The 54,466-nt window shown below is 44.5% G+C and overlaps 3 protein-coding genes across 4 annotated transcripts in view; 1 reads left to right on the top strand and 2 right to left on the bottom strand.

Annotated features, from left to right (window-relative positions):
* Positions 1-1,534: 1,534 nt before the first annotated feature.
* msh2 (mutS homolog 2 (E. coli)) lies at positions 1,535-19,765 on the top strand. The gene is made up of 16 exons (XM_023993157.2): positions 1,535-1,783; positions 2,857-3,002; positions 3,090-3,368; positions 9,251-9,397; positions 9,605-9,754; positions 10,717-10,850; positions 14,350-14,549; positions 14,631-14,740; positions 14,809-14,932; positions 15,047-15,197; positions 15,269-15,366; positions 15,501-15,746; positions 17,552-17,756; positions 18,337-18,584; positions 18,664-18,827; positions 19,455-19,765. The coding sequence occupies exons 1-16, from the start codon at positions 1,576-1,578 to the stop codon at positions 19,629-19,631; spliced, it is 2,787 nt and encodes a 928-aa protein (XP_023848925.1). The 5' UTR covers positions 1,535-1,575; the 3' UTR covers positions 19,632-19,765.
* An 8,344-nt stretch (positions 19,766-28,109) lies between these two features.
* On the bottom strand, positions 28,110-43,329 carry LOC111967792 (F-box only protein 11). 2 transcript variants are annotated; one of them, XM_023993156.3, is made up of 20 exons: positions 43,026-43,329; positions 41,523-41,677; positions 41,211-41,292; positions 40,962-41,106; positions 40,626-40,755; positions 40,468-40,551; positions 40,244-40,376; positions 40,032-40,138; positions 39,802-39,913; positions 36,085-36,191; positions 35,827-35,964; positions 35,063-35,280; positions 32,315-32,495; positions 32,110-32,232; positions 31,880-31,965; positions 31,445-31,776; positions 31,224-31,331; positions 28,590-28,698; positions 28,401-28,499; positions 28,110-28,242 (listed from the first exon to the last, which is right to left on the bottom strand). In XM_023993156.3, the coding sequence occupies exons 1-20, from the start codon at positions 43,111-43,113 to the stop codon at positions 28,113-28,115; spliced, it is 2,667 nt and encodes an 888-aa protein (XP_023848924.1). In that variant the 5' UTR covers positions 43,114-43,329; the 3' UTR covers positions 28,110-28,112. The 2 variants fall into 2 exon arrangements, with proteins under 2 accessions (XP_023848924.1, XP_023848923.1); XM_023993155.3 differs by having other exon boundaries at positions 41,523-41,680; positions 43,026-43,204.
* A 7,583-nt stretch (positions 43,330-50,912) lies between these two features.
* Positions 50,913-54,466, bottom strand: part of fshr (follicle stimulating hormone receptor) — a 7,972-nt gene continuing 4,418 nt past the window's right edge. Inside the window, exons 6-13 of the mRNA XM_023993153.2 lie at positions 54,371-54,440; positions 53,827-53,895; positions 53,654-53,728; positions 53,371-53,556; positions 53,041-53,264; positions 52,627-52,808; positions 52,300-52,491; positions 50,913-52,135 (exon numbers count right to left, since the gene is read on the bottom strand). Coding sequence (XP_023848921.1) covers positions 51,635-52,135; positions 52,300-52,491; positions 52,627-52,808; positions 53,041-53,264; positions 53,371-53,556; positions 53,654-53,728; positions 53,827-53,895; positions 54,371-54,440 — 1,499 coding nt within the window. The 3' untranslated portion in view covers positions 50,913-51,634. The remainder of the gene's footprint in view (positions 52,136-52,299; positions 52,492-52,626; positions 52,809-53,040; positions 53,265-53,370; positions 53,557-53,653; positions 53,729-53,826; positions 53,896-54,370; positions 54,441-54,466) is intronic.

Here is a 54,466-nt window from a genome sequence, read left to right as displayed (position 1 = left end):
GGATATATTGGTTCCCATTCCTACCTGCAAAAGGACCAACCACACAGAAAACTGGTAAAGTAAGTTAAAATATGATTTTATTCAACATTCTGGCTTGTGGAGGTGGTGAGAGGAACCTTTCCTGATCCAAACGCTCAGTTGTGCCTGTCATCGTAGAATTCAATCAAATTTAACTTCAGGTTTCCAGGCTAACTCCAACCATAATCCAGGCGTGGGACCCTTTCTTTTATAACCAACAACACTTTTAGAATAGCTTATGATTTGTAACTACTGTAGCTATAAAAACACATGTAATCCTTTTTTGTATTTCACCCCTTTTTCTCCCCAATTTTGATCTTGTCTCATCGCTGCAACTCTCCAACAGGCTAGGGAGGCGAAGGTCGAGTCCCCCGAAATATGATCCGCCAAACCCCGCTTTTTAACACCCGCCGGCCAGCCGCACCAGTGTGTTGGAGGAAACACTGTTCAACTGACTACCTCGGTCAACCTTGGTCACCACAAGGAGTCGCTAGAGCGCGATGAGCCAAGTAAAGCCCCATGGCCAAACCCTCCCCAAACCCGGACGACGCTGGGCCAATTGTGCGCTGCCCTATGGGAATCGGCCGTGATCGAACCCGAGTCTGTAGTGCCTTAGACCGCGATGCAGTGCCTTAGACCGCGATGCAGTGCCTTAGACCGCGATGCAGTGCCTTAGACCGCGATGCAGTGCCTTAGACCGCGATGCAGTGCCTTAGACCACGATGCAGTGCCTTAGACCACGATGCAGTGCCTTAGACCACGATGCAGTGCCTTAGACCACGATGCAGTGCCTTAGACCGCTGCGCCACTCGGGAGGCCCACATTTAATCTTTTTACGACACTCTGGCACTAAAGTTGCCAACTCGGAGGCCATCGAAAATGGCGGGAGCCGATGTTTTGTTTGAATCAGATGGCGTGTCGAGTGGAGATGAGAGTGAGAAGAATTGTATTACAGTGGCGAATGCAAAAGGAAATAAGAGAAGTAAAAGGCTAGTGGAAACTAGTCGTTTTTGGTTGGAATAAGGGTTTTGAATCGATGATGATACCTGGGAGATCCGTTTGAAGTCTATATTAAAATTGTGGATGAGGTGGCGTCGATGAGAGTAAAGAGAAGTGGGTTTATTTTGTTTCAAGAAGTTGTGGGATTGGAATTTGTTGTGTGTGGATCTTCGAAGCAGCTATCAAGGGTGTTATCTCTGGTTAGATTCCAGGCTGTATCACAACCGGCCGTGATTGGGAGTCCCATAGAGCGGTGCACAATTGGCCCAGCGTCGTCCGGGTTAGGGTCATTGTAAATAAGAATTTGTTATTAACTGACTAGCCTAGTTACAGGTTAAATCATTTAAAAAAATAAAATTAACAGAATGTCGGCCAAAATATATTTTGTTCCATCTTTTCACACTGCCTGTGCTTCCTCTCACTACCATATTTGGTACTGAGTTGAAACGCCAACCGGATGCTTCACATTTATTCATCCGGTGAAATATCTGTCTCATAGTTCTATCTTTGCCCTGACGTAACTTCCTGTTGCTCCAGTCCGTGGCGGGAGATTCCAGCATGGCGGTGCAACCGAAACAGAGCTTGTCCATGGACGCTGCTACCGAACATGGCTTCCTTACCTACTACTTTTCCATGCCGGAGAAGCCAGACACCACCTTCAGGGTCTTCGACCGGGGTGACTACTACACGGTGCACGGGACCGACGCGCTGTTCGCCGCCAAGGAGGTTTTCAAGACCAACGGAGTCATCAAGACCCTGGGCTCAGGTAGCTACACTTATTTAGCTCACAAAGCTAGCCATCTGTATGGTTTTCCACGTTATGTAAGCTAATCCTGATAGCTAGATGCTAAACTACTGCATTATTTGCGTGGCCTATGGTTAGCTTGCTAGTTTAGACGCTAACTAAATCCCAATTTGAGAACCTAAAATCACGCCACTTCGATACTGTTACGACCGGAATAGTTTTTCGTAGTAGGTTATGCTAATTTACACAACATGTGCCTCGTTTATCAAAGTATTTGTCAAGGAACACGCCTGATGTAACTGTTGGGACGCTTTTTAAAAAATATATATTTTTCATGTAACGTCAGACGTTATTGCCGCAGTAGTACGTTTCGGTGAAAATCACTACAAAAAATGTGCTTCAGCCAAAGATTTATATAACTAAACCAAGATGGACCACAGCCTGTCGTTTCCAATGGGAACAAATGCGCCATGGGTGGCAGAGCGATGCACGAACTAGCGCGATCCTGTTGGCGCGTAATAGGATCATCTGCTTATTTTCGTTAGGGAACGCCTACTCTGTGAACTGCGAGTGTGCAGTAACTCAATTCGCCATTGCACTCCTAAACAACGCATTAACATTTTTTTTTTGTTGCTAAGGGTGAAGTCTACAAACCTTAGTCCACTCTGTTCATAACAGATTGTAATTTTGGGACCGGAACTGTATTGAGATCTAATGTTTAATCGTTGAGAGAAAGAAGAATGTCGGCCAAAATCTCTAATCTCCATCTTCTCCCACTGCCAGCCAGTGGGCTTCCTCTCACTACCATATTTGGTAGTGAGTGGAAACGCCAAGCAGATGCTTCACATTTTATACATCCAGTGAATATCTGTCTCGTTGTTCTATGTGTGCTTTAGCTGTAACCCGGACTCTATTCTGGCTAGCTACACTATTTAACTACTTCCATCCTTACTGTGGCAAGCAGGACATTGCTCCCCATCTAGCTAGCTAGCTGTCTAAAATAGTTCACGTTGAGTTTTTGTGCTGCAACTAACTACATAGCAGTGCACGATCATTCATTTAATGACCTGTATTTATTGTGTGTGTGTGTGTAGGTAGCCGCAAGCTGGAGAGTGTGGTTCTCAGCAAGACAAACTTTGAGGCTCTGGTCAGAGACCTGCTGCTGGTGAAACAGTACAGAGTGGAAGTCTACAGGAACCAAAGCAAAACCAAGGATCACAGCTGGCAACTGGAGTACAAGGTACAAACACAGCCATATAGACACAATCTGAAGATTACATTTATAAGTGTTGTAATAGTTCTCTCTTTCACTACTTCCTCCCTCCAGGCGTCTCCAGGGAATCTGAGCCAGTTTGAGGAGGTTCTATTTGGCGGGGCTGAGGGAAGAGGGGCTGGCTCAGCGGGGGTTGTGGCCGTACGGTTGGCTGTCGGGAGTGACGGACAGCGCGTGGTGGGCGTGGGCTATGTGGACGCGTCCCTAAGGACCATGGGAGTGTGTGAGTTCCTTGATGGAGAGACTTTCTGTAACCTGGAGGCTCTACTTGTGCAGCTGAGCCCTAAGGAATGTCTGCTACCACAGGGTGACAACACTGATAACATACGACAGGTAGGTGTGCGTGTGTGTGTCTATGCAACAGAGAGAAATGTCTTTGTGGGAGGAGAATGAAGTCTGAGAAAGGGAGTGGCTGTGTGAAAAAGGGAGTGGCTGTGTGAAAAAGGGAGTGGCTGTGTGAAAAAGGGAGTGGCTGTGTGAAAAAGGGAGTGGCTGTGTGAAAAAGGGAGTGGCTGTGTGAAAAAGGGAGTGGCTGTGTGAAAAAGGGAGTGGCTGTGTGAAAAAGGGAGTGGCTGTGTGAAAAAGGGAGTGGCTGTGTGAAAAAGGGAGTGGCTGTGTGAAAAAGGGAGTGGCTGTGTGAAAACGGGAGTGGCTGTGTGAAAAGGGGAGTGGCTGAGGGAGGGAGTGAGGTGAGGTGATAAAGGGAGTATGTATGTCTGTGTGTGAGTCCATATACAGTACCAGTCAAAAGTTTGGACACACCTACTCATTCAACGGTTTTTCTTTATTTTTACTATTTTCTACATTGTAGAATTATAGTGAAGACATCAAAACTATGAAATAACACATATGGACTCATGTAGTAACCAAAAAAGTGTTAAGCAAATCAATCTATTTTATATTTTAGTTATTTCAAAGTAGTCACCCTTTGCCTTGATGACAACTTTGCACACTCTTGGATGGGTGATTGTGTAGGCCAGGTCATCTGATGCAGCACTCCATCACTCTCCTTGGTCAAATAGCCCTTACACAGCCTGGAGGTGTGTTTTGGGTCATTGTCCTGTTGAAAAACAAATGATAGTCCCTCTAAGTGCCAGCCAGATGGGATGGTGTATCACTGCAGAATGCGTGTGCCTTCAATTCTAAATAAATGACTGACAGTGTCACAAGCAAAGCACCATCACACCTCCTCCATGCTTCACGGTGGGAACCACACATGCGGAGGTCATCCGTTAACCTACTTTGCGTCTCACAAAGACACTGAGATTGGAACCAAAAATCTCAAATTTGGACTCATCAGACCAAAGGACAGATTTCCACCGGTCTAATGTCCATTGCTCGTGTTTCTTGGCCCAAGCAAGTATCTTCTTCTTATTGGTGTCCTTTATTAGTGGTTTCTTTGCAGCATTTCGATCATGAAGACCTGATTCACGCAGTCTCCTCTGAAAAGTTGTGGTTGAGATGTCTGTTACTTAAACTCTGTGAAGCATTTGTTTGCACTGCAATCTGAGGTGCAGTTACCTCTAATGAACTTATCCTCTGCAGCAGAGGTAACATGAGAGCCAGTTTCATCATTGCGCTTGATGGTTTTTGCGACTGCACTTGAAGGAAGTTCTTGAACTTTTCCACATTGACTGACCATGTCTTAAAATAATGATGGACTGTCATTTCTCTTTGCTTATTTGAGCTGTTCTTGCCATAATATAGACTTGATATTTTACCAAATAGGGCTTAGGGACCTTGTCTCAACACAACTGATAGACTCAAATGCATTAAGAAGGAAATTCCACAAATGAACTTTTAAGAAGGCACACCTGTTAATTGAAATGCATTCCAGGTGACTACCTCATGAAGCTGGTTGAGAGAATGCCAAGAGTGTGCAAAGCTGTCATCAAGGCACAGGGTGGGTATTTTGAATTGTTTAACACTTTTTTTTTGGTTACTACATGATTCCATATGTTATTTAATTGTTTTAATGTAATCACTATTCATTCTACAATGTGGAAAATAGTATAAATAAAGAAAAACCCTGGAATGAGTAGGTGTCAACTTTTCACTGGAACTGTATATACCTGTGTGTGTCTGTTCTTCCTTCGGAAAGTATTCAGACTAAATTTACTTTTTACACATTTTGTTACGTTAGAGCCTTATTCTAAAATGGATAATAAAACAAACTCTGAAATCTACACACACTACCCCATAATCAGAAAGCGAGTTTTGGACATTTTTGTGTACGTTATTTACATAAGTATTCAGACCCTTTGCTATAAGACTCAAAATTGAGCTCAGGTGCATCCTGTTTCCATTGATCATCCCTGAGATGTTTCTACAACTTGATTGGAATCCACCTGTGGTAAATTCAATTGATTGGACATGATTTGGATAGGCACACCTGTTTCATATAAGGTCCCACAATTGACAGTGCATGTCAGAACAAAAACCAAGCAATAAGGTCAAAGGAATTGTTCGTGGAGCTCCGAGACTGGATTGTGTCGAGGCACAGATCTGGGGTAAGGGTACCAAACCATTTCTGCAGCATTGAAGTTCCCCAAGAACACAGTGGCCTCCATCATTCTTAAATGGAAGAAGTTTGGAACCACCAAGACTCCTCATAGAGCTGGCTGCCCGGTCAAACTGAGCAATCGGGGGAGAAGGGCCTTGGTCAGGGAGGTTACCAAGAACCTGATGGTCACTGACAGAGCTCCAGAGTTCCTCTGTGGCGATGGGAGAACCTTCCAGAAGAACATCTCTGCAGCACTCCACCAATCAGGCCTTTATGGTAGAGTGGCCAGACGGAAGKCACTCCTCAGTAAAAGGCACATGACAGCCCGCTTGGTGTTTGCTAAAAGGCACCTAAAGGACTTTCAGACCATGAGAAACAAGATTCTCTGGTCTGATGAAACAAAGATTGAACTCTTTGGCCTGAATGCCATGTGTCACATCTTGAGGAAACCTGGTACCATCCCTACGGGGAAGCATGGTGATGGCAGCATCATGCTGTGGGGATGTTTGTCAGTGGCAGGGACTGGGAGACTAGTCAGGATTGAGGCAAAGATGAACGGAGCAAAGTACAGAGATACTTAATGAAAACATGCTCAGGACCTCAGACTGGGGCGAAGGTTACCCTTCCAACAGGACAACGACCCGAAGCACACAGCCAAGACGACGCAGGAGTGGCTTTGGGACAAGTCTCTGAATGTCCTTGAGTGGCCCAGCCAGAGCCCAGACTTGAACCCTATCTAACATCTCTGGAGAGACCTGAAAATAGCTGTGCAGCAACGCACATCCAACCTGACAGAGCTTGCAAGGATCTGCAGAGAAGAATGGGAGAAACTCCCCAAATACTGGTGTGCCAAGCTTGTAGCATCATACTCGAGGCTGTAATCGCTGCCAGGTGATTCAACAAAGTACTGAGTGAAGGGTCTGAATACTTATGTAAATGTGATATTTCAGTTTATTTTTACTAAATTAGCAAACATTTCTAAACAAGTTTTTGCTTTGTCATTATGCGCTATTGTGTGTAGATTGGGGGGGTGGACGATTACAAATCAAGTTTTATTTGTCACATGCACCGAATACAACAGGTGTACCTTACAGCGAAATGCTTACTTACAAGCACTTAACCCAATTTAAGAAACATTTTAAGAAAAATAGATGAGTAAAAAATTCTATAATTTTTAAATAATTTAAAGAGCACCAGTAAAATAAGTAGCGAGGCTATATACAGGGTTCCCGGTACAGATTCAATGTGCGGGGTCACAGGTTAGTCGAGGAATTGAGGTAATATGTGCATGTAGGTAGAGTTAAAGTGACTGTGCAAAGATAATAGAGTAGCAGCAGTGTAAAAGAGGGGAGGACAATGCAAATAGTCTGGGTAGCCATTGGATTAGCTGTTCAGGAGTCTTATAGCTTGGGGGTAGAAGCTGTTGAAGCCTTTTGGACCTAGACTTTGTGCTCTGGGACCGCTTGCCGTGCTGTAGCAGAGAGATGTCTTAGACTCCTGCCACCCTAGTCAATGACATTTTTTAGGGCCTTCCTCTGACACCGCCTGGATGGCAGGAAGCTTGGCCCCAGTGATGTACTGGGCTGTACGTACTAGCCGTGTAGTGCCTTGCGGTAGGAGGCAACCAGGCAGGATGCTCTTGATGGTGCAGTTGTAGAACCGTTTGAAGATCTGAGGACCCATGCCAAATCATTTCAGTCTCCTGAGGGGGCATAGGCTTTGTCGTGCCATCTTCATGACTGTCTTGGTGTGTTTGGACTATGATAGGTTGTTGGTGATGTGGACACCGATAAACTTGAAGCTCTCAAGCTGCTCCACTACAGCCCCGTCAATGAGAATAGGGGCGTGCTTGGTCCTCCTTTTCCTGTAGTCTACAATCATCTTCTTTGTCTTGATCACGTTGAGGGAGAGGTTATCCTGGCACCACACGGCCAGGTCTCTGACCTCCCTATAGGCTGTCTCGTCGTTGTCGGTGATCAGGCCTACCACGGTTGTGTCGTCGGCTAACTTAATGATGGTGTTGGAGTTGTGCCTGGCCATGCAGTCATGAGTGAACAAGGAGTACAGGAGGGGACTGAGCACGCACCCCTGAGGGGCCCCTGTGTTGAGGTTCAGTGTGGCGTATGTGTTGTTACCTACCTTTACCACCCGAGGGCAGCTCGTCAGGAAGTCCAGGATCCAGTTGCAGAGGGAGGTGTTTAGTCCCAGGGTCCTTAGCTTAGTGATGAGCTTTGAGGGCACTACGGTGTTGAATGCTGAGCTGAAGTCAAAAGAATAGCATTCTCACATAGGTGTTCCTTTTGTCCAGGTGGGAAAGAGCAGTGTGGAGTGCAATAGAGATTGCATCATCTGTGGATCTGTTGGCGCGGTATGCAAATTGAAGCGGGTCAAGCGTTTCTGGGATAATGGTGTTGATGTGAGCCATGACCAGCCTTTCAAAGCACTTTATGGCTACAGACGTGATTGCTACGGGTTGGTCGTCATTTAGGCAGGTTACCTTAATGTTCTTGGGCTCAGGGACTATGGTGGTCAGCTTGAAACAACATGTTGGTATTACAGACTCAGTCAGGGACAGGTTGAAAATGTCAGTGAACACACTTGCCAGTTGGTCAGCGCATGCTCGGAGTGCACGTCCTGGTAATCCGTCTGGCCCTGCAGCCTTGTGAATGTTGACCTGTTTAAAGGTCACACTCACATTTTCTACGGAACAGGGAGAGCTTTGTACATGCCTCTGTGTGTGGAGTAAAGGTGGTCTAGAGTTTTTTTCCCTCTGGTTGCACATTTAACATGCTGATAGAAATGAGGTAAAACTGGTTTACCTGCATTAAAGTCCCCGGCCACTAGGAGTGCCGCCTCTGATGAGCATTTTCCTGTTTGCTTCTGGCCTTATACAGCTCGTTGAGTGGGGTCTTAGTGCCAGCATCGGTTTGTGGTGGTGAAATAGACAGCTACGAAGAATATAAATAAAAACTCTCTTGGTAAATAGTGTGGTCTACAGCTTATGAGATAATCCACCTCGGGCTAGCAAAACCTTGAGACTTCCTTACTATTAGAATTTGTGCACCAGCTGTAGTTTACAAATATACACAGACTGCCACACCTTGTCTTACCGGAGGTAGCTGTTCTATCTTGCCGATGCAACGTAAAACCCGCCAGCTGTATGTTATCCATGTCGTCGTTCAGCCACCACTCGGTTTAACATAAGATATTACAGTTTTTAATGTCCCGTTGATGGGATATACGTGATCGTAGTTCGTCTATTTTGTTATCCAATGATTGTACGTTGGCTAATAGGACTGATGGTGAAGGCAGATTACCCACTCGCCGTCGGATCCTTACAAGGCACACCGACCTATGTCCCGATATCTCTCTTTCTCCTGCGAATGGCGGAGATGGGGGCCTCTGTCCGAAGTAAATCCTTTGCGTCAGAGTCTTTTTAAGGTAACATTTTTTTCCCAGTACGAGGTGAGTAATCGCTGTCCTGATATCTAGAAGCTATTTTCGGTCATAAGAGACGGTGGCAGAAACATCAAAAAAAAAAAAAAAAAGTTTAAATTACGCAAACCACACGAGCACAATTGCCTAGGAGACCGTGAAACGACAGCCATCTCCTCTGGCGCCATTGTAGAGGAGATGGCTGTAACCTAACAAAATGTGGGAAAAGTCAAGGGATTTGAATACTTTCTGATGGCACTGTATATCATGTGTGTAGGTGGTGCAGCGTGGCGGTGTGTTGCTGTCAGACAGAAAGAGAACGGAGTTCAGTAGTAAAGACATGACCCAGGACCTCAACCGACTGCTACGGACCAGGAAAGGGGAGGCCAACGCCTGCAACGTTCTGCCTGAACTAGACAAACAGGTAACACTCACAAACCTACTCGTATTGGCTGAGTCTTAATAAACAGTTGTTAGCGCTGTGTGTCGGTCTGGGTTGCAGCAGCTTGTCCCAGCGTGCATTGCCATTAGTAAAGCTCTTTATCTAACCACGCCGCACATGGGATAATATGACTGTTTCCAAACACAACCCACTCCGTTAGTAGTAAAATGACATGTCTGTGTGTTCCAGGTAGCTATGTCATGCCTGGCAGCAGTGGTTCGTTACCTGGAGTTGCTGTCTGACCAATCAAACTTCAGCTCCTTCAGCTTGACGACCCTTGACCTGAGCCAGTACATGAGGCTGGACAACGCTGCTGTACAAGCCCTCAACCTCTTTCAGGTACATTTCAGGTAACATTTAGCTTAAGTTGATCAACTATGAATAATTCACACTACAAGCGCGGGCCACAATGTTCCAAAATGCTATTACGGGAGACCACCGTTCTCAAATGTGCACCTGATGCGTACGTTTAAAAAAAAAAATGCGACAGAGATGGATATACAGCGTAATAGTAGGAACTTGGAGGGAATATCTGACGATGCAACAATAGGATTGTGCCTTACTGCCTTTGGACAGTAGAAGAAGAAATGCTGGATTTTGACTGTTGGCTATAGGCTTAGTAAAATGTTCAGGTTTCCATCAATGATATGGCTGGTTAGTCATCGCATATGTAATTATTTAGGTTATGGAAATATATAATTTTAGAATATCATTCCAATGTTAAGCAAATAGGCCTGTTAGAATGCACTTTTGACTCTCTCCCAGCCTGTCTTTTTAAATGTAATTTGACCTTTATTTAACTAGGCAAGTCAGTTAAGAACAAATTCTTATTTTCAATGACGGCCTAGGAACAGTGGGTTAACTGCCTTGTTCAGGGGCAGAAGGACAGATTTTTACATTGTCAGCTCGGGGATTCGATCTTGCAACCTTTCGGTTGCTAGTCCAATGCTCTAACCACTAGGCTACCTGCCTCCAGCAGGCCCGGAGCTGAGGTTTTGTGCCAGGAGTTACTATGGCATTAGCATTAGCTGTAGGCTGTGGCTAGCTACTATGGTGTTGTAGAAAATATGGTTGTATCTCCCTGAACCGAATTCACACTGTAAAATGTGCTAAGTATTTCTGCATCACGCTGCAACACTGCCTGGCTGGGGGCTGTGTGTGCACACATGAAGAGCTGGGTGACGGATTCATTTTTAGAAGCGCTGTGCACAGGCATAAACGTTTTTAATCTACTGAAGTGAGACTTTGTCCTTGTGTTTCTTGGCAGTCTGAGTCTGTCCTGATAGGCTCGTTCTCCCCAGGGTTCTCCCGATGACACCAGTGGAGCCCACTCATTGGCCGGGCTACTGAATAAGTGCCGCACCCCTCAGGGCCAGCGATTGGTCAACCAGTGGATCAAACAGCCACTCATGGACAAGAACAGGATTGAGGAGAGGTGAGGTCCAACTTCTCTTCAACCCTCTCCCTTTCTCTTTCGCTCATCTCAGTACTGTACCAAAGAGAATATCCATGAAAAACTCCAGAAACTGCTTCTACAATAGAAATCCCTGATCAGGTTTGTAGGCAGTGTCATGGCGACTTTAGCTCGCTAAGCTCATGCGCATGAATGTGTCATCAGGTCTAACGGTTGTGTTGTGCAGGCCATCAAATAAAAGGCACTCCTTCGATATGAAATTGTTTTTGGCAAATGGAAGAGTCCGTTTTGTCAAGGTTGTAGGAATGACTAATCATATGATACATTTTTTTACCATACCAACTATTACTGCCTGCTTGAATGGTGAATAGCTCCGATACACATAAAATGACCCCGGGAATCGATAGAACACCGCTCAGAGATTCACATATGATATAACATTCAAAATGGGTTAATCTTTCTTTTAAGGACCAATGCAGGGGTGGGGGCTACATCAAATTATGACGTCAGTGATCTTCAGGTCGCAAAGTCGGAGCTCTAGAAAGATGTGTGAATTTCCGAGTTGGATGACTGTTCAAAGTAATTTTTTTTCAGAGTTAATTGTTTTGAGTTCCAAGTTGTCTTGAAAGCACCGAAGTCGGAGTGTTCCGAGTGTCCAGTTGTTTTGAAAGCGGCATTATTGATCTATTAACTAATGTCACCAGGCAGGTCAATACTCCATCTCATCTGAACAGGCTGACATTTCAGGCTGTCTCTTCAAACAGCTCTTAGACTAAAAGGGCATTTTCACCATTTCACAGCGTTCTTCCGACCTCATAGTGTGGAATATATAAAACACAGGAAAATCAAGTTAACTGCAGGATTTGAATATGCTATCATCCTACTTGGACCTCTTTTGCTGACATGGCCTTCAATATTGACATCTTCAAAACAAGTCATGTCGCACTGCTGTGAGTGGACGTCATCAACATTAGTACATTGACACCTTTTATTCAACAAAAGCAATCTCACAAAATATCATCGCGTCAATTGTAATGGAAGCCACAGATGTAGGATACATTTTCTAAAGCTAGAATACATTTTTATCCGTTCGACCGGTAGATTCTATCATCCAACTTTCTTTATTGTGACGACTGATGATTGACAAATCAATTTGTAAGGTACGCGGGGAACGTGATGTTATCACATACAGTTGAAGTCGAAAGTTTACATACACTTAGGTTGGAGTCATTAAAACTCGTTTTTCAACCACTCCACAAAATTCTTGTTAACAAACTATAGTTTTGGCAAGTTGGTTAGGACATCTACTTTGTGCATAAGTCATTTTTCCAACAATTGTTTACAGACAGATTATTTCACTTATAATTCACTGTATCACAATTCCAGTGAGTCAGAAGTTTACATACACTAAGTTGACTGTGCCTTTAAACAGCTTGGAAAATTCCAGAAAATGATGTCATGGCTTTAAAAGCTTCTGATAGGCTAAATGACATAATTTGAGTCAATTGGAGGTGTACCTGTGGAGGTATTTCAAGGCCTACCTTCAAACTCAGTGCCTCTTTGCCTGACATCATGGGAAAATCAAAAGAAATCAGCCAAGACCTTAGAAAAAAAATTGTAGACCTGCGCAAGTCTGGTTCATCCTTGGGAGCAATTTCCAAACACCTGAAGGTACCACCACATTCATCTGTACAAACAATAGTACGCAAGTATAAACACCATGGGACCACGCAGCTGTCATACCGCTCAGGAAGTAGACGCGTTCTGTCTCCTAGAGATGAACGTACTTTGGTGCGAAAAGTGCAAATCAATCCCAGAACAGCAGCAAAGGACCTTGTGAAGATGCTGGAGGAAACGGGTACTAAAGTATCTATATCCACAGTAAAACAAGTCCTATATTGACCTAACCTGAAAGGCCGCTCAGCAAGGAAGAAGCCACTGCTCCAAAACCGCCATAAAAAAGCCAGACTACGGTCTGCAACTGCACATGGGGACAAAGATCGTACTTTTTAGAGAAATGTCCTCTGGTCTGATGAAACAAAAAAATAACTGTTTGCCATAATGACCATCGTTATTTTTGGAGGAAAAAGGGGGAGGCTTGCAAGCCGAAGAACACCATCCCAACTGTGAAGCACGGGGGTTGCAGCATCATGTTGTGGGGGTGCTTTGCTGCAGGAGGGACTGGTGCACTTCACAAAATAGATGGCATCATGAGCAAGGAAAATTGTGGATATATTGAAGCAACATCTCAAAACATCAGTCAGGAAGTTAAAGCTTGGTCGCAAATGGGTCTTCCAAATGGACAATGACCCCAAGCATACTTCAAAAGTTGTGGCAAAATGGCTTAAGGAGAACAATGTCAAGGTATAGGAGTGGCCATCACAACGCCCTGACCTCAATCCCATAGAAATTTAGTGGGCAAAACTGAAAAAGCATGTGCGAGCAAGGAGGCCTACAAACCTGACTCAGTTACACCAGCTCTGTCAGGAGGAATGGGCCAAAATTCACCCAACTTATTGTGGGAAGCTTGTGGAAGGCTACCAGAAATGTTTGACCCAAGTTAAACAATTTAAAGACATTGCTACCAAATACTAATTGAGTGTATGTAAACTTCTGACCCACTGGGAATGTGATGAAATAAAAGCTGAAATAAATAATTCTCTCTACTATTATTCTGACATTTCACATTCTTAAATTAAATTGGTGATCCTAACTGACCTAAGATGGAATTTTTACTAGAATTAAATGTCAGGAATTGTGAAAAACTGATTTGAAATGTATTTGGCTAAGGTGTATGTAAACTTCCGACTTCAACTGTAACTAATAAATCTCCACATTTAATTCCAAATGCCTACTGCTTGCAAAATCCAGTCATTCAACTTTAAAAATATTTCTTTGCAAGACAAGGATGGTCTTGACTTTGAAGACTGCCTGAATTGCTTTATATTGCAATTCAAAGTTTCACCGTCAAATTGTTAGATTTTTACGAGGCCTTCATGAGTGCAAGGTATGCCATGAATATTAGGCTATTCTTCCATTGTATCCATGCTGGCTTTTGCGATGGGTGGGCAGGGCATACAGCGTGTCGCCACTTTTTATTAATGCACAATTTGTCGAAATGGAAACACTTAAACCACTTTAATTTTATTTAACATTCTAGATTTTGATTATTTTTTTTTTTGACACAACGGTTCAATGGAAACGCACCATGGCAGGCAATTGTCGCATCTTCTTTCTATGCAAACTTTCTAAATGTCAACAAAAAAAATCACTGGACAAGTTAATGGAAACCTAGCCACTGGCTCGACTGGTTGAAATGGTTGTGTCATTTAGATTTGAGAGAAAAATAACTAAGGATACATTTTTCACTTCTCCCATTGACTTTCCAACCCCCTGGTCTGTCGAGTCTGCTCCGAGGCTTTCCCAGAAGTATTAGCCGTGTTTCCTGCTGCCACCTTCTGGTTTTTCGTAGTACTGCAGACACTACCTGTGATTTCTCACTGTCTGTGTGTGTGTGTAGACTGGACCTGGTAGAGTGTCTCGTGAATGACGGTGAGGCCAGACAGACTCTTCAGGACGATCTGTTGCGGCGGTTCCCAGATCTCCACCGCTTGTCCAAAAAGTTTCACCGGCTCTCGGCAACACTTCAGGACTGTTACCGCGGTTACCAGGCCGTGGGCCAGATCCCTGCACTTCTGTTGGCTCTGGAGAAACACCAAGGTACACACACGTGCACGCACACACACACATACTAAGATGCGCGCGCACACACTAACTCCGTAGCACCATCCTGTGTTGTAGGAAGTCACCAGATGCTGTTGGAGGCTGTGTTCATCTCTCCTCTCAGAGACCTGCAGGCTGACTTCATCAAGTACCAGGAGATGATAGAAACTACACTGGATATGAACCAGGTAGGGTGGGTGTGTGTGTGTGTTCCGTGGTAGAATACACTAGATGTGAACCGTGCGTGTTTTTGTAGGTGGAGCACCATGAGTTCCTGGTGAAGGCGTCGTTTGACCCGGTGCTCTCTGAGCTGAGGGAGAAGATGGACACACTGGAGAACAGCATGCAGAGCGTACTGAACAGCGCAGCACGGGAACTAGGTACACCACACACACACACACACACACACACACACACACACACACACACACACACACACACACACAGAATAGACATATACCAGTGTATTTAATTGTGTGTGTGTGTGTGTTTAGGTCTGGATGCTGGTAAGACAGTGAAGTTGGAGTGTAACAATGTGTTGGGGTATTACCTGAGGGTGACCTGTAAAGAGGAGAAGAGTCTGAGGAACAACAAAACGTTCACAACGCTGGACGTCCAGAAGAATGGAGTACGGTTCACCAACAGGTATGGCGCGCTGACACACGCATACACACAATTTTCCCTGCGGTGAGCTAACTTTCTCTGTGTGTGTGTAGTAAGCTGAGTTCTTTGAATGAAGACTACACCAGGAACAGAGAGGAGTATGAGGAGGCTCAGAACGCCATCGTTAAGGAGATCATCAGCATCGCCGCGGGTGAGAACACACACACACACACACACACACTCTGCAACTTCCTATCAGGTTTGATGTAGCATTCTTAGTAGAAATGCATGTTGGAACGGAGTCTCCTTTTTCCTTTTCTTAAATATACCCTTGGACGTCCCCAGGCTACGTGGACCCCCTGCAGTCGCTGAGTGACGTCATCGCCCAGCTGGATGCGGTGGTCAGCTTCTCTGTGGCGTCAGTCTCTGCCCCCATCCCCTACGTCAGGCCACGCCTCCTGGCTGTGGACCGCAGGCGCCTGGAGCTCCAACAGGCCAGACACCCCTGCCTGGAGTCGGACGCAGACACAGCCTTCATACCTAATGATATATCCTTCATCCAGGGGGAGCAGAGCTTCTATATCATCACAGGTACACATGCACACTTCTTTTATTTTGAGAGGATTTCAGAGGAGGCTGCAGCCGTTCATTCACCCGTTTAGGGATTTGACTGAACACCAAGTCGGAGGACATTGGAAACCAGGGCAAAGTTCCATTCACGATCTCCGGTTCGGTACTATAATTGTGTTACGTTCGGTACTTCTGTCACGCGTCTCTCACACGATTGAGAGGATCAAGTCTATCAGCGCAGCCCCTTTTTTATAGCGTGAAGAGGAAAGATCCCGCTACACTTATTCATTGCTAGAGCTGTCTGGGCTGCATTGTTAGCTCCCAACTCCTGCTGCACAGAAGTTGGTACACTTGAATAATGCAACACGGCATGTAGAAATGTTGAAACTGTTAATTACTGTTCGCAAAACAATGTCCACACAGGCTAAAACACTATGCAAGAAGATACTGGTAGCTTCCAGCTTTAATTGTAGGCTAACTTTCTTTGCTAGTTTACAGCTGAATTCACTACCCTCGTACTTTGTTTGTGAAACCATAATGCAAAATATGCTGATTTCAAAGCGGATATCCACCAAAAGCGTTATTAATTCACTTAGTCTCCCTCGCCAACAAAAGCAAATTTGCTTAATCTTCCTCTCCTTCTGGTTTCCACAAGGTCAGATTCCACTTCCTCTCCCCATGTCTCATTACGTTCTTCGAGACGGCGCACACTTTTATAAGGCTGCTTCTTCTACGCAAATGTTGTTGGTCAGGACAACATTAAGTTCTCCTGGCAGTTGTTATTTAAATCAATCCTAAATGGAAGGGACTATTTGTCATCTGTAGCCCCATGAAATTAGCTAAAACAAACTCAATAATATGCATTCACCTGTATTGTGAATAGACCTAGGCTACATCTTGATTTACCCAGTTCATCAAGAGATGTACCAATCAAATAATTGATTACCGTTATGTTTTGGAGTTTGGACTGGATAATTGATGAATTACATTCGGAAATGAAATTAACATCAAAATCCGTCAGTTTAAGATGGAAATCTGTTTTTTTTGCATGGCTGCGTCTCAGTCCACCGCACCCGCCGATATTGCCCTTACGCATCTGTGGTGAAAGGTGGCAGAGCAGTGTTTGTCAGAGACCGTGAGACATAACGAAAAATCGTTCTTCTCGAGAAATCGTCTGTGGTGTCCGAACGATTTGGCCTACAAACTATTATGACCACTCTACTGAAAGATGACTCACGAACACGATGGGGTTCCCCGTTTTGCTCTAGAATACCAACAAGCCTCACAAGACTCGTCTTAAGATCCCCAGTACCAGATTAAAAAATGAACGTTTAGTGCCTAAAATAAGTACATGTAAATAACAAATAAACCAATGGTTTCCTGATCTTCTCTCAGATATAGGACACTTCAGAACAAACGTCCTTTTGATCTTTTGAACTGACCTCTGTTCCAATGTAGTAAATCTGTTATTCATTGCATTTGTATTGGCTAATAGCAGTAATGCAAATTCAGTGTTTCATCCAATCATTTTTTACTTTATATCTTAAGGGGTCTTAAAATTCAAAATCCAATAGTTAACCTGGTATCGAAGTTAAACTTAAGGTATCACGACAACACTAGTGTCCATACCATAGACTGTATAAGGGTCAATACTCATAAACTGAGCACACCATGGAGACGTGTACATTTTTCTTGATACATTTAGCCCGAGAAATGCACAATGCTCTTCTGTACTGTATGTGCTACGTTCATTTTAGTACAAACACTCACACCCCTCTGGCCTGACGTACAGATTTACATGCATTAACCCTCCCTCCTCTCCACAGGTCCTAATATGGGCGGGAAGTCTACCTTCATCAGGCAGGTGGGCGTGATCTCTCTGATGGCTCAGATTGGCTGCTTTGTCCCCTGTGAGAAGGCGGAGCTAAGCATGATTGACAGCTGTCTGTGCCGTGTGGGGGCGGGGGATAGCCAGCTCAAGGGCGTGTCTACATTTATGTCAGAGATGCTGGAGACCGCAGCTATTCTCCGGTGAGAACACGCACACGCCACCATCTCTGCAGCTCTTTTCTCTTTTAGTTTAGTCAAATCCTTTACGTGCATCATTGACAATGAACATGTACAGGTAACTGCCAAAATAAAGGAAACGGTAACATAAAGTGTATTAATAGGGCTTTGGGGCACCACGAGCCAGAACAGCTTCACTGTACCTTGGAATAGATTCTACAAGTGTTTGAAACTCCATTGGAGGGATGCGACTCCATTGTTCAACAATTTTCTGTTGGTGGTAGAAAATGCTGTCTCATGCATATGTTTTTAATTGGGTTGAGGCCTGGTGACTGAGTCGGCCATGGCAAATGGTTTACATGGTTTTCATGCTCCTCAAACCATTCCGTGACCACTAGTGCCCTGTGGAAGGAGGCATTGTCATCTTGTGGGGGCATAGCCAAAATAATAGCCTGCCCAGCATTTTTTATACATGACCCTAACCATGATGGGATGTTAATTGCTTAACTCAGCAACCACACCTGTTTTCAATGTACTTTGTATCCATTATTTTTGGCGGTTGCCTGTACATTGACTCAACTGTTACACTATTTTCTCTCCCTAGCTCTGCCACGAAGAACTCTCTAATAATAATCGATGAGTTGGGTCGAGGAACATCTACATTCGATGGCTTTGGTCTGGCCTGGGCCATCAGTGAACACATCGCCTCTAAGATTGGCTGCTTTTGTCTGTTTGCCACTCACTTCCACGAGCTTACGGCGTTGGCCACACACCACCCCACCGTCCGCAACCTGCACGTCACCGCTCTGACCACGCAACACACACTCACCATGCTCTACAGGGTCAAACCAGGTACACACACTACACTGTAGTATCCAGTATATACACACAAACATCAGCGCAGCGGTTGACAAAGTATGTGTGTGTTTAGGTGTGTGTGACCAGAGTTTTGGGATCCATGTGGCGGAGTTGGCGTGTTTCCCGCCGGCGGTGGTCGCCATGGCAAAGCAGAAGGCTGCAGAACTGGAGGAGTTTCAGGAGGAGCCTAGTGGGGAGGAGGGGCCAGAGGCCAAGAAACGACGCAGCGATAAACAGGTAAACACTACGACAAGATAGTTTTGGCTGTTGTCTTTTTGACATGTAGAACAAAAATATAAATGCAACATGCAACAATTTCAGAGTTACAGTTCATATAAGGAAATCAGTAAATTCATTTATTTCAATTAGGTCCTAATCTTTGGAGGGCATACGCCCAGCCAATCCATATTAGGTTTTCCCCACAAGGGCTTTATTACAAACAGAAATACTCCCCAGCACCGCTCCCCCCCAACCCCCCTCAGACGATCCCACAGGTGAAGAAGCCGGATGTAGAGGTCCTGGGCTGGCGTGGTTGGAGGCAGCTTATGGTAGAGAAATTAACATTCAATTCTCTGGCAATAGCTCTGTTGGACATTCCTACAGTCAGCATGCCAATTGCACGCTCCCTCAACCAGAGACATTTGTTTCCTTTTGTACCCAGCTTCTTGATAATCTTGGCAAAGGTGAAATTCACTAACAGGGATATAAACACATTTTTGCACAAAATGAGAGAAATAAGCTTTTGGAGAACTTCAGGGATCTTTTATTTCAGCTCATTAATAAACATGGGACCAACACTACGTTGCTTTTATATATTTGTTCGGTGTAGAATGACTCCAACCTTCTAATACTGTCTCTTTCCAGGAGGGAGAGGGTTTGATCCAGTCGTTTCTGGAGAAGGTGAAATCTCTGCCGGCAGTCACCATGACTGACCAGGAGGTGAAGGCGGAGCTTAAAGCCATGAAGCAGGAGCTTGTTGCCCATAACAACGCTTACATCACTGAGCTCCTGGCACGCTCCGCCCCTATCCACTCAACCTGAGACCGGTCGTACGGTACACACGTGAGATCGGTTCTGTATACACTCACCCTAGTGAGATGTAGTTTACAGCACTTGGTCAGTTTTTCTCTTACCATCTTCCTCGTTATGTTACCAATAAAATAAACCTGTTCAAATCATTGTGTTTTCTTGAAAGTAATGATGGTTGCATGAATAAACCCCATCCCTCGTAGCTGAGATGCAATTATTAGTCCAAACACGTTCTGTTTTGCAACAGTTTCTATTCAGGTAGGTCCCTCCAGTTTTATAGGCATACTACATTTCAGTTCAAATTTGAAGGAACTATTTATTGAATGTCTACAGGTAAATCATACAGACAAGTCATTTACACATCACTAACAGAATACATTTTTCAGATCAAGTTCAAGCTATAAATAATGTTGGTGTGGGTTTTGACACATGCATCAAATCTGAGTGAGAGATTTAGCCTGGCTAATGTGGTACACAGGGTCATGGCTAGAAGGGATCCAGCTTTTGTCAAATTAACGGCAAAAATTTAATTTTGCTGTTAATTTGACGACCTGGACCCTTCTAGCCATGACACACTAGTCTTGGACAGGAGTTTGTTAGTGGTGCAATATTACCCCAAAAGTTGGTTCGAGCTTTGTTTCTCTGAAATTTTCTTTTTTTCTTTCTGGGGGTGGGGTTGAGACCTATCGTGCTTTGGATTAGAAAATTCAACAAGTTGTATTGGTAAAGGGCAGCACTCGAGTGAGAGCCTTTCCAGACTGAAGTCAGAAATACTGAATTTGGCTTCAACCAGATTAGCCCCGGATGCCTGACAGAAAAAAAGACATGGCCTGAAACTTTGGCAACTAAGGTTTCTTTTTTTCACTCTTTGTGCTGGATAGTAAGAATAACGCCGACAGATGGTCTCTTCGAGTTCTTAGGAAACTATGCAGTATTCTTTTAATGTACTATTTCTTACATTGTTACCCTGGGAAAAACTATAGGATATAGGAGCACCGCCAATTTACCAACATTACGACCAGGAATACAACTTTCCCGAAGCGGATCCTCTGTTCGGACCACCACCCAGGACAATGGATCTAATACCAGGAGCCGACCCAAAACAACGGAGCCGCAGAAGGGGCAGACGGAGCGGCCTCCTGGTCAGGCTCCGTAGACGTGCCCACCGCTCCCGAGTACACTACTCGCCCATGTCCAGTCTCTTGACAAGGTAGACAATTCAAGCCATGGTTGTCTTGGCTCTCTCGGGATATGTTGTCGGAATCGGTTCAGCCACCGGGCTTCTCCATGCATCTCTCTGGGAAGAGGAAGAGGGGTGTATGCTTGATGATTAACAACTCGTGGTGTAATCATAACATACAGGAACTCAAGTCCTTCTGCTCACCCGACCTAGAATTCCTTACAATCAAATGCCGGCCGTTTTACCTACCAAGACTGGACTCTATGTAAACTGGAAACTATACAGTTGTGGACAAAAGTTTTGAGAATGACACATATGAATTTTCACAAAGTCTGCTGCCTCAGTGTCTTTAGATATTTTTGTCAGATGTTACTATGGAATACTGAAGTATAATTACAAGCGTCAAAGGCTTTTATTGACAATTACATGTAGTTGATTCAAAGAGTCAATATTTGCAGTGTTGACTCTTTTTCAAGACCTCTGCAATCTGCCGTGGCATGCTGTCAATTAACTTCTGGGCCACATGATGGCAGCCCGTTCTTGCATAATCAATGCTTGGAGTTTGTCAGAATTTGTGGGTTTTTGTTTGTCCACCTGCCTCTTGAGGATTGACCACAAGTTCTCAATGGGATTAAGGTCTGGGGAGTTTCCAGGCCATGGACCCAAAATATCGATGTTTTGTTCCCCGAGCCACTTAGTTATCACTTTTGCCTTATGGCAAGGTGCTCCATCATGCTGGAAAAGGCATTGTTCATCACCAAACTGTTCCTGGATGGTTGGAATAAGTTTCTATTGGAGAATGTGTTGGTACCATTCTTTATTCATGGCTGTGTGGTTTGTTCTTAGGCTAAATTGTGAGTGAGCCCACTCCCTTGGCTGAGAAGCAACCCCACACATGAATGGTCTCAGGATGCTTTACTGTTGGTATGACACAGGACTGATGGTAGCGCTCACCTTTTCTTCTCCGGACAAGCTTTTTTCCTGATGCCCCAAACAATCGGAAAGGGGATTCAGAGAAAATGACTTTACCGCAGTCCAATCGCTGTACCTTTTGCAGAATATCAGTCTGTCCTGAAGTGGCTTCTTTGCTGCCCTTCTTGACACCAGGCCATCCTCCAAAAGTCTTCGCCTCACTGTGCATGCAGATGCACTCACACCTGCCTGCTGCCATTCCTGAGTAAGCTCTGTACTGGTGGTGCCTCAATCCCGCAGCTCAATCAACTTTAGGAGACGGTCTGGCGCTTGTTGGACTTTCTTGGGCACCCTGAAGCCTTCTTCACAACAATTGAACCGCTCTCCTTGAAGTTCTGATAAATGGTTGATTTAGGTGCAATCTTACTGGCAGCAATATCCTTGCCTGTGAAGCCCTTTTTGTGCAAAGCAATGATGACGGCACGTGTTTCCTTGCAGGTAACCATGTTTGACAAGAGGAAGAACAATGATTCCAAGCACCACCCTCCTTTTGAAGCTTCCAGTCTGTTATTCGAATTCAATCAGCATGAGAGTGATCTCCAGCCATGTCCTCGTCAACACTCACACCTGTGTTAACGAGAGAATCACTTACATGATGTCAGCTGGTCCTTTTGTGGCAGGGCTGAAATGCAGTGGAAATGTTATTTTGGGATTCAGTTCATTTGCATCGCAAAGAGGGACTTTACAATTCATCTGATCACTCTTCATAACATTCTGGAGTATATGCAAATTGCCATCATACAAACTGAGGCAGCAGACTTTGTGAAAATTAATATTTTGTCATTCTCAAAACATTTGGCCACGACTGTATATATCCGGAGGCTGCTTTTATTGTAGCTGGGGATTTTCAGAAAGCAAATGAGAACAAGGCTACCTAAATTCTATTAGCATATTGATTGCACGACACGCAGGGCTAATACTTGACCGCTGCTACTCTAACCTCCGCGATGCATACAAAACCCTCCCCTCGGCAAATCCGACGCCATCTTATAGGCAAACTCCAACAGGATGTACCAGTGACAAGAACCATACAACCCTGATCTGGCCAATCGGAAGCCACGCTTCAAGATTGTTTTATATATGTTCCGGTCAGCCTCAGAACATTAACCGAAAACGACTGACTCAGTGAGTACGTTGGAGATGTTGTACCCACTGTGACGATTAAAACCTACCCTAATCAGAAACCGTGGATGGATGGCGGCATTCGCACAAAACTGAAAGAGTGATCCACTGCATTTATCCATGGAAAGAGGTCTGGAAATATGGCTGAATTGAAACAGTGTAGCTATTCCCTCCGCAAGGCAATCAAACAAGCGAAGTACCGGTACAGGGACAAGGTGGAGTCGTAATTCAACGGCTCAGACACGAGACGTATGCGGCAGGGTCTACAGGAAATCATGGACTACAAAAAGAAAAATCAGCCACGTCAGACACCGACGTCACCCTTCCAGACAAACTAAACACCTTCTGCCCACTTTGAGGATAATACATTGCCACTGTCGCGGCTCACTAACCAAGACTGCGCCCCCCCTCCCTAGTTCTCCGTGGCTGGCGTGAGTAAGACATTTAAGTGTTGACCCTCGCAAGGCTGCTGGCCCAGACGGCATCCCTAGCCGTGTCCTCAGAGCATGCACAGACCAGCTGGCTGGTGTGTTTACGGACATATTCAGTCGCTCCCTATCCCAGTCTGTTGTCCCCACATGCTTCAAAATGGCTACTGTTGTTCCTGTACCCAAGAAGGCAAAGGACTGAACTGACTACCGCCCCGTAGCACTCACCTCTGTCATCATGAAGTGCTTTGAGAGGCTAGTCAAGGATCATATCACCGCCACCTTACCACCCACCCTAGGCCCACTTCAGTTTGCATACCGCCCCAACAGGTTCACAGATGACGCCATCACACTGCCCTATCCCATCTGGACAAAAATAATACCTAATGTAAGAATGTTGTTTATTGACTACAGCTCAGCATTCAACACTATAGTACCCTCCCAAGCTCATCTCCGCCCTGTGCCACTGGGCCATGGACTTTCTGACGGGCCGTCCCGAGGTGGTGAAGGTAGGAAACATCTTCGCTGACCTTCAACACTGGGACTCCACAAGGGTGTGTGCTCAGCCCTCTCCTGTACTCCCTGTTCACCCACGACTGCGTGGCCATGCACGCCTCCAACTCAATCATCAAGTTTGCAGATGACACAACAGTAGTGGGCTTGATCGCCAACGACGAGACAGCCTATAGGGAGGTGGTGAGGGGCCTCGGAGTGTGGTATCAGAAAAATAACCTCACACACACAACGTCAACAAAACAAAGGAGTTGATCGTGGACTTCAGGAAACAGCAGACCTCTCTATCCACATCGAAGGGACAGCAGTGGAGGTGGAGGAAAGTTCCTGGGCGTACACAGACGTACTGAAATGTTCCACCCACACAGACAGTGTGGTGAAGCCGCAACAGCAGGAGGCTGAAGAAATGTGGCTCGTCATCTAAAACCTTGACAAACTTTTACAGATGCACAAATCGAGAGCATCCTGTCGGGCTGTATCACAGCCTGGTACGGCAACTGCACTGCCCTCAACTGCAAGGCTCTCCAGAGGGTGGTGCGGTCTGCACAACGCATCACCGGGGGCAAACGACCTGCCCTCCATGACACCTACAGCACCCAATGTCACAGGAAGGCCAAAAAGATAATCAAGGACAACAACCACCCGAGCCACTGCCATCATCCAGAAGGCGAGGTCAGTCCAGGTGCATCAGAGCTAGGACCGAGAAGCTGTACTTCAGTCGCTATCTCAAGGCCATCAGACTGCTAAACGGCAATCGCTAACTCTGAGAGGCTGCTGCCTACATTGAGACCCAATCACTGGACACTTTCGCTAGTGATCCATTATTAATTTAAAACAATGCCACTTTAAATAATGTCACCGTATCTTACATTACTGTATTTTATACCATCTATTGCACCTTGTTTATGCTGCTCGGCCATATTCTCATTCACCCCTTTAGATGTGTATATTAGGTAGTTGTGGAATTGTTAGATATTATTGCACTGTAGGAACTAGAAGAAGCAAGGATTTCACTAACCAAGTGTATGTGACCAATAACATTTGATTTTGATGTGTAATCTATGAGCAGAATTAGTTCTCAGTTGCTTTCAAACTATAAATTGTTTTTCTGGAAGCTGTGGTGTGCCATTTTCCACCACATGGGCCAGCCCCTAGCGATTAGAGTTCCACCCATGAGGATCAGCCTGCTAGCAAGATGCACCCACAGCAGAGCATTCTGAAACTATTCAGACCCCTAGACTTTCCACATTTTGTTACATTAGTCTTATTCTTAAATTGATTATTCCCCTCAATCTACACACAATACCCCATAATGACAATGAAAAACCCCCAGAAATATTACAAAAGTATTCAGACCCTTAACTCAGTACATTGTTGAAGAACCTTTGGCAGCAATTACAGCCTCAAGTCTTCTTGGGTATGACGCTACACGCTTGGCACCTGTATTTGGGGAGTTTCTCCCATTCTTCTCTGCAGATCTTCAAGCTGTCAGGTTGGATGGGGAGCTTCGCTGCACAGCTATTTTCATGTCGCTCCAGAGATGTATGATCGGGTTCAAATCCGGGCTCTGGCTGGGTCACTCGTCCCGAAGCCACTCTTGCGTTGTCTTGGCTGAGTGCTGAGGGTTTTTGTCCTGTTGGAAGGTGAACCTTTGCCCCAGTCTGAGGTTCTGAGCGCTCTGGAGCAGGCTTCTATCAAGGATTACTCCGTTCATCTTTCCCTCGATCCTGTCTAGTCTCCCAGTCCCTGCCGCTGAAAAATATCCCCACAGCATGATTCTGCCACAATGCTTTACCGTAGGGATGGTGCCAGGTTAACTCCAGACTGTGACTCTTGGCATTCAGGCCAAATAGTTCATTCTTGGTTTCGTTAGACAAGAGAATCTTGTTTCTCATGGTCAGAGTCCTTTAGGTGCCTTTTACTGAGTGGCATGTCTGGCCACTCTACCATAAAGGCCTGAGTGGTGGAGTGCTGCATAGGAGTACCTTCCATCTCCACAGAGGAGCTCTGTTCTTGGTCACCTCCCTGACCAAGGCCCTTCTCCCCCGGTTGCTCAGTTTGGCTGGGCGGCCAGCTCTAGGAAGTCTTGGTGTTTCCAAACTTCTTCCGTTTAAGAATGATGAGGCCACTGTTCTTGGGGACCTTCAATGCTGCAGAAATGTTTTGGTACCCTTCCCCAGATCTGTGCCTCAACACAATCCTGTCTCGGAGCTCTACGGACCATTCCTTTGGTTTTTGCTCTGACATGCACTGTCAACTGTGGGCCATTATAGACTATGCCTTTCCCCATGTCCAATGAAGTTATGGAAACAAGATTCACCGGAGCTCAATTTCAAGTCTCATCGCATCTGAATACTTATGTAAATAATGTGTTTATTTTGTATAAAATTTGCAATTAAGGCTAACGTCACAATGTGGAAAAAGTTTAGGGGTCTGAATATTTTATGAAAGCACCTGTCAGAACAATTTCCAGGTACCACGGTTGTCTTAAGCACAACTTTCAGAACTACTGGCTAAAAATGCAGAATCCTTTTCCAATTTCTGCCTAAAATGGCATATGGGTATAACTGCATGAAGCAAGGATATGCATATTATTGATACCATTTCAAAGGAAACATTGAAGTTTGTGGAAATGAATGTAGGAGAGTATAACACATCTGGTAAAAGATCACACAAATGAAAAAACATCTCTTTTTGTTCCATCTTTGAAATGCAAGAGAAAGGTCATATCTAGATAGGTGTAATTTAGCTTTTTGCCAGCAGTGTGTGCAAAGTCTCAGACTGTTGTATCAAGTCTGCCAGGAGTTTGCCCAAATGTGCTAAATTGGTGCTATAGTAATAACTAAGTTTACACACATCCTGGATAATTAGCTTCCCCATAGAAAACACTGGCCAGGCGGGGAGACAGCTGGGATTCAAACTGTAGAACCCAGTTCCTACATTTCATCTCTGGGACCATCAGGATGACAAATCAGAGCGAGGTGTATCACACGATAGCATGGTATTTTTTACACTGTAAATTGGACAGTGCAGTTAGAGTAACAAGAATATAAACTTTCTGTCCATATGTTGGCTGTTAAGTCATTCTAGTCACATTAGCAACAACTGTAGAGGTTAATCAGACACACAACACTGATCTAATAGTTTTATTTTCTTACAAATGACCAGTTTCCTTTATTTTTTTTTTCTTTCTAGGAAATTAAAACCCTTTTTGAATTCATACTAGCATCTACATAATGGTTTTTAATACTTCACAATATATTAAGTCTAGATGTTATGGTACACATGCTTACAATCCAGGCTGCCTGTAGAGCCAGTCACCACAATACACAGGGAGGGGAGCGGGTGGGAGGGGGACCGCAGAATAACTCATGTCCCGATACCTCATATCTGACCCTCTCCAGTGGCTGCATATGAACACAACCATACACATGCACCCACAAAACAATCCACACAGATGCACAACAGCCAGCCATACCTACCTTGTTCCACCGGTCCTATATATATATATCTATAACCTGGAGAGGGTCTTCATTAGTGTTAACCGCGATTCTCTTTCACAGAAAGAACTGATCCACTGGGACATGAAGAGCTACTGCAGCAAGCCTGGGGCTAACAAAAATAATAATTAACATAATATATAAAGACATTCAAATACAGTAAGATTTTTGCTTGAAAATACAAAACTACATGAGAAAGCATTAAAATAATATAAAAGCTGAAGTGCTCGGTCAAAGTCTCTCTCCCGTGAGCTGTACATGTATCAGCCATCCGCTGCTTAGTAACAGTTGCCACAAGGACTACAATGCCTTGGGACCAGAAGTGTCTTTCTCAGTGGGCGGGGCTAAATATAATCCTCTTCCTGTCTGGGGAGGAAGTTTGATTTCCAGGACCGCAGAGAGGTGAAGGGCCACAGGCAAAGGAAGTCTCTCATTGGCCACTCTCCAACAGAGCAGCCATATCCTGCTCACTCTACCTGTCCATTTGGTGTCCAGAGATGCAACGGTGAGAATCTCATGTGGCCGTTCAGAGTCAATTTCTCATCACAGTAGACCAGACAAATCCAGACCAGACCCATAGCTCCCTCTAGAAGAGACCCCTCCCCCTCCCCAGTGCAGCAGTGTCTGAGCTTCAGGGTTCCTCTATAACCGTCACAGCTGAGAACACCCTATTCTGCCTCCTTATGGCCACAGTTCTGTGTTTGCGAGTGGTGTATGACGGAGTGTGGTATGTGTGTAGACTATAGGGTGTGTGTTTATGTAGTCTGGGTGTGTGTGTTCAGTTGTGCTGCAGCGTGTTGGACTCTATGGGCGGAGCGGAGTCGTAGAGTGTGTCTGTGTCATGTGTTGGTTCTCCAGCCAGCGTACAGGGGTTGGAAAGAGTTCCCGCTCCACAGTCACAGAAAAACCTACAGAGACGAGGGTTAACGTGGAATACAGGACAAAACAAGGAAAATATATAATTGAGTGGTCAGCCTGGTATTCTAGAAACAATTCTATAGTCAAGACACAGTAATGACAAGCCACAAATAGGGTCAGTATTAAATGGTTGGTGTGCGCTACTCACCTATCGTGCCGTATAAACTCCACGTCGTGTCCTTGGTGACACTTCTTGATGCAGTTCACACAGATGGCGTTCCTGTCTGTCGTATTGCAGGTGTGACACCTTGACACACATAGGTAAAAGAAAAATCAGCACTGGCGTAACCGCTGTGTAACTAACTAAAAGTCATGCATTGGCTAGTTGTGTGTGTACCTGTAGAAGTCGTGCATGGGGTAGGAGGTGTAGCTGGAGATCTTGTAGAGACATTGTCCTCTGCTCACAGCTTTCTCTATGGCATCCTGATTATTCAATATCTTATTATCTGGAAGAGAGGAAGAGACTGCTCTGACCAAGAACCTATTTTATATAGTCTAAGCAAGCCAGTCATTGCGCGTCTCTCGGCAACAATCTGAATGAATGTGTTGCGCAAGTTGTTTTCCTCAGTCAGCTGAATGTGCCACTGATTTAGTTCATAGAACTGTGGTTACGTAAGTAACCTTCGATATCCACTATTAGCAACTGGGCCAAACGTTGTGGTAATACGAATGTGGTTAAAGCTTTTCAACAGTTGGAGCTATTAGCGAATATGACCCCATTCCTGAAAGCCAAGACTCTCAGGAACACGTACGCGTCTTGTGTTTCCCTCTATGACACACACAATCAGTGTAGGACTCATTAGAAGGGAGAGTGATGAATCTGCACAGAATGACTGAGGAAATTAATTGATTAAAGCCTATACTTTTTTCCATTACCTGGTTTAACATATCTTGTGCCATAACTTTTAAGATAATGGAAATAAGGCCATATTCAAAAGATTCCTCAAATGTATTTTACACATTTGTTTCTGATACCCAAGTGTCCTACAATAGAGATTGAAATAGCTTGATGGTCCATGTATCTTATATATCATGTGTGAATCCATTTGATATCATGTTTGAATTCGTGACCACCCCCCATCCCCCCCTTCTCCAAAGGGTAGGATATTTAGGTTGTTTCACAAAAGTGGCTCCTTCAGGAATATTAGTGACTACCACTGGTCTATTTCAAGAACTGACAGACTGAAATACTATTAGCATTAGCCCAAGTGCTACATTACATTAGCCTAGCCTGTCAGCGGCGATAGCTAATGTCCAATAACGCAATACAGCAGTGTTTTTAGCCCTTAGAGTATGTGAGCGGATGGGAGCTGGAGTGGAGCGATCCCAATTTGACTGGAGTGCCAGCCTTCTTGCCCGCTCCAATAGCGCTCACTTCACGAGCTCAGGGCATACTCGGCCCAGCATGCATTTGTAGTCTACTTGTGTGCTGCTAATAGACCCTTGCTTTAGCTACTGTCATGGTGTTCACTAAATATTTTCATAAAGAAACTGATAAAACACACAGGTGCTGAATCAAGGTGACTTATAAAGATGAGGACCAAGATCAAGGGAGGGAGTGTGGTGATGTCGTGTCCACAACTAAAGAATCATAGTGGAATCTGAAAAGACAAATATTCCGAAAGCATGATGGTGTATTTACTACTTGCACTTGCTAAAAGAAAGGAACGAGGTAGGTAGATAACTAAGTGTGTCATTGTAGCAAACTAAAAATCCGATCTCATAAACGTTTCGTTCATTTTTGTTGTATTGTCTATACTAGCCCATAATTGATTCAAGGAGGTTTCCGTTTCGATCAGGGCATTTTTTGTGTGTTACTTTTTACCCCATTTTTGTGGTATTCAATTGGTAGTTACAGTCTTGTCCAATCGCTGCAACTCCAGTACAGACTCGGGAGAGGCTCGAGAGCCATGTGCTCTCAAAAACACAAACCTGCCAAGCCACACTGCTCACTTAACCCGGAAGCCAGCCGCACAAATGTGTCGGAGGAAATACCATACACCTGGCAACAGTGTCAAAGTACATGCGCCCGGGCCCACCACAGGAGTCGCTAGAGCGCGATGGGTCAAGGACATCCAGGTTCGGAAAAACGATGCCCTAACCCGGACGGTGCTGGGTCAATTGTGCACCGCCTCATGGGTGTCGCGGCTGCTACACAGCCCGGGATCGAACCCGGGTCTGTAGTGACACCTCAAGCAATGCAATGCTGTGCCACTCGGGAGGCCTGATCAGATAAACAACTCTGCCCAGCCTGTCAAGGATGACCAAAAGGATGTTTAGCATCCCCAGTGGCTCTGCAAGTGTGGAGAGGATATTCTCTACTGCTGGCTGGCTCTCCAGGCACCATCGCTTCTTGACACATTGTCTAGATTAGCCAGAAGCCACAGACTGTTTCTAAAAAATAAATTCAAGGGCATTTTTCCTTTATTCTAAGTTAGTCACAGCCTATATGTGCAATGTATAGACTAAATGATTTAATACAACAAAACGTTTAAATGCTGAGCGCTTTGTTCCTACCAGCCTATTGTGTCGCACTCGCAAATTATTTACAATATATTAATTTGTAGGCTATTGCCTTGAAATAATATAGCCTAAATAATTCATTTTCGGCTTAGGCTCCCTGTCTGGCTCCTGACCTATTTAGAGTGTTTACTATTACATGTAGCCTATTTGAAATGATATGTGCCTCTTTCATTCACCTTTATGTTCATTCGGGTAGTCACAGAAATAAATGTGTGTTGGTTAAATTGTGATTTTAATGAATGGAGCGAATTTGGAGCGGCAGTTTTCTTTCCTGTGAGCGCGAAGCAGTATTCAGCTGGGCGTTTGGAAAGGACGTGGAGCGCCGGAGCGGTGTGCATGACAGTAGCTAAAGCAAGGAGCTAACATCCATGAGCGAAGAGCGGAATTTCCAATCGTTCCAACTCCACTCACATACTCTGACCCTTAGCGCTACAGTAGCACTAGCTACCTTTCATGGTGACGTTGACCCCCGAGGCAAGGAACAGGCCACCGAAACGGTTGTTGAAGATCTGGTTTCCCTCCAGAGTCGCCGTGGCATGGTTGGTTATCTCGATACCTGAGACAGGAAATGACATTATCAACACAGGTGGTGGATGAGTAGGTAACAGTATTGACCAGTCAGTACAGCATGGTGAAGTTAGTGTAAATGTGTACACATGGGCAGCTGACCTGCAGCAAAGCCGTCAAAGATACGGTTCTTGCGGAGGACCGGGTGGCTGTTGGTGCTGATCAGAACTCCTGCCTGGGCGTTCCTGAAGATATCGTTCTCCTCCAGAAGACCTCTCCCTCCGTTAAAGATACAGATGCCCCCGTCTCTCCCGTCGTGGATCTTGTTGCGTCGCAGCGTGGGGTTGCTGTCCGTCTTAATCCACACGCCCGCCATGGCGTTGTCGAAGATCTCATTGTCCTCGATGAAACCCAGACCCGAGTTGTAGACCAGAATGCCTCCGTTCTGTCCTCCCCAGATCTTGTTGCGTCGGATCTTGGGGTTGCTGCCAGTTCTATAAAACAACCAACAATATTAGTGAAGCCTTCATCGAACGTTAGTCAAACGTTATCATAACCACTGTGTGTTCTGCATTTGACTGAAGAGGCAAGACGTACCGTATCTGAACGCCAGAGTACATGTGATTGTAGATGTCGTTGTCTTCCAACACCCCATGACCGTTGTCATAGAAATACACCCCTACCTGAGGGAGAAAGAGGGTTAAATCTGACTTCTTACAGAATATATCATCTAGACACAATGAGACAGGCCTCCAATTCTCACAGAAACATCATTATTTTTTTTGTTGTTGAAACAACGGTAACAGATAATGTGGAGTGTGTTTTACCTGTTTGCCGCTGTGGATGCGGTTCCTGCGGAGGACAGGTGTGCTGCCGGTGGTCACCCAGACGCCTGCCAGTGTGTTGCTGTACACCTCGTTCTCCTCTATCACACCCTGGCCCTTCTCATGCTGCAAACACACACACACAATTAGATTGTTTAAATCAACATCTATAGGACTGAAAAAACCTAAACAGTATGTGTGTCTTTACCACGTAGATGCCGCCATGCTGTCCGTCGTGGATCTTGTTGTGGCGTACAATTGGGCAGCTATTGGTTCTGATCTGGATTCCCGCCAGAGCGTTGCCATGGATATCATTCCCCTCGATCAGGCCACGCCCATCGCCAAATATGTACACGCCCCCTTGGTTACCGTTAAAGATTGCATTGCCCCTGGAGAATAACAGAACGGAACGTCAACAAACAGCCCATAATACTGAGAGAGGTTATTGTAGGGGTCTCCAACAGGTCGATCGCAAACTACCAGTAGCTTGCAGGCCACCTACGAGTACCTCGCCAAATAATTCTGAAAGTACATGCAATTTAAGTGTTCGACTGCAAACTGTCAAACAAATCTTACAAGTACTAGACACTGCAAGCTCCCAGCTACTATCTAATCAACGCAACATTGACATTATCCCACCCCTGGTTAGCCACATTTGTATTAAAATGCTAAACCTAACATCTGCCAATTAATTGCCAGTCTGTGTGGTGTGCACATTGCTCTATCACTCCGTGTGTAGCCAGTTGATGACAAATACTATCCCCAAAACCCTCTCAATTAAAATGTTAACTGCAAAGTAGACCTACCTGGCAGAAGTAAACTCAGCAAAAAAAGAAACGTCCATTCTTCAGGACCCTGTCTTTCAAAGATCATTCGTAAAAATCCAAATAACTTCTGATATTAATTGGAAAGGGTTTAAACACTGTTTCCCATGCTTGTTCAATGAACCATAAACAATTAATGAACATGGACCTGTGGAACGGTCGTTAAGACACTAACAGCTTACAGACGGTAGGCAATTAAGGTCACAGTTATGAAAATTTAGAACACTAAAAAGAGGCCTTTCTACTGACTCTGAAAAACACAAAAAGAAAGATGCCCAGGGTCCCTGCTCATCTGCGTGAACGTGCCTTAGGCATGCTGCAAGGAGGCATGAGGACTGCAGATGTGGCCAGGGCAATAAATTGCAACGTCAGTACTGTGAGACACCTAAGACACAAAGTAGCTAATTGGACATAAATAACGGACATTATCGAACAAATCAAGCATTTATTGTGGACCTGGGATTTCTAGGACTGCATTCTGATGAAGTTCATCAAAGGTAAGGAAACATTTATCATGTATTTTCTGGTTTCTGTTGACCCCAACATGGCGGCTAATTTGGCTATTGTTCTGAGCTCCGTCTCAGATTATTGCATGATTTGCTTTTTCCGTGAAGTTTTTTTGAAATCTGACACAGCGGTTGCATTAAGGAGAGGTATATCTATAATTCCACGTGTATAACTTGTATTATCATCTACATTTATGATGAGTATTTCTGTTGAAACGATGTGGCTATGCAAAATCACTTGATGTTTTTGGAACTAGTGAATGTAACGCACCAATGTAAACTCAGATTTTTTGTTATAAATATGAACTTTATCAAACATGCATGTATTGTGTAACATGAAGTCCTATGAGTGTCATCTGATGAAGATAATCAAAGGTTAGTGATTATTTTTATCTCTATTTCTGCTTTTCTGACTGCCATCTTTCGCTGGAAAAATGGCTGTGCTTATTGTGGTTTTGTGGTGACCTAACATAATGGTTTGTAGTGCTTTCGCTGAAAAGCATATTTGAAAATCGGACACTTTGGTGGGATTAACAACAAGATTACCTATAAAATGATATAAAACACATGTATGTTTGAGGAATTTTAATTATGAGATTTGTTTGAATTTGGCACCCTGCACTTTCACTGGCTGTTGTCATATCGATCCCGGTAGCGGGATGCAGCCACAAGAAGTTAATGCAGCCACACCAGATACTGACTGTTACTTTTGACTCCCCCTTCGTTCAGGGACACATTCCATACCTGTTAGTCACATGTCTGTGGAACTTGTTCAGTTTATGTCTCAGTTGTTGAATCTTGTTATATTCATACATGTTAAGTTTGCTGAAAATAAACGCAGTTGACAGTGAGAGGACGCTTCTTTTTTGTTGTTGCTTTGTTTATATAATCTGTGTATATTATTTGCTAACTTTGCATACAATCAGGGGCAGCAGTACAGAACCTTCACAGATGGTACATTCCTCACTCGCTAGATGCGCAATTAATAAGGGACAGATGTGGAATTAAAGGGGAATTACACTCAAATCTATTTGATATTTATGGGGGTCTGGAAAAAAACGTAAGTCTTCTGATGTGATTTAATCATTGACATGAACTCAGAACATAAAATGTTGTTCTTTCTTTATGAACAATTGTAATTTTGAGAGTAAAAAAAACTAATCTAAAACCAGGTAAAATAAAACAGAGGAAACATATTTTCGGAAAATATACAACAGAATTGGGGTTTTATAGGGCCCCCTTAGAATTGTTTATAAACCATTATTTTACCATGTATACTGACAGAAAACATAATGCAATACTTTCTCTTGTAAACTAAGGACCTGGGGACGAGTTGCAGGGGAGAGGAGAAGAATGTGCCTATTTGAAAGCAATACAAAAAATTAGGACCAGGGATGTTCTCTTGATAAGTGGGTGAATTTGACCATTTTTGCTAAGCATTTGAAATGTAATAAACTTTTGGGTATCAGTGAAAATGTATGGAGTAAAAAGTACATTATTTTGTTTAGGAATGTAGAGAAAAATTAAGTTGTCAAAAATATAAATAGTAAAGTACCCCCCAAAAACTACTTCAGTACTTTAAAGGATTTTTACTTAAGTACTCTACACCACTGATTGTGTGCGTACCGTATCGTAGGGTCACTGTTGGAGGTGATCCAGACTCCGGCGAAGTTGTTGGCATAGATCTTGTTTTCTATGAACTGTCCCCGTCCTTTCTCATGCACATAGATGCCCCCTGTTTGGCCATGGTGGATCTCACAGCGAACCACTGTAGGGTTAGCATACGCCTTCACTTCAAAGCCTGCTATACGATTCCGGTGGATGTTACAACTCTCAAAATAACCCTGGGGGAGGAGAGAGAGAGCGATACTATCATCATTGCCATGTACAGCACAACTGTAAAGACCTCCAAAATGATGGGTGTGAGGTAAAGGCTGTCACTAGCTTCCACAGTTACAAAGTCATAAACCATGCATTTTTCTGAAATGCATCTTAAAATTGTATTTTAAACCTAACCTTAACCACACAGCTAACCTTACGCCTAACCTTAAAGGAAAACGCCACCCAAAAACTATATTTTGCCCTTTGTTTCATTAGTCCATTTTTGATATAGTCCCAAAATGTTTTGCATGTCAGCAATCAAGTTTAAGATGTTACTTTCAAAATACAGAAATATTGCCCATATGATGCATTTTGCATCATAATGCTGTGTTTTGCAATTGACTAATGAAACAAATACCAAGTGTTTTTGGGTGGATTTTTCCTTTAAGATCAAAAAGCCAATTTTTGCTTTCATACATTTTTACGATATAGCCAATTTTGACCGTGGCTGTGGAAACTAGTGGAAATCAGTTGTAAGAGGTTTGACGTTAAAGGTCAAAGTGAGATACCATTCCATGGTCGAAGGTGAAGACTCCTACATCTCGGCCGTGGTGGATGTGGTTTCGTCTGATGATGGGGTTGCCGTGGTTTTTTACCCAGATTCCCGCCAATGCATTATTACTGATCTCATTATCCTCATAGATACCCTGTAATACATTATCACATCATTATTGTCATAGATACCATGCAGGAATACACAGTCAGAGAGGGTGTTTAAGTGTGGATAGTGATGTGTGTGGATGGTCGGTGATGAAGTGTGCATTTACCTGCGCATGGTCGGTGATGTAAAGTCCAACGTTCTCACAGTCGCTGATGTTGCAGTGTTTGATGCTAGGACACGCCCCCTGGCCGCTCACACAGACAGCCGAGCCAACTAGAATAGGGACAAACTACATTACCCAACATGCCCCACTGGAGACAACCTACATCAGGGATCATCAACTAGATTCAGGCACAGGCCTAATTCTTCTTGAGTAGCTGGTCAGGAGGACAGAAAATAATTACAAATAAATTTGTAGACTGCAAATTGCTCGCAATAAGCCCAAACAGATATATTTGACTAAAACAATTTCAAACCTCGATTACATTTATATACAATCCCATATCTCACTATTAAGCGTGGGAATATTTTAGAACAGATACCAAAAATTAAAATCACTTGGAGCTGATTTGGTTGTGTGTTAATAAGTCTTATGTCCAGAAAAGTGTTTTTTTATTCTTTATTGTTGATATACACACTACCGGTCAAAAGTTTTAGAATAACCTACTCATTCAAGGCTTTTTCTTTATTTTTTACCAATTTCTACATTTTATAATCATATTGAAGACATCAGAACTATGAAATAACACATATGGAATCAAGTAGTAACCAAAAAAAGTGTTAAACAAATCTAAATATATTTGATATTTTTCAAAGTAGTCACCCTTTGCCTTGATGACAGCTTTGCACACCATTGGCAATCTCTCAACCAGCTTCACCTGGTATGCTTTTCCAACAGTCTTGAAGGAGTTCCCACATACAGTTGAAGTCAGAAGTTTACATACACCTTAGCCAAATACATTTAAACTCAATTTTTCACAGTTCCTGACATTTAATCTTAGTACAAATTCTCTGTCTTAAGTCAGTTAGGATCACCACCTTATTTTAAGAATGGGAAATGTCAGAATAATAGTAGAGAGAATGATATATTTTAGCTTTCATTTCTTTCATCACATTCCCAGTGGGTCAGAAGTTTACATACACTCAATTAGTATTTGGTAGCATTGCCTTTAAATTGTTTAACTTGGGTCAAACATTTCTGGTAGCCTTCCACAAGCTTCCCACAATAAGTTGGGTGAATTTTGGCCCATTCCTTCTGACAGAGCTGGAGTAACAGTCAGGTTTGTAGGCCTCCTTGCTCGCACACGCTTTTTCAGTTGTTTTGCCCACAAAATTTCTATGGGATTGAGGTCAGGGCGTTGTGATGGCCACTCCTATACCTTGACATTGTTCTCCTTAAGCCATTTTGCCACAACTTTMSAAYTATGCTTGGGGTCATTGTCCATTTGGAAGACCCATTTGSGWCCAAGCTTTAACTTCCTGACTGATGTTTTGAGATGTTGCTTCAATATATCCACAATTTTCCTTGCTCATGATGCCATCTATTTTGTGAAGTGCACCAGTGCCTCCTGCAGCAAAGCACCCCCACAACATGATTCTGCCACCCCCGTGCTTCACGGTTGAGATGGTGTTCTTCGGCTCGCAAGCCTCCCCCTTTTTCCTCCAAACATAACGATGGTCATTATGGCAAACAGTTCTATTTTTGTTTCATCAGACCAGAGGACATTTCTCTAAAAAGTACGATCTTTGTCCCCATGTGCAGTTGCAGACCGTAGTCTGGGTTTTTTATGCCGGTTTTGGAGCAGTGGCTTCTTCCTTGCTGAGTAGCCTTTCAGGTTAGGTCAATATAGGACTTGTTTTACTGTGGATATAGATACTTTTGTACCTGTTTCCTCCAGCATCTTCACAAGGTCCTTTGCTGTTGTTCTGGGATTGATTTGCACTTTTCTCACCAAAGTACATTCATCTCTAGAAGACAGAACGCGTCTCCTTCCTGAGCGGTATGACGGCTGTGTGGTCCCATTTATACTTGCGTACTATTGTTTATACAGATGAACGTGGTACCTTCAGGCGTGAGGAAATTTCTCCCAAGGATGAACCAGACTTGTGGAGGTCTAGCCTGAGGAGGCTTTTCCCTGAGGTCTTGGCTGATTTCTTTTGATTTTCCCATTATGTCAAGCAAAGAGGCACTGAGTTTGAAGGTAGGCCTTGAAATACATCCATAGGTACACCTCCAATTGACTCAAATGATGTCAATTAGCCTATCAGAAGCTTCTAAAGCCATGACTTCATTTTCTGGAATTTTCCAAGCTGTTTAAAGGCACAGTCAAATTAGTGTATGTAAACTTCTGACCCACTGGAATTGTGATAGTGAATTATAAGTGAAATAATCTGTCTGTAAACAATTGATGGAAAAATTACTTGTGTCACGCACAAAGTAGATGTCCTAACCAACTTGCCAAAACCATAGTTAACAAGAAATTTGTGGAGTGGTTGAAAAACGAGTTTTAATGACTCCAACCTGAGTCAATGTAAACTTCCGACTTCAACTGTATGCTGAGCACTTGTTGGCTGCTTTTCCTTCACTCTGTGGTCTGACTCATCCCAAACCATCTCAATTTGGTTGAGGTCGGGGGGTTGTGGAGGCCAGGTCATCTGATGCAGCATTCCATCACTCTCCTTCTTGGTCAAATAGCCTTTACACAGCCTGGAGTTGTGTTGGCTCGTTGTCCTGTTGAAAAACAAAGGATAGTCCCACTAAACGCAAACCAGATGGGATGGCTGCAGAATGCTATGGTAGCCATACTGGTTAAGTGTGCCTTCTAAATAAATCACCGACAGTGTCACCAGCAAAGCACCCCCACCTCCATGCTTTACGGTGGGAAGCACAAATGCGGAGATCATCCGTTCACCCACACCGCGTCTCACAAAGACACGGCAGTTGGAACCAAAAACCTCCAATTTGAACTCCAAACCAAAGGACAAATGTCCATTGCTTGTGTTTCTTGGCCCAAGCAAGTCTCTTCTTACTGGTGTCCTTTAGTAGGGGTTTCTTTGCAGCAATTCAACCACAAAGGCCTGATTCACAGTCTCCTCTGAACAGTTGATGTTGAGATGTGTCTGTTACTTGAACTCTGTGAAGCATTTATTTGGGCTGCAATTTCTGAAGCTGGTAACTCAAATGAACATATCCTCTGCAGCAGAGGTTACTCTGGGTCTTCCATTCCTGTGGCGGTCCTCATGAGAGCCAGTGTCATCATAGCGCTTGATGGTTTTTGCGAGTGCACTTGAAGAAACTTTTAAAGTTCTTGAAATGTTCCATATTGACTGACCTTCATGTCTTAAAGTAATGATGGACTGTTGTTTCTCTTTGCTTATTTGAGCTGTTCTCGCTATAATATGGACTTGGGTCTTTTTACCAAATAGGGCTATCTTCTGTATACCACCCCTACCATGTCACAACACAACTAATTGGCTCAAACGCATAAAGAAAAAACTAAATTCCACAAATTAACTTAACTAGGCACACCTTTCAATTGAAATGCATTCCAGGTGACTACCCCATGAAGCTGGTTGAGAGAATGCCAAGACTGTGCAAAGCTGTCATCAACGCAAAGGGTGGCTATTTGAAGAATCTAAAATATAAAATATATTTTGATTTGTTTAACACTTTTTTGGTTACTACATGATTCCATGTGTTATTTCATAGTTGATGTCTTCACTATTATTCCACAATGCAGAATTAATAAAGACAAAACCCTTGAATGAGTAGGTGTTCTAAAACTTTTGACCGGTAGTGTATAAATAAATAAAAAGGGAACCCTGAACTACATTATTCACAGGAGAAACAAACACGCCCAACTGCAGACTGTGTTTGCATTACCTGTGCAGGTAGATCTGATGATACAGTGGTCTATGTTGGGAGAACAGTTGACAGTGATCTCCAGACAGTGGTGGGCATTGTGGTGCTGAGCCGACTTATCATCTGGGTTAAACTGAATAGGAAACACAGGAGGTTAGAGGGGAGGTGTGTGTGTGTAATGGGGTCTACACAATAGTGCGTGTGCGTTAGTGTGTGAGTGTGTGAGAGCTGGGTCTGTGTTTGCAGCGTACCCTAATAGTTATGTATCCCACGTAGGCGTCCTCTGATCCTTCCATGAAGACAAACGTTGAGTCTCTGGTGTTCTCAATTACCACCTTATCAGACACCTTACCCGGAGCTACATACACACAAAAAGAAAGTCTGTTTCTACCATAAGTAGTAGAGCATACATACACAGACTAGAAAGAGCAAGACACATGCACAGACAGACCACACACAGTACCTGCTCCGATCATGGTGATGGGTGACTCGATGTAGATCCACTCGTCAGTGTAGATCCCAGAGTGCACGAAGATCAGCCCTTCAAAATGAGCCTCCTGCACCCCTCCTAATGCATCCTCTATTGTGTCATAGTACTGGAAACACAGAAACACGGTTACGTAAAATCAAGCAAAATTGGAGCTGTATTTTCAATGGACCATGAGTGTGTGCGCGCACGTGTCTTACCAGCATATTCTCCCTGCCTTTGTACCTCCCAGGGTTGCTGTAGAAATGTTCAGCAAAGCCTGGCTTCACATGGGCTCCTTTATACTGCAATTAAAAAAAAAAAAAATGTTAAAATAACATGAACACAACGCTTATCTAACTACACACACTTTACCCACCAGTTGTTGGAAGCTGTCCTTCCAGGGGTTGGGGTGGTCGTGTTCCTCAGGGCTGACCTGGTAGAACTTTCCTGGCTCAGGGTGCATCATGGGACGTGTGTACTCAAACACCTCCATGTACAGACGCTTCCTGGACACACAGAGAGAGGGCAAATGTCAACCCCCCGGGCGTAAAAGGTTTTGCATGAAGTAACAGTATGGACCAGTAGTGGTTGATAGTGACCGGATTTCTTCTGGTGACATGTCAGTTAACTATAACGGGACAGAAAATATAGGTTAGGTTATGCATGTTTGTGTTCCTTCAGTATAGGATCACAGAAGTGTGTCTGTGTGTACCAGAGTATAGGGTCGTTGGCTAGCTGGCTGAAGCGTTTGCAGACGCAGGCAGTTTGACAGAGGTCCTGCTCCAGGAGGTATGTGAAGATCTTCAGAACCACCTCATCTGGAAGCTTCTGCTGCAGATACTGCTCTGCTGGAGCCGCTACACACATGCAGAGTTTCACTTAGCATTAATAGATGATGCATAACAGATGTAGAAAGAGCCATGCAGACACGTGACTTGTACACCTAGACACACATTGTTACCTGGCGGGTCGTGGCTTTTGCCGGAGACTCTGGCCCGTTTGGCTCGGTGGCCAAAGGGTTCTGTTGTTGAGGTGGATGCTCCCTGTGTCAGAATAACACACATCAGCAACACACACTGCTACCTCCCCCAGTGACATGACTGAGACACACACTTAAACATTCTGTCTCACTCAACTACACTGTCTACCTTTCTCCTGAAATATACACTGGTGCTAGTGGGAGTTTACACCACGTTTCAAAAACCAGTCCTTTCCTTTTAAACCAATTAAGGAAAGTGAACAAGCACAGAAAGGTGCTCTCTCTCTCTCTGACCTCCATTGCAGTCTTGCTGGGACAGGCCACTGCAGTACTGGAGGCTGTTCTCTTGGGCAATAGAGACTTGCGCCTGAGCTGGTAGGGGCTGTTCCCAGCTGCAGGCCCGGACTCCTCCACAGCCGCCTCCGCTGCTGCAGCTGGAGCCTCCTCATCTGCTGGACACACAGAGGACGCAGTCAGAACACAGTCTGACAGATACAGCACAAAGAAACGTCTTATCTTTCAGCACAGTTCAACTGACTGGCAGCATCCTCTCTCAGCAGTTAGACAAACACCGTCAGGCAGATGACATTTAAACACCATCCACCCACACATATATCTACTGTACTGCAGTTGGTAGGGGAGTACAGACTGATTACAAAACACAGGTTAATAATGACAGCTGATCACTGGCATTCTAGTTCGCCTTTTTTCAAAACGCTTTCAGGACATTCACAGACTGGGGTGTCATAGTTGTGTTTGATTGACTGCATATAATGACAGGGACTGGCTGTTGTATTGCAGGGCTGTGTGTGTGGCTGACAGACAAAGGTTGGTGATTGACAGCCACAGATGTGTCCCTGCCGCCCGACAGAGCTCTACAATACCCTTCCCTTCTCTAGCTGGACACCGGCCTCTGCCCCGTCACACTGATACTAAAAGTCACAGCCCCGAACAGTTGACCTGCCGGTAACCTGGCCGCAGATTTTTACCGCGGGCAACCAGAGTCAAAACGCAACTAACGTTAGTTACGTAGCTAACTAGCTCGTAAATCCGTCGTGTAAACAAACATACAGCTAGCCAGCGAACGTTAGCAATCAGTCAGACACAATTTTTTAGCTGGCTTAACTAGTAGTTCGCTAACTAGCTAGTTAGGTAAATTAAATAACTAACGGTAGCCGATGAATGTGATCCACGCAGTTATCTACCGTTAGCTGCCGACTGCTTAACGTTAGCAAGAAAATGAACCTGTCTAAATTACAGATGATATATTCATATCAGTTGGCTAGTAAGGTTAACTAACTTAGTTGGAGGATGGCAACTGGCTAGCACACCCCAAAATGGCAGTCCAAAAACGCAACGCAGATTAATTTCGTCCGAAGCGTTACAGCTAATAGCTAACCTTAGTGAGCTTGTAACGTTATTGCCATGACCATGATGACACGTCCTGGCAAAGTCAGAACAAATATATATAAATGTGGTCACTGTGGGTCCGCCATGGTCGTCGTTATGGTTGCGTAGTGTGGGCTAGTTCTTTGGCTAGTCACCTTACTAGCTGACTAGTTAACGAGGTAACGTTAACTACACAGGCAAAGCACTCACTAACGTCGTTACCCCTAGCCCCACTGGTAGCCACAGACACTCAAGCCAAACAAAGCGCGGCCTGGCCTGGGCCAAAAAGCTACAAGCTTCGGCTTTTCCTAAATAACACTCAGACAGCTGAGGTTGGGGTCACAGTGGAACCTTGCCGCCCTGACACGACTACAGTCCCTACAGTACTCTGACCGTGGTCCCTCTCACCTCGGTCGCCCTCGTTCTGGTCGGGCTGCACCGGGCGCGGCCTTGAGACTCGCCTGGGTCTCCGGTTGGTGGCTCTGACGGAGTTCATTTGGGGAGTCGGTTGTTAAAATACAAAACGCTTTCCTCGACCGTCCACTTTGCGCTTTAACACCAGGCCTCGACTACAACCCCGTGCGCCGGTCTCTCAAACCACCCACCGCGCTAGCTATCTACCCGAGGTGTAGTTTATGTTTTTCGGACTGCTCCCTCCTGCACAGCTCTCTACCAGCTCTGTCTCTATATCAAGCAGGAGGAGCCATTAACTCACACAGGGACAGTCGGAGGATGTCTGCCACTAGTCCTGAGCTTACAGCGACCTCCTGTGGCCAATAATAGACAGGTCCTTTTGAGCATGGGTTCTCAAAGTGGTGTCCGAGGTATTTCATGTTTATAATTTCTCTTCATTATTTGTCTTCATATGACAAGGATTAAAAAGTATTTGCCAGTAAATTGTCAATTTGATTCATGATGATGACTGCTAGCTAAGATTTTGAAAGTATGATGTTGACATGACAGAGTCCAATCAAAGCTACTGTAGATAAGCCTCCCAGTGGTCTAAGGCACTGCATCGCAGTGCAAGCTGTGCCACTAGAGATTCTGGGTTTGAGTCCAGGCTCTGTCGCGACCGGGAGACCCATGGAGGCGGTGCACAATTGGCCCAGCGTCGTCCGGGTTAGGGAGGGTTTGGCCGGCAGGGATATCCTTGTCTTATCACTAGCGACTCCTGTGGCGGGCCGGGTGCAGTGCACGCTGACATGGTGGCCAGGTGTACTGTGTTTCCTCTGACACATTGGTGCGGCTGGCTTCCGGGTTGGATGGGCATTGTGTCAAGAAGCAGTGCGCCTTGGTTGGGTTGTGTTTCAGAGGACGCATGGCTCTCGACCTTCGCCTCTCCCAAGTCCGTACGGGAGTTGCAACGATGAGACAAGACTGTAACTACTACCAATTGGATACCACGAAATTGGGGGTGAAAAATCAAAAATTATATATAAAAAAACGATATAATGTGGTTTGACGTCATTTTATCTGTGGCCAATGACCTGGAGCCTTCTTGGATGGGCACTTCTAATGTAACTCTATGGCTTGAATTTTTGAGCTCCACCCTTAGATTTGGCAGTGATATAGTGTCCACATGAGTGACAGAACACTAAGCCAATCACAGCGCAACTAGAGAACATTACCAACCCTTACACACATATTTTCTGCTGTCTGCCCCACCATCAACTGAAAGCACTGAGCTAGGCTGAAACACCTGCATTTTGGAGCTGCCTTACTCAAGAAAGCAAAAAAGAGACAATGTTTGTATGGAGACTTTACTAACGCAATTCTTTTTTTTTTTTTACATTTGCAAACTGATATGTGACATGTATTAATGCCAAAATAACATGCAAAACAGGCAAGCATTCTATAGGTTTTATTTCTCAACTCTCAATATTCAGCTCAATAGCAACTATTTTACAACCAAGATATTTGATAAGGCTTTGAGATATAGATTGACACATGCGCTAAATGCGCACTGGCCATTGCGAGGGCATAGGCCTATAGGTCTAATGGGTAGTAGCCTACAACTGCAACGTTTTTTTTAGGACATTACATTTACTGTTGGATGAATACATGGCTACTAACAGTGGATAGTATATTTAGAGTTAGCGATCTAGTTAATGTGTTCCTTGGGCGTTGAACCCCAACTTAATTAGCCTATGATATTAGTTAGTGAACATAAATATGTATGTCATTTATCTCTATAGTATAAAACAAAATCTGGAAATTCAAGAGTCCTATTTTGACAGTAAAATATAGCAGCTATTGTCAACCCAAAATTCACCCACAATCACTGGATTAGGTTGTACAAAATATATTGAGTCATGCATTCCTGCTTGGATGTGTTAGATGAAACAACTTATTTCTTGAATACCTCAGAAGTCTATTTATTACACTTCTTAATAAAGCACTATGAATGAATTTATAAGATAAATTACTCATGACTTGGGTGAATGGGTCTGACCAATTCTTGGCTGGTGCCTGTGCCACCAACTGTAAAAGTCAGTGACACCAGGGAAAAATGTTAGTCTGGAGCCCTGTAATAGTAATTAACACTTAGGGTAGTTGTTGATTCGGGGGAACACATGACAGGCACTAATTTGCAATATAGCCTAAGTCGTTAGCTTGGCTTTTATAAAGTGTAAGGCTTAAGCAGACAGGCAGACAGACATACAGACAGAGACCAAAAGAAGCACAGAGAGACAGCAGAAAATATGCTGGGATAGACAACACAACAGGAAATGGAAAGGAGGCAAACAAAATGGCTAAAGCAGAGGCACAGTTGTCGTGGTGAGTCGTATCTCCAGTGTATTTTTACATATTGTATTTGTTTTAAACATGAGCTGGTTAAAAAAAGAGGAGGACCAAGTCTCGCTAGTCACTGTCACAGAAATGGCTGAGAAACGCAGTACTCTACTGACAATGTTATGTGTCAGCACTACTGCTCATGTCTAAGTGTAGCGTCAGGGTTAGGATGACCACATTTAAAATGCCCAAATGTGGGACAACAGGATGATTTGGCAGCACACCATGTTAGGCACACCTAACTTCAAAATAGACCATGGCACCATCACTGTCAGTTGTGAATGATAATTCTTCTGGTTTTACCAGTGAAATGTCCAAACTGCATCTGCATTCCAATCATTTGATCTAAATCAGTTTTTCATGGGATTATGCATATTAATATTCTTGAATGACTGTTTCGTGAGCAAATTAGAGCAGATGGTGTTAAAAAAAACGATATAGCCTTCCTGTATTTTGTTTAAATCAAAGCACATTCTGCCTAGTGTGTGCGCTCTGTGGAGTTTTGGCAACATTATCATTTTTGGGGACTGTTCAGCTAACCATACTAAAATCTCAGAAGAAATGAGGTGGTGTTTTTGGTGTAACGGTAACGTTATACTATCGTTGCGATCTTCCAAGATGTGGATTCAGCTTTGATCGAACTTTACTAAACAAGCGCCATTGTGAAAAGTGGCGCTTAGGTTTGCTCCAGCAGCACTACACCCCTGCAGTCCGCTGCACCGACCAAGCAATTTAGGTGTAGCCTACTCTTGATGCAGAAACGAGAGACAATGTGTGGCTGTTTCATGAAAATCTCAAGACTATGTGGCGAAGGAAACATTTCTGGTTGGTCTCGGTAAAACAGTTACGATGAGAGCAGTGGTGATTTTAGCATGTAAATCTTGGTGGGGCAAAATCCTTTTTTTTTTGTTTAAATGCATGCCAGCAAAGCCACTACACAACACAACACAACACAACACTAAACAATTAATGAATTGCACTATAATGGTGACAAACGGTGCCCACAAACTGTTAGGGCCTACATAAAGCTGTCCCAACACCAGAGTCCCAACAGCAGTCCCATCACCTTACCACTGCTACACCTGACTATCAGCAGAGCCTTATCTGCCAGCGAAACAGTTCATTCAGCCTCATTTACTGCCTTTAAAAAAAACATAGCTGATATGGCTGACTTGCTTAAACAAATGTGGTTTCTACTGACAATTGAGATGTACAAAATGTGGCATAAGGGAATGGCGAGGGGATAAGAGGTAATCCATCATTTTGATTAAGACATTAATGAGCTAGCTAGGACGGACATAGTCAATATAACTATTTGTTCAGCACTTTTGAAATGTACAGCGATAGAATTCAGAAAATGGGCCGTTCTTACACTGTACACCAAGTCAGAACCGTAGGATAAACAAAAGGGGCATATAAGCAGACAATGAAAGCTCTTACAATATTAGATGATTACATTTCTCTAAAACAGGCCATATGCTACATGTGCACCACCCAGTCAGAACAGTAGGCAAAATTATGAGGGGAAAAGTCACCAAATTATTAGGGTGAGGCACATGGGCTACTAATAGCTTACTACACAACGTACACTTCGTATTACTTTCTTATCTACAGGCAGTATATCAAATCAAATGTTAATTGTCACATGCGCCGAATACAACAGGTGTAAACCTTACAGTGAATTGCTTACCTACAAGCCTTTAACCAACAATGCAGTTTTAAGAAAAATAAGTGTTAGGTCAAAAATAGATAAGTAAGAAATAATAATTTAAAAAAATTATAATTAAAGAGCAGCAGTAAAATAACAGGGGGTACCGGTACAGAGTCAATGTGCCTGGGCACAGGTTAGTCGAGGTAATTGAGATAATATGTACATGTAGGTAGAGTTCAAGTGACTATGAATAGATAATAACCAGAGAATAGGGGGGACAATGCAAATAACCATTTGATTAGCTGTTCAGGAATCTTATGGCTTGGGGGTAGAAGCCTTTTGGACCTAGACTTGGCACTCCAGTACCGCTTGCCATGTGGTAGCAGAGAGAACAGTATATGACTAGGGTGGCTGGAGTCTTTGACAATGTTTAGGGCCTTCCTCTGACACCGCCTGGTATAAGGGTCCTGGATGGCAGGAAGCTTGGCCCCTGTGATGTACTGGGCTGTACGCACTACCCTCTGTAGTCCCTTGCGGTCGGAGGCCGAGCAGTCATGGGTGAACAGGGAGTACAGGAGGGGACTAAGTAAACACCCCTGAGGGGCCCCCGTGTTGAGGATCAGCATGGCAGATGTGTTGTTACCTACCCTTACCACCTGGGGGCGGCCCGTCAGGAAGTCCAGGATCCAGTTGCAGAGGGAGGTGTTTAGTTCCAGGGTCCTTAGCTTAGTGATGAGTTTTAAGGGCATTATGGTGTTGAAAGCTGAGCTGAAGTCAATGAATAGCATTGGTAGGTGTTCCTTTTGTACAGGTGGGAAAGGGCAGTGTGGAGTGCAATAGAGATTGCATCATCTGTGGATCTGTTGGGGCGGTATGCAAATTGGAGTGGATCTAGGGTTTCTGGGATAATGGTGTTGATGTGAGCCATGACTAACCTTTTAAAGCACTTCATGGCTACAGACGTGAGTGCTACGGGTCGGTAGTCATTTAGGCCGGTTACCTTAGTGTTCTTGGGCACATGGACTATGGTGGTCTGCTTATAACATGTTGGCAGTACAGACTCAGTCAGGGACACGTTGAAAATGTCAGTGAAGACACTTGCCAGTTGGTCAGACACTTGCCAGTTGGTCAGCGCATGCTCAGAGTACACGTCCTGGTAATCCGTCTGGCCCTGCAGCCTTGTGAATGTTGACCTGTTTAAAAGTCTTACTCACATCGGCTACGGAGAGCGTGATCACAAAGTGGTCCAGAATAGCTGATGCTCTCATGCATGCTTCAGTGTTGTTTGCCTTGAAGTGAGCATAAAAGTAATTTAGCTCATTTGGTAGGCTCGTGTTACTGGGCAACTTGCGGCTGTGTTTCCCTTTGTAGTCTGTAATAGTTTGCATGCCCTGCCACATCCGGCGAGCGTCAGAGCCAGTGTAGTACGATTCAATCTTAGTCCTCTATTGACGTTTTACCTGTTTGATGTTTCATCTGAGGGCATAGCGGGATGTCTTATCAGCTTCCGGGTTAGAGTCTCGCTTCTTGAAAGCGGCAGCTCTACCCTTTAGCTCAGGGTGGATGTTGCCTGCAGCCCATGGCTTCTGGTTGGGGTGTGTACGTACTGTCACAGTGGGGACGACATCATCGATGCACTTATTGATGAAGCCAGTGACTGATGTGGTGTACTCCTCAATGCCATCGGAAGAACATATTCCAGTCTGTGCTAGCAAAATAATCCTGTGGTTTAGCATCTGCGTCATCTGACCACTTCTTTATTGACCGAGTCACTTGTGCTTCCTGCTTTAGTTTTTGCCTGTAAGCAGGAATCAGGAGGATATAATTATGGTCAAATGGAGGGCGAGGGAGAACTTTGTACGCATCTCTGTGTGTGGAGTAAAGGTGTTCTAGAGTTTTTCCCCTCTCGTTGCACTTTTAACATGCTGGTAGAAATGAGGTAAAACGGATTTAAGTTTCCCTGCATTAAAGTCCCCGGCCACTAGGAGTGCCGCCTCTGGATGAGTGTTTTCCTGTTTGCTTCTGGCCTTATACAGCTCATTGAGTGCGGACTTAGTGCCAGCATCGGTTTGTGGTGGTAAATAGACAGTAATGAAATATATAGATGAAAATTCTCTTGGTTAATAGTGTGATCTACAGCTTATCATGAGATACTCTACCTCAGGCGAGCAAAACCTCAAGACATCCTTAATATTAGATTTCATGCACCAGTTGATGTTTACAAATATACAAAGACCGCCACCCCTTGTCTTACCGGAGGCAGCTGTTCTATCTTGCCGATGCAGCGTAAACCCCGCCAGCTGTATTTTATCTATGTCGTCGTTCAGTCACGACTCAGTGAAACATATGATATTACAGTTTTTAATGACCCGTTGGTAGAATATTTGTGATCGTAGCTCATCTATTTTGTTATCCAATGATTGTACGTTGGCTAATAGGACTGATGGTAGAGGCAGATTACCCACTCGCCGTCGGATCCTTACAAAGCACCCGACCTACATCCCCGATATCTCCATCTCTTTCTCATGCGAATGACGGGGATGTTGGCCTTGTCGGGTGTCTGAAGTAAATCCTTTGCGTCCGACTACATCGACCTACATCCCCGATATCTCCATCTCTTTCTCATGCGAATGACGGGGATGTTGGCCTTGTCGGGTGTCTGAAGTAAATCCTTTGCGTCCGACTCGTTAAAGAAAACATCTTCTTCCAATACGAGGTGGGTAATCACTGTACTGATATCCAGAAGCTCTTTTCGGTCATAAGAGACAGTGGCAGAAACATTATGTACAAAATACGTTACAAATAGCACAATTGGTTAAGAGCCCGTAAAACAGCAGCCATCTCCTCCGGCGCCATACATATCTCCCTTGCATATTACATCATTTATGCATCAGCATACAATACATTTTTGGACTCACCTTGTTGTGCTGTGCTCATTTGAACAGGAAGGTGGTGTGGTGGTCCTTCAAGGGCAAATTATGTCATCAAACTGTCATCAAAGTCTGGCATTCTCTGGATTTATGATGCTTTCAAGACAACTGGGAACTCGGAAAAAAACAAGGTCGAATCACGATGACGTTGCTAATCTTCATGTCGGGGGCTCAAAACAGTACATGGTAAGTGGTAGGAGCTAGGCACAGGGGCTAGGCCAGGGGTTAATTTGGGACTGGGCATGAGAGTGTTTCCACATTGAGGTGGACCTATGGACCTGCCTCGCACCTGCAACCTTGAAATAACATCTTTGGAGTGTGTGTGTGTGTGTTTGATAAACTATCCACCAGCCATTTCCCTCCTCCTGATGAATGAGCTGAGTGCAGCTGTGTAACCTTTCCTCCCACACACACACACACACACACACACACACACACACACACACACACACACACACACACACACACACACACAGCACACAGAAGGGTTGGGGGATTGGTCATTGTCCTTGAACAGACTGGATGTGCTGAAGGACAGAATGTTTCTGATAACACAAGAAACTGCTCAAAATGTGTGTGTGTGGTGTGTGTTGTGTCTGTGTGTGTGTGTGTGAGAGGAGAGAGAGAGTGTGTGTGTGTGTGTGTGTGTGTGTGTGTGTGTGTGTGTGTGTGTATGTGTGTGTGTGTGTGTGTGTGTGTGTGTGTGTGTGTGTGTGTGTGTGTGTGTGTGTGTGTGTGTGTGTGTGTGTGTGTGTGTGTGTGGTGTGGTGTGGTGTGGTGTGTGTGTGTGTGTGTGTGTGTGTGTGTGTGTGTGTGTGTGTGAGAGTGTGCCTGTGTTCATGTGTTCGTTTTGGCTTCTCTATGTGCAGCCAGTACACACTATACCTTAACTCCAAGTCTCAGTAACATTCTCACTCTTGGTAAAATGCACAATCATAGAGATTTATCAACAACAGTAGATGCACAACTCATATAAACAACTTTTTTTCTACAACCAATAAACAGAACTCATGAAAGAACCAGACCTGGGTTAAGTAAACAATTTAAAGTAGTTTAAAACACTTCTGCTGTTGGTTTGGTTTGCCCTGCTCAATGGAATGCAAACTTTCTAAGCTACATTAGGTGCATCTCAAAAACCCAAAGCACCTCTTTGTATCTGTATTTAGACCCAGGTCTGGAAGCAACAACAAACAAACAAACATCTTTACATATCTCTTAAAAACAGTTAACAAATCTTGAACTGTATTTACTCTATATTGAGAAGACAGGGGGAGGGGAAAGAGAGAGAGAGAGAGGGAGGAGGTAGAGAGTAGAGAGAGGGTTCAGTATGTTGATGCGATCAGGTGAATTTGTGGAGTCAAACACAAACTAACTAAAGTACTACTAAACAGCCATCTGCTACTATTAAACAGCTACCTGTTACTGCACACACCTCCTGCAGTCCTGTGTGTGTCTGTGTGCATGTGTGTATGAGTGCGTACGTGTGTATGCGTACTCTGAGGCATCAGGGTCCCATCCCTCTCAGAGAAGCTGTTGTTGTTAAAACCAGCCACAGTGTCCCATGCCTGGTCTTGGGTTCAGGGGTGAGGGGTTAAAGGTCAGGGTTTCAGTAGGGGTCCGGTGGCTTGGCTGATGTGAACCAGTTAACACAGCGTCCCGTGGGAGGCTTTGGGCGACATTTGGATCCATGCAGCCTGCTGGACGGAGAAACTCTCTGTCCTGTAGATCTGGGCTTTGGTCGTAAACAGGCCATATCGCGCTGCCAGCAGGAAGAAGTCCCGGCGGAATGTCCGGGTGCATAATCCGTACAGGAAGGGGTTGGCGCATGAGTTTATTGGGTAGAAGAGGACCAATAGCAGCTTGGAGTCGGAGACGGTGATGAGGGGTAGTTTGAGCGCGGCAGAGAGGGCGAAGAAGGAAATAGGCGCCATGCACAGGAAGTCAGTGAAGATGAGGATGGCCATCCGCTGAGCCATGCGGGTTTCAGCACTGGCTGGGGGGGAGGAGGAGTTACGGACGGACAGGTAGATGCTCAGGTAGCACACACACACGCACAGGAAGGCCACCACGTTCAGCAGCAGGAGGAACATGACAAACACCTGAGACGGCAGCGACTCCACATCCATGGGCAGGCAGATACTCACCTGAAACACACACACACGCACGCACGCACGCACGCACGCACACACACACACACACACACACGCACACACGCACACACACACACACACACACAATACCCAAATTAGCATAGAAGCTGTGCAATATAATACGTGTAGAAAAACAGGTAGCGTCACACATCCCTCACCTTGCTGTAGCTGCTTACCCCTACAGTGGGTAGCAGAGCCACCAGACAGGAGAAGGCCCAGCCGGTAGCCATGACAGCACAGGCGTGTCGGAGGCGGAGCTTGCGGTCCAGTCTGAGGGCGTGGGTGATGGTGTGGCAGCGCTCTAGGGTGATGGCCGTCAGAGTAAACACAGACAACTCACTGGCAAACACCTGCACACACAGTATAGCGCTTCTGTTAGAGCATCAGTTCCAAGCGTTCAGATCACTTCAGTATACGAAGGCTAGGGCGCACACACACACACACACACACACAAACACACCCTCCTAGGTCTACAGTATACCCACAGTGAAGAACCCGGCGATGTCACAGCCCGCCCCGGTCTGCCAGCTGATAGCATGGTTGTAGTACAGACCTCTCGTACGCACGTCCACTGTTGCTATGACCACCAGGTATACGCCCATACACAAGTCGGCAAAGGACAGGTGGCACATCAGGAAGCGTGGCACCGTCATCTTCGCTCGGCTGCCTAGCAACCGAGAATGGGGAGGGGGAAGTTTAGTATATAACTTTTATCACAAGAACGTATTTTAATATGATAACTGCTTTCATTACAAAATTTGTCATCATTCACACATTTGTATAGTGATAAAAAACAGTTATTGTGATAAAAACAGTTATTGTGATAAAAACAGTTATTGTGATAAATATGGGTTGAGATTTTCTAATAAACATAAAACCTTTTTTTTTTTTTTACTGACCTAGCAACACAAGCAGCACGATGGTGTTGCCTAACAGTGCGAGCACAGAGATGATCCAGATGAGGACGCGTAGAGGGGCGGAGCCCATGATGTCTTCACAGGGGTTGAAGGCATCGGGGGCGGGACTACAGGCCACAGATGTCCAATTTAAACAGAAGTCCATAAAGAAGTGGAGGTTGTTCTGAGCCCCGGGTTTAAAGCACGCGGAGTTCATCCGGAAGGTCCTGACAAATGCACGCAAGAATGCAAAAATACACACACACACTAATTTATATGTGACATAATATACACAGATATATTCTATCTTGGAGTGTGTGTTTGTGTGTGTACCTGTTCCTCTGGGGTTTATGGAAGGCGCAGCAGTGAGACGGGTAGGTGAGGTTAGCCTGTCGTAGCTTTGTGAATAGGGACAGGGGAGGCAGCGCTCTGAGTGAGAACACCGAGACAGCGGACAGATGCTCAACTTCACCCAGCACTGACTCTGGCAGGGAACTCAGCGCTGTACGAGAGATGTCTCTAAATACACACAGACAACAACAACAACAACACTTTGACACAAAAACAAATGACGACTGATGTTGTCACTGACGTGTTGTTGTGGAGCCATGCTTACAGGAACCCCGGCCCCTCTGCTCCTTTGAAGGAATTATTATGCATATGAGAAAGTTGCAGGTTGCCCATGAGAAACCTGAGCAAGAGAGAAAGAGAAACCATTATAGTATGTATGTATGTGTGTGTATGTGTGTGTGTATGTCTGTGTGTATGTGTGTGGGTGTGTGGACTCACAGTTTGTGTATCTTGGTTCCATTAAAGGCGTGACTCTCCACCTCACTGATGCCGTTCTTGGTCAGTCGTCTGTAAGAAGAACGATGCACATTTATAAAGTCATTTCATGAAAATGTCATATTTCCAGGGAGATGTGTGGCTACTCTGTGTATGTGTACTCTCTGTGTGTGTACTCTGTATGTGTGGGTGTACTCTGTGTGTGTGTACTCTGTATGTGTGGGTGTACTCTGTGTGTGTGGCTGAAATGGAAAAAATGGAATGGTATTAAAGCACATGGAACCCATGTGTTTGATGTGTGTGATACCGTTCCATTAATTCCGTTCCAGCTGTTACTATAAGCCTGGCCTCCCAAACCATGGTGCCACCAGCCACCTGTAGTGTGTGTGTGTGTGTGTGTGTGTGTGTGTGTGTGATGGTGGTCACAGTGTAATATAGACCTTGGGAGACGGGGTTGATAAACTGTTCACTTATCCACCAATCCCCTGTCTGTGTGTGTGTGTTTGTGTGGGTAGTGTACTCGGTGTGTGTGTTTGTTACTACTCACAGTTCATCGATGGTATTAGTGGTGAGGCCGAGGAAAGCGTTGCTGGGGATGATCACTATGTTGACAGCGCAGACGCAGATGCAGTACGCAACACAC

Source organism: Salvelinus sp. IW2-2015, linkage group LG8 (genome assembly GCF_002910315.2).
Source record: "Salvelinus sp. IW2-2015 linkage group LG8, ASM291031v2, whole genome shotgun sequence".
In the NCBI taxonomy this organism is placed as follows: Eukaryota; Metazoa; Chordata; class Actinopteri; order Salmoniformes; family Salmonidae; genus Salvelinus; species Salvelinus sp. IW2-2015.
The sequence above is the reverse complement of the archived record's forward strand: the minus strand, read 5'-3'. Positions and strand labels throughout refer to the sequence as shown.

Excerpts from the sequence above, each read along its gene's own strand:
- msh2 (XM_023993157.2), top strand. The coding sequence starts at position 1,576 with ATGGCGGTGCAACCGAAACAGAGCTTGTCCATGGACGCTGCTACCGAA. Across the intron at positions 3,003-3,089 it reads GCTGGCAACTGGAGTACAAG|GCGTCTCCAGGGAATCTGAG; the intron begins GTACAAACACAG and ends TCCTCCCTCCAG. Across the intron at positions 9,398-9,604 it reads TGCCTGAACTAGACAAACAG|GTAGCTATGTCATGCCTGGC; the intron begins GTAACACTCACA and ends TGTGTGTTCCAG.
- LOC111967792 (XM_023993155.3), bottom strand. The coding sequence starts at position 43,113 with ATGAACTCCGTCAGAGCCACCAACCGGAGACCCAGGCGAGTCTCAAGG. Across the intron at positions 41,107-41,210 it reads CAAAAGCCACGACCCGCCAG|CGGCTCCAGCAGAGCAGTAT; the intron begins GTAACAATGTGT and ends GCATGTGTGTAG. Across the intron at positions 31,777-31,879 it reads TACTCTGGCGTTCAGATACG|AACTGGCAGCAACCCCAAGA; the intron begins GTACGTCTTGCC and ends GTTGTTTTATAG.